The 60948-nt window shown below is 42.9% G+C and overlaps 1 protein-coding gene across 2 annotated transcripts; it reads left to right on the forward strand.

Moving 5' to 3' along the window:
- Positions 1 to 15593: 15593 nt before the first annotated feature.
- Positions 15594 to 59809, forward strand: Ncbp3 (nuclear cap binding subunit 3). 2 transcript variants are annotated; one of them, XM_048365870.1, is made up of 14 exons: positions 15594 to 15801; positions 18023 to 18088; positions 22976 to 23081; positions 37488 to 37613; positions 40587 to 40715; positions 40924 to 41000; positions 41898 to 42006; positions 48383 to 48482; positions 49161 to 49261; positions 51540 to 51837; positions 55928 to 56082; positions 57611 to 57772; positions 58774 to 58936; positions 59383 to 59809. In XM_048365870.1, exons 1-14 carry the CDS (start codon positions 15619 to 15621, stop codon positions 59489 to 59491), a joined length of 1884 nt encoding a protein of 627 aa, XP_048221827.1. In that variant the 5' UTR covers positions 15594 to 15618; the 3' UTR covers positions 59492 to 59809. The 2 variants fall into 2 exon arrangements, with proteins under 2 accessions (XP_048221827.1, XP_048221826.1); XM_048365869.1 differs by having other exon boundaries at positions 58774 to 59809.
- Positions 59810 to 60948: the final 1139 nt, after the last annotated feature.

The following is a 60948-nucleotide window of genomic DNA, read 5'->3' on the forward strand; positions in this document are numbered from 1 at the left end:
TGTCCAGTCTGGGAAAGAAGGCAAGGTAGGAGTGTTAGGGAATCAAAGCACTGTTCTAGATAAAGACATCTGGTTATCTAGACCTGACACCAGAGGCATGCACTTGTTTCTTTTTGAGGGGAAAATACTGAGGATTGAACTCAGGGCTTCATACATGCTAGGCAAGTATCCAACAAGTTGAGCTAGATAGCCACTCCTCCCTTTTTTTTTAACCAATCCTGCAGGGGCTTGAACTCAGGGCCTGGGCTCTGTCCCTGAGCTTCTTTTGCTCAAGGCTAGCACTCTAATACTTGAGTCACAGCACCACTTCTGGCTTTTCTGTTTATATGGTATTGAGGAATGAAACCCAGGGCTTCACGCATGCTAAGCAAGCATTCTATCATTATGCCACATTTCCACTTCCCCCCTGCATTTTATTTTTATAAGGATGTTCTCAGTTTTTAGCTTAAATGGAAAGATTCATAAAGTGAGAATAATTTGTCACCAATAATGAACTAATTTTTCTATCTTATATTTTTTTCCCTTTTCTTATGTTAGTCATGGGGCTTGGACTTAGGTCTGAGCACTGTTCCTAAGCCTCTTTGTGCTCAAGGCTAGTGCTCTACTACTTGAGCCACAGCTCCATTTCCAAGGCTCTCTTACTTTTACTCCTAGCTAATCAGAAGGTTAAGATCTGAACTACTGCAATTTGAGGCCAGCTAGCATCTCTAGCCCCCTATTGACTTTTTCTTTGTGCTAGTCCTAGGGCTTGAACTCAAGGCCTGGGTGCTGTCCCTGAGCTTTGTTTGCTCAAAACTAGCACTCTACCATTGGAGCCACAGCCCCATTTCCAGCTTTTCGGGGGTTGGTTTACTGGTAATGAGTCTCACAAACTTTTGTGTCCAGGCTGACTTTGAACTTTGATCCTCAGACCTTAGCCTCTGGAGTAGCTAGTATTACAGGGTTGAGCCACCACTGCCTTACCCCCCATTGACTTTTTGGTATTATTACTATCATCATCATCATCATCATCACTATTATTATTATTATTATTATTATTATTATTATTCAATAACAGGATTAAACTTAGGAGCCTGGTGCTATGCTTGCTTGCCTAAGGCTGGTACTGTATCATCAGTTGAACCAGGCTTCTAGTCCTGACTTTTGCTGGATAATTGGAAGCAGAGTCTAGTGGACTTTTATGTTTGCACTACTTCAAGCCATAGTCCTCGAAGTCTCAGCCTCCTGAGTAATTAGGATTCCACAAGTGAGCCACCTAAATAGAGGCTACTTTATAGACAGAACAAGTAAATAAATAGCACCAGACTTTTCAGCATCTTGGTTCATTGTTTCAATCCATAATGGTAGGGAAGGGGGAGGTATAACATAATCAGAGCATGTTTTCCCCTTAGTTAATCCTCTGTGGAGACCTCTCACAGACATGGCCAGAGGTGTGCTTTATTATTCTTCCTAGATGCTTCTCAGCTCAATCAAAATGGCAATAGATTATCACAAATCCACTTCTTCTCAAATTGATACCCAAATACTACTACTTCCTCCTCCTCCTCCCCCACCACCACCACAAAGCAAAGCCCATTTGCTTTCTTAGCTTTGATCTCACAGCAAATTTTCAGCTCTGCAGCAGGCAACACCTTCTAGTGTTACAGCTTCATTGTTGGCTGCTGCTGCTCCCCATCTACACCAGTGAAGTATGCACACAAGGAAGGGTGAGTGCAAAGAACTTTACCCAAGAGAAGTAACTGGGTAAAGGCTGCTGCTGCTTTCTGGTAGACGAAGTTTGTCTAGTTTTTAATTCCCTGGGCTATGCTCTGATTGGCTGCTTCTATGGTCAGTTCTGTGACCAATGAGAGAAGACTTGCTGAGTCCCTACAGACCTACAGACCTGACCTGAAAACGTTGTAGCTTATGGGGGTCACTCTTGCCATAAGATTGTGCAGAACCAGGAAGGATAGAAACTGGAGATTCTATTCTCTGTGGCTGAGATTTTTGAAACAATATTGCATTTTCCAGAGTCTGGGGTCCATTTAGCAAGCCAGCAATGCCTTTCACTGCAAGACGTTCTCCAGGGGCCCTTTTTTTCCTTCCCTGGGCCTTACCTAATGGATGGAATTTTTTTTTTTTTGGCCAGTCCTGGGGCTTGGACTCAGGGCCTGAGCACTGTCCCTGGCTTCTTTTTGCTCAAGGCTAGCACTCTGTCACTTGAGCCACAGCGCCACTTCTGGCCGTTTTCTGTATATGTGGTGCTGGGGAATTGAACCCAGGGCCTCATGAATACAAGGCAGGCACTCTAGCCACTAGGCCATATCCCCAGCCCCTGGATGGAATTTTTTTTTCTTTGTTGGTTGTGAGGCTTGAACTCAGGGCTTGGGCCCTATCCCTGAGCCTCTTTGTGCTCAGGAATAGTACTCCATCACTTGAGACATAGCACCACTTCTGGTTTTTGAGTGGTTAGTTGGAGATAAGAGCCTCAGGGGGACTTTTCTGTGCAGGATGGCTTGGAACTGTGATCCTCAGGTCTCAGCCCCCTGAGTAGGATTACAGGCATGAGCCACTGGCACCTGGCTAATGGATGGAATTTTTTAACCAAGTCTACCCTTTCACCAAAATAAAATGGCACAAAGTAAACATAGTCATTTTGAAAGGGAGAAATAGAACAGCAAGGAAAGATGGGACCAAAGCAAGATCAGACCCAACAGGGCATTCATTAAATTCTGGCATCTGAGTCACCTGGAATAGTAAGAAAAGCTCTAACATGTTTGGGCAGCTCTCCTTTGGCCTTGCTGGTTGTAACCACTCATTGACTATGGCTTTCTTTGGCAGGTGTCCCATGCTCTTGACAGGTCTAGCTTCCTGGGGTTCTCATTGAATCTTTATCACACATCACCCTCTTGGGGGCTATACACAGGGAATCTGAGACCCAGTTAGATCTGGGTCTTCATCTGGGAGACTTGGCCTGCTAGGACTTCTTTGAAATCTGAGTAGACACTTCCATGATTCATAACTCTTGCCTTCTCTATGCTTACAAAACCATGGACAATGCTGAGATCTGCCTCTAGTCTGAGTAGTAGCTGGGCCTTCTTGGATGATGGTTGCAGTGGCCTTTGAATGCCTGATGGCTGAGTAGATGTGGAGGAGTTCTTTCCTGGGTGGTCCTATGTGAGCAGGAAGCCTCAGAGCTCTCTTCACAATCTTTCCTTTCCCTCTTTCTCTCTTTACCTTTTGTTGGTTTATGGAGCCCAGGTCACTGGCCTGGAACTCATACTACTCCTGTTTTAGCCTCAGCCTTCCAAGTGCTTAGATTCCAGGAATGCATTACCACACTTCCCTTCCTGATTTCTTTTCAGAAGAAAATAACCGGACCCTAATGGCAATTCGGCTAGAGGCCACTTTTTTTTTTCTTTCTGTCTGCTTTCCTATCATATACATGCATTATGGCAGTACTAGGGCTTGAACTCGGGCTTGCACACTTGCTTGTCTTTTTTGCTTAAGGCTAGCACTCCATTGCTTGCCACTTATCACTTCTGGCCTTTTCAGGTTAATTGAAGGCAAGAGTCTAATTGTCTGCCAAGGCTTGACCCTTAGATCTCAGTGTCATGAGTGGCTGAATTATAGGCATGAGCTACAGCACCTCTCCCCTTCTTTTATCTGGACCCTCAGCATATTGAGGGGTGATGGTGCTTCATACATTTTAGGAATCTTTTCTGCAAACAGCCTCATAGACACACATACAGATGTGCTTTGCTGGTCTCTTAGGTGCTTCTCAATCTACTCAAATTACATGTCTTTTTGTGTGTGTGTGCCAGCCCTGGGGCTTAAACTCCTGGCCTGGTATTGTCTCTGAGATTTTGTGCTCAAGACTGGTACTCCACCACTTAAGTCACAGCTCCACTTCTGGCTTTTTATGTTAATATGGAATTGATTTATAAAATATCACGAATACAATATGCTAATAGAAAACTGAATCATCACTCTCCATCTTCATTTGTAAAGAATTTATTCTTTGTCATAACCATAACATTGGCACCTTTCCTGGCAACCAATGAACTATTAGATGTCCCTAGAATTTGGGCTACCTCCCAGCAGCCTCTGCCCTATCTAGCCTGTAGTTAACCCATTTCATGACCCATTATATCAAGGCCTGAGGAAAATGCCACCCAGATGCCTACTTTTCCAGGTCTTAAGATAGTCATTAGCTCAAGCTCATCATTTGCATCGGTCTGGAGAAGAAAGAGATGGAGCACTGGTTGCCCAAGCCTGAGAGCTCTTGGTGGTACTGGGTATCAGGTATCAGGAACACGACATGCTCTATGGTGGGGTCTTCTAGGGGCAAGGCACCCCAGCCTCTACTCAGGCAGGTTCCACATTGACTCAATTTGCACTTCTTCAAAACCTTTCTGCTCTTCCCTAAATTCCATCTTCATGGGGTCTGACAAGTCTGAAGGGGCGTCGGCAGCAGGGGTCTCAGTGTCTGCTGACATCTTGCCCTGGCACTCCAGGCTTTCACCTGCCAGGAGCAACAGCAACTCCTGCAGCTCCTTCTTCCTTCTCTTCTCCTGGGACAGCCTATTGACACACTCATTGTTCTCCTGCCTATAGCCCAGCCAGGACTTCCATCTGTTCACAGAAAGCTAGGGACTCTTCAATGCAGCTCATGTATTCTGACAGCTGGCTGCAGCCATGGTGGAGGTCCACTTGACTCTGGCGGTCCACCTTGTCAGGCAGGTTGTGGGTAAAGCAGATTTGCAGCTTCTCCTAGGGTACCTGCATGTCCAGCTTCCTGTTCTCCCACACACTGTGGTTTCAGCACCTGGGTAAGAGGGCCTGGTGCTCCAGCTTTGTCTGGCACTGGGCAGCCAGGTTGGCCAGGCACCAACAGCGGGCCTGCTGCCCCTGCAGCTGCTGGCTGAGGTTTTCCATTTTTGATTCAGCAGCTGATAGTGCCTTAAGGTAAAAAAAAAAAAAATCCTCATGGTTTGTGGGTTGTCTACATCCTCAGGGACCATCACATCAGGGGGAGTGGCCTTCTTAGCCTTTTCTTCTTTGCTCACTCCCTCACTTTCCCTAGGGAATGCTAGGAAGCTCAGCTGGGCCTGCAAGTTTCTCCTCCTATTGTCTAGTTGCTTGCAGGCACTTCAGAGTGTCATGTAACTTTTGAGGCACTATTTGGTCCCCCAACTTGGTCTGCACCTGCACTTGCTTCAGCTGTTCCAGCAGCTGGGTCTGCCTCAGCAGGTACTCTTGCAGGGCCTCCTCCTCTGAGGTCAGCTGCTGATTGGAGGCCCTGTGCTGATCACAGGCGGCTCTGAGTTCTTGCAGCTGGGCCAGGTACTGGTCACACAGCTCCTGCAGCTCTTCAGCTGCTTGGCTCTTTATCTCAGCCACCTCTTTCCATTCTTCTAATGTCTCCTCTGGTTGATCCATCCAGCTTCTCCTGCAGATGATTCTTTATCTAGTGCTCTGAGTTCAGGATGCTGGTGAGCTCCTCCTTCTCACCACTCAACCTGTGGCAGGCATCCTGCAGCTGGGCCAGCTGACCTTGCAGCTGTCTGTTGTGCACATGTATGCATTTCATCATCTCAAGGATCTCGTGCTGATCCTTGGCATGCTGATCCTTAGCATGCTGATCCCACTCTTTGACCTTCTTCTCCAGTCTCTGCAGCTGCCCCTGCTGCTCCAGGTTCTGGAGACAAAGGCTCTGGGTTTTCTGTACCTGGAGGTGAAGTTGTTGCTCCTAGTTCTTTAACTCCTTCTGCATCTAGTAGGTCCAGGCCTGCAGCTGCTGCTCAGCCTGAGATGGTCCTGCATGGAGCTGCAGCTCTGCCAGCTGCTTTCTCAGGTCCTCCAGCTTGGTCTCTAGGAGTAGCACCTGCCCCTTGCTCGCTCTCTCCTCTCTCTTGGTTCATCTGCTCTGAGAGATGCTTGGGCTTTCTCCTCCCACATGAACCTCTCCACTCTCAGGTCCTCCGCAAAGTTCTCTCTCCAACAATGTGTTCACCAGCCTTTTCTTGTCTTTTCAGTGCTGCCCACTCCTCTAGTGCTTGTTGAAGCTTGTGAATTCTGTTCTTCATGTTGATCTTCTGTGTCCAGAGCACTTCCAGCTTCTGCTGCAACTCAGTGTTCACTTCTTTCAGGTCATCATAGCTTCTGGTCTTTTTCTGGAACTGAAGCTTCACAGTATTCAGGTCTCCAATGAGCTGTAGGTTCTTCTTTTCAGTCTCATTCTGCATGGTGCTGTAATAACTGGCAGGGCAGGGAAATCCTGCCCTGTGCTGTGTCACACAACTGTGGCCATGAGAGTTTCCCCCGGGCTTTCAATTGTCCTCCAAGAAGTGGCACCGGCACAGCTATCTGCCCAAGTTCAATGCCTTTCTGTTGTCACTCCATGCAGAAGCAGTTCTAGTGTTCTAACCATATTTTCTAACACTTGTGTTCTGATCAGGGAGTCACTGAGGTTCCTAATGTTCTTGATATGCCCTGCTCTTCTGGTCCCAGAGGGACTGGAGGGCTTGGTGACATCACAGATCCAGGGCTCCTCTCCATAAGTGTTGGCTATGCTGCTCACCTAGGCCATGCCAAGCGCAGCACATGTTCCACACACTTTGACTGGTGATCTCAAAGGAATTAGAAAGACAATCATGGGAGAAATGAGAATGTCTGAGAAGTCCATGCTGCTGCTAATGTTGTGTGAAATCCACACCAGCACAAAAGAAGAATAACTTGCACATGACTGAAAACAAATCTGCTAGCCAAGTGGTCAACAATCCAGCCACATCCAAATGATGCTGTGTCCAGAATACTGGCTCTGGGGCAGCCCTCTAGCACTCCAGAGCCCTTTGACATCTATTTTGGCACCTAAGTGATTGGTTGCCCTCCAGAAATTGGCTGAAGTGATTGGTGAATTCATTGTGTGTGGTCAGTTTTGCCTTCAATGAAAATTTGTGCTGGTTGTGGTGGTACATACCTGAAGTTCTTTGCCTAAGTCATTTCTTTGGATTAAGGTAGTGTCTCCAGAATGTTGCAGGGACTTGAGGCACAGCAAGTCCTCAGCCCCTAGACTAAGATGGCAGCGGGTCCTGAGCCCCCTTTGAGCCACTTGACCAGGGCACTCTTCTGCCCACTCTTGGCAAGGCCTCGCTGCTCCAGAGTGGCCTTCAGGTCGGTCACCCGCAGTGCCTGAAGAGGCTTCCCATCCAGAGTCAGTCATCTGGCTCTGCCATCCTGCATGAGCTACTCAGGTCCTCTTCTGGATTGTTGGGTGGTTAATTGGAGATGAGAGTCTCATGTGAAGTGCCAGACTTTGAAGTCAGGCCCCAATTTACCACATGAACCCCATTTTACCACATGAGCCCCATTTTACCACGTGAACCCCATTTTAGAATCGAACCCTGAGCCAATCAGATTTGTACCTGTGTCCTAATCTTGCTTGCTTGAACACCTGATTGTTGTAACCTTGTTCTTTGCCTTTATAAGCCCTGTGTAATCACAGCTCGAGGCTCCCTCCTAACCTCCGCTGTGTCGGTGGGGAGGCCCGAGTTGCAGCTCACTTAAATAAAGCCTTGCCTTGCTTTTGCATTTCGGAATGTCTGGGTCTCGGTGGTCTTCTTGGTGGTGGTCTTGCGACTTGGCACAACATTTGGGGTTTCGTCCAGGATGGCCCCAGAGACCCCCGAGCCCCAGACTCCGAAGGTAAGAAAATAGCGCTGTTCATTCTGTGTGTCTGTGTCTGTGTGATTTGTAGTTTTGTTTTCTGTTTTGGCCAGCCGCCTGAATCTGAACCTGTAGGTAGTGAAGGACCAGCCGGAGTGGACACGCTCGTATGGGCAGTCCTGGAGGACTTGGAGAACACCTCAAGCCCTCCACAGGGGGCTCAGGCTTCCCACTACCACCCTGAACCTGAAGGACTGGACCGGGAGGCCCTTCTAACGGGCGCCCGTCCAGCCCACTCTATATTCGGGGTTGTCTGGTCCGCTCCTACACAGGAACGGGAGAGAGAGAGCCTCAAGACTGTGTGGTGTGCCCCCTCACAGGGGCAGGAGAGACACAGTGAGACTGTGTGGTCTGCCCCCTCACAGGGGCAGGAGAGACACAGTCGAACCTGTAAGCCGCGGCTCCCTAAGTCTGTCTGTAAGTGTTGTCTGGTCTTTGTGCCTGTGATTATTTTTGTGTGTTTCTTTCTTACGCTGTGCCTGACTGACAAACGGATGATGGGGAATGTTCCTTCCACTCCCCTGGACTTGACTTTAGCTCACTGGAAAGATGTACAGGTGACAGCCCACAATCAGTCAATCAGTGAGAGTGTCCGCCAAAAAGAACTCTAGGGGGACCCCCACCCAGCCTTCTTAAGCAGAAAATTGTTTGGTGCGCTAAAATGTTTTACTAAGACTAAAAATGTTTTACTAAAACTATCAAGCCCTGGAAAATGAGGCTGGAGAATGCTAAAATCATTTGTTAAAGGTTTTTGTCTTAAAATGTACGGCCGATGCTCATTCTGCATGCTTTAAGATCTTTTGAAAATGTATGTGTGTGTGCATGTGTGAGTATGAACATGTTCAAGACTGCAGTATGATGCAAAACTAAGTTTAAGTTTAAAGTCAAAGGGTCATCAAGTTTGGGCATTACCAAATGCTTTAAAGGACTTCTCAGGGTTCTTTAATTAAAATTTAAAAAAAAAATCAGAGCTAAGTGTCAGAAATTTGGATTTAAAAGGATATATATATACTAAACTAATGGGGATAGAAGTAAACTCTCATTAACTCTATGTATGTAGGAAGAAATGGCAAAATGGGCCAATGTTTCTCACTAATATATTGGAAAGCTGAACAGATAAGTATTTCTAATTGTAATTCTTGCATTAAGGAAAAATTCAAAGGTCTTCATGCCATGCAGTAACTGGGACTGAAGAAAAAAAAAAAAGAGGCTCTTTTGAAACAAGCAGCCGGTAGGCAAAGGGTGGCACCTGGTTTCAGAATGCCTGTGAGCTTCAGTTTTTCCGATGCAGATAAAAGCTAAAGTGTTGTGTTAGTGTTAAAAAGGCTTTGGAAATCAAGAATACATTTCTAGATAAGAAATTTGGAAGTAAAATTGTCCTAAATAATTATTGCAAAGTGAGAAAAGGAGAATTATGGCTACCAAAATGTTTAATTGCCATTCCAGCTTCTTTGTAGGTTTTTTGTAACCGTTTCCAGCAGGCCCACAGAGAAGCACAGGTGATTCCTACAAGTTTATCGAGATCTAATACTGACCCTTAATAAGTTCCAGGTAAGAGAGCATGCTTAAAAACTACTTCTGTGTGGACCACCTTGTTGCTTATAATTGGAGTAAAGTGGCCCCTTATAAGACTCACTGATCTGAATCTGCGGTTCGAAGCCAGCCCGGGCAAAGAAATGTCCCTGTGAGAGACTTGTCTCTAATCAGCCAGCAGAGTGCTGGGAATAGAGTGGTGTGGAGCTCAAAAGTGGTACGGTGCTAGTCTTGAGCTAGAGAGCTGAGGGACAGCACTCAGGCCCTGAGTCCAAGTCCAGTGGAAAGTCACTCCTCCTGGGACAAAAGTGATGGAGCATCCAGAGGCAGTAAGCCACTGCTTGGATGGCAGAGATGGTGTCAGATCCTAGAGTCACTCCTGTTTGGCCTTTCAAAAGTTAATCAAAGCCGGGAAGTCCTAGAAGAATAGTTCATAAGCATGCCTTTCCAATGCCCGTGTCTGTCTGCTGGGCAGGAATTTGCCAGTCATCTGTGATAGTGGTTAGTAAGGGTAAGTTTGTCAAATGAGAGGATAGATTAAAATCTCACCCCCTGCATTTACTCAGAGCTCTGACTGGCAGTGAGAATTTTAAACTGATACATCTGTTTAGTAAAGAAAGCTTGTAGACCTGAGATTGTGTCCTTATTGAGATCTGTTAAAGGCCTGCAAAGGTATATTGTTAAAAATTGCAAGACCTGTCAGCTTGCCAATGCCCCCAATCAACAGATTACTAAAGGAGCTCGCCTCTGTGGGAATTGGCCAGGCGTGTATTGGGAAGTAGATTTCACAGAAATTACAAATATTTGCTAGTTTTTGTAGACACCTTTGCAGGATGGGTTGAAGCCTATCCAACAAAGCATGAGACTGTGAATGTAGGGGCTAAGAAGATCCTGGAAGAAATCCTACCCAGGTATGGCTTCCCATCCACCATTGGGTCAGACAACGGACAGGCTTTCGTCTCAAAAGTAAGTTAGGGAATAGCTGCAGCACTGGGGACGGATTGGAAATTGCATTGTGCTTATAGGCCCCAGAGTTCAGGACAGGTAGAGAAAATGAATTGGACTCTAAAAGTAACCTTAAATAAACTGGCCTTAGAGACTGGTGCAGACTGGGTGTCACTCCTTCCTTTTGCTCTGCTTAGAGTAAGAAATTCTCCCTATCAGCTTGGCTTTACTTATTTTGAAATAATGTATGGGTACGCCCCGCCCATTATCCCTAGCCTTCAGACTGAATTGCGTGCTGATTTGGATGATGCTGAATTTTTGTGTAAACTCGATTATTTGCAGCTCGTGCACAAGAATGTGACCCCAACTTAAGGCATTATATGATTCTGCTTCTGTCCCTACTCCCCATTTATTCAGACCAGGGGACTGAAATCCTTAGAACCACGGTGGAAGGAACCCTAGACGGCATCACCACTTGGGTTCATTGCTTCCACGCCAGGCCAGCTGACCCCTTTGCCCTGGACGACGACTACCGTGGTGGAACATGGGAGGTCTCCAAGCACTCAACTCAGCTGCTTCGCCTTAGCCTCAAGAAAAGAAAGTTAGACTGAATATTGTTATAATTTTCTTTTTGCCTTCTTTCCTTACTACCCTGGCTAGTGTTGATGTTATTTTGGCAGCTCACTCCAAAGTGAGGTGACCCCCTTATTTTAGGTAGTTTTGGGCTTGCTCAGGAATACGGGTATAGCCACCCGACCCTTAGAGCACAGCTGAGAAGTTTATGTATTATTTTGTTGCTTACATTTGGATACTAAACACTATACAGCAAATGGTAAGTCTGTATAGCTGAAAGTTAATTTTCAGTTTGCAGTAATCCTGCAGTCCCTTGGTAAAGTAGACTAAAGTTATAGGTTCCTGGCTAGGTAAGGTCAACGCCCCTGAGTCAGCCTGAAGAAGTTACAGAAGATGGATGATCTTCACCCATCAGCCCCCCCCCCCCCTTAAAACCGAGGGACCAGAGTTGTTTTTGGGAAGGTGAGGCAGGATAATCTAGAGGCATGCAAAACAGAGGTACAGAGACTGTACTTGTAAGAAATTGTGACAAGCCCTTTGGTTACTACTTTGGGCCCTATTGGCCCATGCCTTATCTCTATATCATCCCCTAGACATGCAAGCCATTGAAATGGACAGAATGGAGCCATGATTGGCTCCCAAGGTACCAAAAAGAAAAAGGGGGAAATGAAGTGCCAGACTTTGAAGTCAGGCCTCATTTTACCACGTGAACCCCATTTTACCACATGAGCCCCATTTTACCACGTGAACCCCATTTTAGAATCGAACCCTGAGCCAATCAGATTTGTACCTGTGTCCTAATCTTGCTTGCTCGAACACCTGATTGTTGTAACCTTGTTCTTTGCCTTTATAAGCCCTGTGTAATCACAGCTCGAGGCTCCCTCCTAACCTCCACTGTGTCGGTGGGTAGGACGAGGCCCGAGTTGCAGCTCACTTAAATAAAGCCTTGCCTTGCTTTTGCATTTCGGAATGTCTGGGTCTCGGTGGTCTTCTTGGTGGTGGTCTTGCGACTTGGCACAACACATGGACTTTCCTATCCAGGCTGGCTTCAAATCTTTTTTTTTCTTTGCTATCATTTAATTTCCTTTTGTAGTTGTTTTGTTTTGAGACAAAAATCTCACTATGTAGCCCAGGGTAGCCTGGGACTCATAATCCTCTTGGTCTGCCTCCTGCATCCTGGGATTACAGATCTATGCTATCATGACTTGCAGGAAGAAAACATGACATGCATTGAACTGGGTAGGAAAGAAAACAAGGCTGGGTATAAGTTTGTTTCTTTACTTCTTTGTTTGTTTTGGCAGTACTGTTGGAAACACAATGTGGCTTCAAATCTTCATCATCAGATCTCAGCCTCCTGAGTAGTTAGGATTACAGGTGAGAGCCACTGTTATCAGGCCACATAAGCTTTATTTAATGGTAATGCAAAAATCTCTCAGAACAGGGAGCCCCAAAGACATCCATTCTTGACTTATAGGACATTAACATGTCCTATGAAATCATTTCAATGTTCCTTAGACCAACTAATTCTATATTTGTGTTTGTGTGTGCATGTGCACACGCGTGTACATGCATGCATGCTGGTACTAGGGCTTGAACTCAGGGCCTTGTACTTTTACTTGGTTTTTTCACTCGAGGCTGGTGCTCTGTGATTTGAGCCTCAGTTCCACTTCTGCTTTTTTAATTGGAGATGATTCTTTTGGATTTTTCTGCTTGGAGTGGCTTGGAATCTTGATCCTCAGATCTCAGCTTCCAGAGTAGATAGGATTATAGGCTTGAGCCACACAGGCTCTTGGTTTTTATATTCATTCTTAAATTCTTTGGGACTAGTCTTTGATATCTTGCTGCTTTTATCCATTCAGTAAGCTTTGAGCACTAGGGATGTAGCTCAGTGGCAGACAGCTGTGTGTAGTATGTCCTGCTAGAAAAAAGGAAAGGGTTTGACATGGGCTTTCTGATTGGGTTTTATTTTTCTTAATTTGTTTGAGAGTTACACTAACTAACCTTTTGGAAAAGTGTTCTTTTACCACCTCCCAAATTCTCGATGGCTTGACCTCAAGGCAAGTCAGGAAGGGGGTGGTAATGAGTTGGGTAATCAGGTTTCACTGATGCCCTAGCTTGCTCTAAATTCCCAAATCATCTGCCAGTTACAGCTGCCCTAGGGGCTAATTCTTCTCTGAACTGCTTTAGACTACAATGTTGAAGCCCCCTGAATTAAATCCTTAAGCAGTAAGGAAATGGAGAAGGGGAGGGAGAGAGCAAAAGAGAGGGAGAGAGGGGGAGGGAAGAGAAGAGGAGGAGGAGGAAAGGGAGAGGAGACATTCTAATTACTTTCCTCCCCATTCACCAAGCAATATCACCCTTCTAAATGTCACCAATTGGAGGTGAGGTTTAGTGAAGCTTCTCTTTAAATGTAGGAACTCTTCACTTAGGGTCCTTGACTTCAATTGCAGAATGAGAATTTTTGGACGTCATGATAGTAAAAAAAAAAACTTGGCAGAACTTTACTAAATAAACAAGCAGGCAAGTAGACAAAAAGCAGGCAAATACATGCAGAAGGGCAGGGGCACACTCTAACAGTGTGTGGGTGCTCTCACTGGAAGAAACATACCACTCCTTGGCCTGTTGGGTTATTTATATGGTAAAGGTACGGGGTTTGGCTTCAAAGTTCTGTAAAGATAGGTGCTTATCTTTGCTTTAACTACACTTCGCATTATTCTCCGAGTTTCTAGGTGTTATGCCAAGTCGCGAAACCACCACCAAGAAGACCACCGAGACTCAGACATTCTGAAATGCAATAGCAAGGCAAGACTTTATTCAAGCGGGCTGCAACTCGGGCCTCGTTCTACCCACTGACACAGCGGAGGTTAGGAGGGAGCCTGGAGCTGCGATTATACAGAGCTTATAAAGGCAAAAGACAAAGTTACAGCAATAAGGTGTTTAAGCAAGCAAGATTACGGGTACAAATCTGATTGGCTCAGGGCTCGAGGTATTCTAGGGGCGGTTAGAGTTAAGCATTCCCAGTCGTTAGAGTTCTCGACCGGCTGGGCCCTAATAAGCTTGTCCTGGGTTTGCCCACAGGGCCTGCTTATTTTCAGGTTCGCTTGGTAAAGTGGGGTTCGCGTGGTAAAGTGGGGCCTGACTTCAAAGTCTGGCACTTCAGTTTAAACAGACAACAAAACGGGGGCTGCCTGAAAATGGGGTTCACCCTAACTCTTCATTCCCCCCTTCACAGGTAAGAATGCATCCTGCCATAAAATAGATTCTCCTTGAGACAAGGAGGTGTCCTGCTATCTGCATTTTTGGGCTGGTGGCTTAAGTTTGGGGAAGCATTTTTCTCAGGAAGGCATACATAAATGCATCTCTCAGGAATGAATGCACCCTGTGTTGTCTCTCTTTGAAGCAAAGAGAGCATTTCTAAGTTTCTAAACACCAGTTTCTGAGTTGCCTTCACCAGGCCTCAGTGTCCTTATGTTATCCTGTTTCATTTCCCCTAGAATGACTTTGTTCCCTTAATCTTAAGGGAAGTACATGAGGGAATATCTCCTATATTTACTGTAAGCTGACAGTACCTCATTTTCCCTTCATCTCTCCTGCTTCATTCAGTTCCATCTGTTTTTGTCCTTCCCCAACTGAAGAAAAACCATGATGTATGACACCTCTTCTATTGGATCCTAAAACCACATGTAATGATCCTCTTGGGGGAGGTAACACTTCCATTTATTAATAAACTGATATTTGAAAGGTTATATGGCTTGCCCAAGGTCACATGTGGTATGTTTGATTTTTTGATCAGTTTTCCTTGGTTTATAATTGTTTCTCCATGAGCAGATTTTTAGGGCCCTGAACAACTTACGGGCCCACCTTCCTCTTCTTCAGATAGGAAGTCACACCCAGCCAGGAGTCAAGGTTACAAGTCCAAGGTTACACTGAGAGAAGATGTAACATCAGGACTCAAAAACCCACCCATCAGGAGTGCTCTCTGGAAACCTACCACACCCTTTTCCCAGTAGGCTCTTGGTAGCAGTACCTGTAGGAAACCATGTTCACAGGTATATAGTAAATGGAGTCTCTAGTCAAAGTGAGGAAATTGGGGCTGGAGCTCTGGCTTTGGGCACGTCACTATCCTCTAGGAACCTCAACTTTTGAGTATTCAAAATGGGTACATTACTTGATTTGAAAGAGAAAAGGACTTAGAGATTGCCAAGAGGTGATAGGTTTTTGTTTTGTTTTGTGGTGGGGCTTGAACTCAGGGCCTGGGTGCTGTCCTTGGGGCTTTTTTCCCCCTCAGTCCCAGCACTCTACCACTTGAGCCACAGAGCCACTTTTGGAGATAAGAGTCAGACTTTTCTGTCGATTTCTTATTCTGGGCTCTGAAGACAGACTGCCCTAGGCTTAGGTCCTATAGTAATCCCCAAGTAGCCTGAGCCTTGAGTAAAATTCCATGCGTCAATTTCCCCATATGCCTCAGTTCCTTCATGTATAAAACGAAGTCGTAGAGTTATAGTTTTGTAAGGATTCAGGTTCAGCGCTAGGAAGTGGCTGGTTCATATTCTGAGGGCTCAAGGGCCGGTTTCAGCTGAGGCTTTGTCCTCAGGGTGTAGCTATTTTGTCACCGGGGTGAGAGGTTCCCCTCCCCCGCCACCGCTTGTAGGCCCCGCCCCCACCGCCCTCCCCTCACATGCCCCGCCCCTCGCCAGCCGCTAGTCCCTTCCGCCACCAGGGGGCGGCAGCCCCAGGGCGGCTGTCAGACAGGAGTGTTGGGGACGCTCTGGGCGGCGGCGGCGTTCCTCCGTGGCCGGCGGCGACGCTCTAGCCAGCGGGTGTGCGGAGCCACTCTCAGTGGTGCGGCCGGCGGCAGCTATGGCGGCCGTCCGCGGCCTGCGAGTGTCGGTCAAGGCGGAGGCCCCGGCGGGGTCGGCTCTGAGCCTCCCGTCCCCCGAGGTGGAGTCTGGCTTGGAGCGTGGCGAGCCGGAACCCATGGAGGTGGAGGAGGGCGAGCTGGAGATGGTGCCGGTGCGGCGCTCGCTGAAGGAATTGATCCCGGTAGGACTGGGGGCGGGGGGCGCGGAGCCGGGGCCGGGAGCTCTGAGGAGGGCGCAGAGCCGGGGAGAGGAGGACGCGGAGTCCCGGGCCGGGAGCTCTGAGGAGGAGGCGGGCTCTGAGGAGGGCGCGGAGCCGGGGCCCTGGCTCGAGGCCGGAAGGGGTGGCGGCGGGGCCCTGGAGTCCGGGGAGCCCAGGGAGTCCGGGGCGGGGTAGAAGGGCGCGAGCGCGGGAGAGGACGCTCGAGCGCCCGGAAATGGTGTTGAGAGGCTGCGGGAGGCGGGGAGCGGGAGAGGACTGGGGAGCCGCTTCTCCGCCCCGCGGAGCCTGGCGATGTGAGAGGGAATGGGAGGTCCGGAGATACAGCGCAGCCCCGGGCGGGGGAGCAGCAGGGGAGCAGCCACAGGGAACGGCCGGGAGCAGCCGGGAGCGGCCTCGGGGAACGGCCGGCGGCGCCAGCATCCAGCGCTCTGGGCGGGCTCTGCCCTCAGCTTGGCACTCGCCCTTCCCCGGGGAGGCTGGGCGCGTCCGCAGGTAACGCTCGGGTTGCTGTGGTGACCGGAGGGGCGTCCTGCCACCGGGAACCTCCCCTTGCTTGGGCAGCACCCACTCCGTGGCCCCGCGTCTGACCCGCGGTGAAACTGTAGCAGCAGGGGACCAGCGGTGAAACTGTAGCAGCAGGGGACCAGCTGTGGTCCTCGGGCGTCTGTCTCATCACCGCCGGACGGCCAAGAGTGTTTTGCTTGTGGTTTGGAGAGTCCTGTGGCCAGTTCCTAGAGCTGCTTTTATAGGTCCTCGATGGCCCAATTTCATCCATAACATGAACTGTTAATCTCCCCCCCCCCCCAAAACCCGGCCCCGTTCGTTCGCTTGTTCGCTCCCTCGCTGGCTTTCTCGCTTTTCTACATGTCAGCAAATCTGCCCTTTAAACTGCAGTTATGGGCAAAGGTAGGATAACTAGTGATGGCAAACGATAAATGATTGGCAACAACACAATGCCATTTTGCTGTCATTTGAGTATCTCTCCGGTTGTGATGTAGGTAACCACTTCATTCCATTCAACCTGTATATCTTGTAATCCCTCTGGGAGTGCCAAGCCTAGTCCTAGGTAGTAGATCAGGTTTAAACACTCTTCTGGAGTTTATGTTCCAGTAGGGCATGCAAGTAGATAAATAGCTTCTATTTCTGCTAAGTGCTATGTAGAAAATAAAATGTCCTCTCTTCATCCCCTTAATTGAGTTTGAACTTAGTGCATCATACCTACTAGGCAAGTGTTTTACCACTTAAGCCATACCCTCACATAAGTGACAAAAAAAAAAAAAAAGAGAGAGAGAGAGAGAGCTCAACTGTGTGCAGATTGGCCTGGAGTGTTGCCTGCAGATCCAGTAGCAAACACCCAAGACTGAGACAGGGACAGGTTATTTTCTTGGAGAAATGTTAAGTTCTGTGAAGCACAAAGGAGAGAACAGACAAAGAGGCCAGGAAGGCAGCAGATAACATGGAAGAAACCAAGGCCCAGAGAGTTTCACACATTTGTACAGTGTGATATAATTGGTGAATATCAGAGCCGAGTCTTAGTCCTGACAGGGTTTCCAAGTCTCACCCTCAGTATTGCACTGTGTGTTTTGGAGCTCTGGCTGAGTCTGGACTTCTTCACATTGCAGAGGCTCTACTCCACCTTGTGGCCTACACCGGGAATTTGGCCAGTCTGGTTTGGGGAGATAAGTGACTGTGCTTCATCATTGACATTTTTCACAAAAGCCTTCAGATTTTCATTTATGTGGGTACCTTCAGTTAATGAAATTATTGAAGATTTTGGAAAGTTTGATTAGGAAAGATTTCTTGCTAGAGTGCTTTTATGGCTGGGGATGAGCTTTTTTTGTTTTTGTATTTGCCAGTCCTGGGGCTTCAACTCAGGGCCTGGCCACTATCACTGGGCTTCTTTTGTTCAAGGCTAGCACTCTACCACTTGAGCTACTGCATCACTCTTTTTCTGTTTATGTGGTACTTAGGAATCAAACCCAGGGCTTCATGTGTGATAGGTAAACAATCTACTACTAAGCCCCATTCCCATCCTGGTGATGGGCTTCTTAAGGGGTCATTTGTCATGTAGAAAAGGACTGCTAAAAAGAATGACTGCTAAAAAAGAAGCAGTTGTCAGATTGCCTTTTAGCATGGATTTTTTTTTTCTGTCAAAATTTCTTACCCTTCCTCTTTACATTAGGACACAAGCAGAAGATACGAAAACAAGGCTGGCAGCTTTATCACTGGAATCGATGTGACCTCTAAAGTAAGAATTTATTCTTTTTTCATAAGCTTGTGAACTTAATCAACTTGGGCCCTAGGAGTTGCAGAACTGTAAATACTTTTATTTTGTTATTTCGTTCATTGTTAGACTAAAAATTATTTTTCTTACCATTTCTTGTCACATTGGTACTTTCACGTATCCTGAGAACATCTAGATACTATATATATATATATATATTTTTTTTTTTTTTTTTTTGGCCAGTCCTGGGGCTTGGGCTCAGGGCCTGAGCACTGTCCCTGGCTTCTTTTTGCTCAAGGCTAGCACTCTGACACTTGAGCCACAGCGCCACTTCTGGCCGTTTTCTGTATATGTGGTGCTGGGGAATTGAACCCAGGGCCTCATGTATATGAGGCAAGCACTCTTGCCACTAGGCCATATCCCCAGCCCCATCTAGATACTATTTCTGTGTTCTTGTATTCATGAAAAGATCAAATCACTGTATCTATATACCTATGTTTAGCCTTTTGTGTGTGTGCCCATCCTGGGGCTTGGACTCAGGGCTGAGGTACTATCCCTGAGCTTTTTCCACTCAAGGCTAGCACTCTACTCCTTGAGCCACACAGCTCCATTCCAGCCTCTTGCTGGTTAGTTGGAGATAAGAGTGTCATGGACTTTCCTGCCTGGGCTTTGAACCTTGATCCTCAGATCTCAGCCCCCTGAGTAGCGAGGATGACAGCTTGCTTGCTTAGCCTTTTTTGAGAAAGATGTATACAGGATTATTTATTTATTTAGTTTATTTACTTATTTCCTTATTTATTTATAGACAGGGTTACTATGTAGTCTAGGCAAACTCTTGATTTTCCCCAAATATTGAGGTGATGAGTATGTACCGTATCTCACACCGGGTTCTGGCAATGCTTTAAACAACAAAAACAGAACCAAACTTCTACTGGGTGGGTGGCTTGAGCCTGTAATTCTCACTACTGAAGAGGTTGAGATCCGTGGATCACTGTTCAAAGCAAGCCTAGACAGTGACGTCTGGAGAGACTCTTATTTCCAGTTAACCACTAGAAAACTGGAAGTGGTGCTACGGCTCAAGTGGTAGAGTGCTGACCTTGAGCTGAAGAGCTCAAGTTCAGCGTCCAGACCCAGCGTTCAAGCTCCACAACTGACAAAAACAAAAAACCCTTCCTTTTTTTTTTTCTGTTCCTGGGGCTTGAACTCAGGGCCTGGCTGTTTCCCTGATCCTCTCTGTGCTCAAAGCTCTACCACTTGGCCCACAGCTTCTGGCTTTTTCTGTTTATGTGGTACTGAGGAATAGATCCCAGGGCTTGCTAGGCAAGCTTCCGCTAAGCCACATCCCCAGCCCCCCAAACCAATTTCTATTGTTTAAAAAATGTGTTTTGTTTCTACTTTAAAATTATTTTATAATGCCAGCTATGTTTATTCATTTTAAAAATCAGAGGACAAGTGACATTGTTTCAAAGAATATATCCAAGTGGTTCTATTAACTAGTTTTTTGACAGTATTAGAGCCTCACATTTTCTAGGCAAGCACTCTATCACTTTTGCCATGCTCCCAGTTCTTTTGCCTTTTAGTTTCTTTTTTAGATAAAGTCTGAAGCTTTTTCCACAGGCCATCCTCGGGCTGAGATCTGTCTACTGCCTCTCTTGTAGCTAGGATTACACCATTGCCAGGCTTGCTTTTGAGATATCTCACTATTACCAGGGTTGACCTTGAACTACAATCTTACTATTTCCCCTCCTGAGTAGTTGGAAGTTTCCACTTAATAAAGCTTGAAAATCTCTTAGTACATTGTTAGCAAATGTCTTTATTCGTTGAGACCTTAGAAAAATAGTTTTCTTTTTTGGAGAGTGGGGAAATAGATTCTCTCTGTAAACTGTGCTGGCTGATTACTGTGTAGCCCAGATTTGCCTCAAACTTATGATTATCCTCCCTCAGCCTTTTACTTGCTGAGATTACAGTCATATAATGCTATATCAGGCTGAAAACAGGGCTTTCTGATTGTATATCTGCCTGAGTTTGAAGGACAAGTCAAACTGAATTATTCTCAGCATCTGAGAATACTGCCTTTTGTCTAGTGCTTGCTGTTACCATAGTATCACAATTGTAATACAGAGTAATACCTATTATTTTCTTTATTATAATCAGTCAACACAAATTTATTGCTTTAATCCAGTTTTTACATATTTTAATTTTTTTTTCCTGGCTTAAATGTGTCAATTCTGTTTGGAACAGAATTTTGAATTACGTTTCTGAAATTGCTATATTGAATGCCTAAAGGAAAAAATAGAAATAAGTATGTCATACCTAACCTTATTATAGTTTATCTCAATATCTCAGTTTGTTTCAGTCTGTCTTGGATAATTTAAAGGTGAAAAGCCCACTTGCAGACCATCTGCCAGTATCAATAATTTGGAATCGCCCAAGAATGATGTTATCAATGTCCTTATGGCCCTTGGCAGAAAAAGGTTCTCTACCCTTAGATAAGAAAAGAGAGCAAAGTGAAAATATTTTCTTACTGTAATTGAGAAAGAGGTAAAGGGGTTTTATTTTGTTTTTAGTGGCATTGGTGTTTGAACTCAGGGCCTTGCACTCAACCACTTGAGCCACACCCCTCAGCCCTTTTTGTTTTATGGTATTTTCCAAAAAAAAAAACTTGAGATCTCTGTACCTCCTCTCCCTCCCTACTGTTTACTAGTGTTTCAACAGGGCTTTAAGCTTTTGCCTGGCTCTTTTATTTTCAAAGTTAGTGCTCTACCCCTTCAGCTACACCTCTAATACCTAAGCTGGCTTTCCAATAAGTGTGTGGGAAAAGGAATTGTAGTTCCAGAGTTGGTATTTAAGTTATTTCTAAAGGAAAGCAATTGTTATTTGTACTAGGAAGACTTCAGATAAGGAAATTAGCATAACTATTGGGAAATAACAGGTATTACTGCTTCAGTAATCCCCACAAGGTTTCTATAGTCAGACTTTCAGACTTGGGCAAAGTCAATATAAAAGTAGTGAAGTGTTTCTAAGAGCCTTCAGAAAGCCACATTTGGACCTGGATTTGTTTTAGCTTTTGGGAGAAATTTATCTATGATGTATCAGTACTGTTTATCACTTATACATAAAAACTAGCAGGCAGATTATGGTATTATAGGTCTTATTAGGCAGAGACAAGAGGATCATGAGTTTGAGGCCAACTTTGGCAAAGACAGTAGCAAGACCCATCTTTAAGACGAAGTGAAGAGCTCAAGTGCTCAGTAGTAGTAGCATACCAGTCTACATGTAGAAGACTCTGGATTCAATCTCTTAGCACTATAAAAATAAGAAAGAAAAGAAAAGAAATAAAGCTTAATTCCATGCACACAGGCTAGAATAGAGGAGAGAGTTTCTTTGCTTTATTTAGTGTTATTTTAAAGTAGAGAAATAGCTTCAAGGAGTAGACCATTCAAACAGACATAATGTAGAAGATCCTGATTTGTATGTGATTAGCATGCCCACAGACAATGTGTAAGTGTTGGTGGCAAGACTCCTAGAAATAGCAGTGGAATTAGGAGATCTTTCCCCTTAGCTAGCTGAAATACCTCCCTCAAATCTTGCTCTTTTGGTGAGGAAATAGTGCTGGTATGGAAGATTGAATTCAAAGCCTTGAGTTTGCTAGCTAGGTGCTCTACCACTTGAACAATACCTCTGTCCCTCTTTTGGAGCAGTCTCACTTTATGTCCTGGCTGGCCTGGACTATAACTTTCCTTACTTGTGCTTCCTCTCTTTGCTAGGGATGACAAACAAGTATGTGCCACTGCACCCAGTCATTGTGGTTCCCCTGTAGCTAGGACAGCAGACTCAGCCATTGGTTGAGAGAGTCTTGTGAACTTTCTTGTTGTGTGTGTGCCAGATATGAGGCTTGAATTCAGGGCCTGGGCACTGTCCTTCAGCTTTTGTGTTCAAGGCTAGCACTCTACTTCTGGCTTTTGGTTGGTCAACTGGAGATAAAGAGTCTCACAGACTTTACTGCCTGGGCTGGCTTTGAACCTTGGTCCTCAGCTCTCAGCTTCCTGAGTAGCTAGGATTACAGGCATGAGCTACAGTCACCCATCTCATGAACTTTTATGACTAGGCTGGCCTTGAACTGCCATCCCTTGATTTCTACCTCCCAAGTAGCTGAGATTATAGGCTTGAGCCAGTGCTGGGAAAATCTTAATTTTTATATTTATTTATTTTTATCAGTCCTGGGACTTGAACTCAGGGTCTGGGCTCTGTCCCTGAGCCTCTCTGTGCTCAAGGCTAGCACTCTACCACTTGAGCCACAGCACCATTGCCAGATTTTTCTGTGTACGTGGTACTGAGGAATTGAACCCTGGGCTTCATGAATGCTAGGCAAACACTCTACCACTAAGCCACAATCCCAACTCAAACCTTAATTTTTGTATACCTCAGTTTCTGCTCTTTGAAAATTCAGATGTTGAGACCCTTCTGTTGTAATTTGTTCTCGTGATTGCTAATAATAAATGAAATGTCAGAAAGCTTTATAAACAAACACTCATTGAATTTCTACTATATCCCGGGTATAGTGATAGGCTGTAATAGTATACCTAATTTCAAGAGTATTAGTGTAGGTCATGAACATCCAATTCTCTGCAAACCTTATGCAAAGTACAGTGTTGCTTATTTCTTTTTTTAAAATTTTTATTGTCAAACTGTTGTACAGAGAGGTTACAGTTTCATACGTTAAGCATTGGGTACATTTCTTATACTGTTTGTTACCTCCTCCCTCATTCTCCCTTCCCCCCTCCCCCTTTTGCTTATTTCTTCTGATTTATTTTAGGATTGTCACCAATGCATTGTGTTGTGTTGTGTTGTGTTGTGATTTAACTTTCTTTCTCTGTGTTTTATCTCCTTGACCTTTTTTGTATTTTCTAGGAAGCAATTGAAAAGAAAGAACAGCGAGCCAAGCGCTTCCATTTTCGATCAGAAGTGTATCTTGCTCAGAGAATTGTAGCCTTGGACCGAGACATGATGAAGAAAGGTACAGGGTGTTTTGTGGGAATTTTTTCCCACATTTCTCAAAGAGTGATTTTTCTCTGTCATTACCTCCTGCTTCTGGCTTTTTTTGTCCTGCCTGTCCTGTCTTTATCTAATTACTTTGAAAGGAACTTGTGAAGTTCTCATTCTGTGGTCACCTGATTAAAGTTGAGATACTCTTAGGTGTGTCTTAGATGTTAGAGCTGGAAACAAAGAAGAAATTGTCTTTGAGGAGGCTGGAGAAGTCACACTTAGTGTTAGAGATGAGAGTCTGTGCTTCTATGAGACCTTCACTCTTCTTTTATTTTGTATTTTTATTTATTTTTTTGCCAGTCCTGGGCCTTGGACTCAGGGCCTGAGCACTGTCCCTGGCTTCTTTTTGCTCAAGGCTAGCAGTCTGCCACTTGAGCCACAGTGCCACTTCTGGCTGTTTTCTATGTATGTGGTGCTGGGGAATCAAACCCAGGGCTTCATGTATACGAGGCAAATACTCTTGCCACTAGGCCATATTCCCAGCCCGAGACCTTCACTCTTTTTCTTCGCTCTTTTTCTTTTATCATAAGGGCTAATTTAGAGGTCAACTTTTCTTTGCCCCTAAATGTAGTGGAGGGGGGTTGGTAATGTGGCTTAGTGGTAGAGTGCTTGCCTAGTATGCATGAAGCCCTGGGTTTCATTCCTCAATACCATAAAGCCAGAAGTGGCACTGTGGTTCAAGTGGTAGAGTGCTAGTCTTGAGCAAAAGAAGCTCAGGGGCAATACCCAGGGCCTGAATTCAAGCCCCAGAACTGGCAAAAATAAGTAAGTAAATAAATAAAATGGAGGTATGTCACAGCTAGACCCTCTCTCCCCAAGCCCCCTCGTCCCCAGTCTTTTGGTCTCCCTTTTCTACTCTTCCCAGTTTATAAATATCCTTCCTCAGTTGAGGTGTAGATTTCAGATATGGTTAGATTTATTGATAAAATGGTTAGACTATGATCACTATCCTCTCTGTCCAGTCAGTTCATGGTATTGTACTCATTTTTCTAGTCAAAGCAGCCAGGTATTTTCTCTAAGACTTGGACCTGTCAAAACAATCTTTCCCATCTTGAACTTGAAGCACATTAAAAATTACTTTCTAGTTTATCCCTGTTGTTACATCTTGTTGAATTAAAGCCTCCATTTTTTGCCTGTCAATTGTTATCATAACTCTTCCTGTCACCTTGTTAGCTGTACTTCTCATTGTGTGCCCTCTCCACAGGCAGGGCTTGTGGCTGCATGGCTTCTGCTTCTGTATGCAGTTATTAAATGTTGAGAAGTACATTCCTGTATCATGCTATGAAGTAGTTGAATTATTTGTTTTACTCTGTTATCATCAAGGCTACATATTTTATGCCTTAATGAACTTACAATGGAATACTGTCTATAGTATTCTTTAAATTTCTTGACCTAGTAATCCTGTCTAAAAAAAGAAATGAAGTTAGCATGGCTTTCATCTTATTGAACTCATATCATTTCCTATGAGAAAGACTTGGTTTTTTTTAAAAAAAAAATTTTTGTGCCAGTTCTGGGGCTTGAACTCAGGGCCTGGGTGCTATCTCTTTTATTTTTTTCCTCTCCAGGCCAGCACTCTTCCACTTGACCCATGGCTCTTGGCTTTTTTTTTTTTTTAATTCTGGCTTTTTGGTGATAAGAGGCTCATGGAATTTTTTGCCTACCTGGGTTTGAATCATAATCGTCAGATCTCAGCCTCCTGAGTTCTAAGTGTTGGTTTCTTTTTTTTTTTTTTGCCAGTCCTGGGCCTTGGACTCAGGGCCTGAGCACTGTCCCTGGCTTCTTCCCACATAAGTGTTGGTTTCTTTTTTTTTTTTTTTGGCCAGTCCTGGGCTTGGACTCAGGGCCTGAGCACTGTCCTGGCTTCTTTTTGCTCAAGGCTAGCACCCTGCCACTTGAGCCACAGCGACACTTCTGGCCATTTTCTGTATATGTGGTGCTGGGGAATTGAACCCAGGGCCTCATGTATACGAGGCAAGCACTCTTGCCACTAGGCCATATCCCCAGCCCCAAGTGTTGGTTTCTTAAGACTTGGCTTCTTAAGGGATCTTAGACGCTTCATAAAGCTACTTTTTTGTTGTTGACATTTTTAGAGATTGATACTAAGCTTTTCAGACTATCGTTTAGGAATTTCCATTCTTCTTTAGTGAAAATCTGTACAGAACTGTCCTTTCTCAAGGCCTTAAGGTACTTTTCTCCCTGCTTGGTACTTTTTAGAGATTACTATGCATTTTGAAATTCATGTTTGAGTTGAGCATTGGGGGCTAATTCCTGTTATCCTAGCTACATTTGAAGTCATCTCAGACAGCAAAGGCCTGAGACTGTATCTCCAATAAAACTATTGGAAGTAAGCCTGCTGGCCTTGGCTCATACCTGTAATCCTAGCTACTCTAGAAGCTGAGATCTGAGGATCACCAGCCGGTGGGGAGTGGGGGTGGGGGTGGGGGCTCTTATCTCCAGTTAACCACCTGAAAACCTGAAGTAGTGCTGTGGCTCAAGTGGTAGAGCCTAAGTCTTGGACAACACCCAGGCCCAGAGTTCAAGCCCCACAACTAACCAAAAAAAAAAAAGGGCTGGCAGTAGCACTGTTACCCAAGTGGTAGAGTGCTAGCCTTGAACTAAAGAAGTTCAGGGAGAGTGTCCAGTCCCTTAGTTCAAGCCCCAGGACTGGAAAAAAAGAAAAAAGAAAAATTCATGTTTGAGTCATTATATTGCAATGGAATTCTGAACTACAAGATTTGAATATATTAAAACTATTTCTTATGCTCTTATCTCGTAGCCTGAATTTAGGTTTTCTTCTGTCACTTAGTAGAAAAATAGCAAAATAGATAAACAGTTCTGCTTTAATTCTTGAATCATTTCCTTTAAAGAAAAGAAAGGGCTGGGAATATGGCCTAATGGTAGAGTGCTTGCCTCACATACATGAAGCCCTGGGTTCCATTCTTGAGCATCACATATATAGAAAAGGCCAGAAGTGGCACTGTGGCTCAAGTGGTAGAGTGCTAGTCTTGAGCAAAAAGAAGCCAGTCACAGTGCACAGGCCTCGAGTTCAAGCCCCAGGACTGGCAAAAAAAAAAAAAAGCACTTGCCTAACAAATGCACCATCCTGGGTTCTTCTGTACTTAGTGACTTTCTCCCACCCCCCACCCCCCCTTTTTTTTTTTAATCTGACGGTCTAATTTGAGGTCTTAAGATTGGTTACTTTTTTCCTCTGGATTTTTCTGAAATATTTTTTCCTGAAGACTTGAGTTTTGTATCCTGGGTAAATGTGCAGTGTTCTTCCCTACAGCATCTGTTTACTACCCATTAGTACTTTCTCATTGTTTGGACATAAATTTTAGCAGCTTTTTTTCTTTTTTTCTTTCTTTCTTTCTTCTTTTTTTTTTTGCCAGTCCTGGGGCTTGAACTCAGCCTGGGTATTGTCTCTGACTCTCTTTATTGTCAAGGCTAGCGCTCTACCACTTGCTACAGCACCACTTTTTTTCTGAGTAGTTTATTGGCAATAAGAATCTCAGACTTTCCTGCCCGAGCTGGCTTTGAACTGAGATTCTCAGACCTCAGCCTTCTGAATAGCTAGGATTACAGGAGTGAACCCAGCTTTTTTTTTTTTTTTTGGCACTGAGAATTGAACCCAGGACATTGTACTTGCTCTGCAAAGGGCTTTGCCACTGACCTTCATCCCAACCCCAGCAGCCTTTTTTTGTTACTTTGTTTTATTTTGCATAGTGATATTTTCAGCAAGGTGTGAGGTTTCTCTGATAGTCTTTCATGGAATGATTTTTTTTTCTTAGTTTAAATACAATGGTTTATTTAAAGTATACAAATTTATTAATGAAATGTTAAGACAAAATCAGTGCTATGTAAATCTACAAATTGAATGATATTTTCATTCACAGTATTCTCTCAGTTCTGATAGCTTAACTGAATAGAAGCTTATATTTGTTTTTGCCAAATGATCTAGCAAGGTTGTTTAAAATAACGGTATCCCAAGCTGTTTGTACATTACAACAGAGAGACCAATAAGTGTTTCAGTTTTAAGTCAACCAAAATTTTGGACAGCAAACAGCATAAAACATAACATTCACTTGAACCCAAATCTCAAACTTTTGAGCAATGTATTTTTCCAAGTTGTAGCTTTTGTGTTGGTACTTGGGCTTGATTTCAGGGCTTTGGCACTGCCCTTAACTTTTCCACATAAGGCTGGCACTTGAGCCACAGTTCCTTCTAGCTTTTTTTTTTTGGCCAGTCCTGGGCCTTGGACTCAGGGCCTGAGCACCATCCCTGGCTTCTTCCCGCTCAAGGCTAGCACTCTGCCACCTGAGCCACAGCGCCCCTTCTGGTCGTTTTCCATATATGTTGTGCTGGGGAGTCGAACTGAGAGCTTCATGTGTAGGAGGCAAGCACTCTTGCCACTAGGCCATATTCCCAGCCCCTCCTTCTAGCTTTTTGATGGTTAATTGAATAAGAATCTCATGGACTTTCCTGCCTGAGGTAGCTTCAAATGTTTTGTTGTTTTGGGGTGTTTTGTTTTTTTTTTTGCCAGTCCTAGGGCTTGAACTCAGGGCCTACGCACTGTCTGAGCATCTTTTGCTCAAGACTAGCACTCTACCACATGAGCTACAGTGCTACTTCTGTTTTTTTCTGTCTATGTGGTATTGAGGAATGGAACCCAGGAATTCATACATACTAGCCAAGCACTCTACCACTAAGCCACATTCCCAGCCCTCAAATCTTGATCAGATCTCAGCCTTCTAAGTAGCTAGATTATAGGTGTGAACCTCTGGTGCCTTTTTTTTTTTTTTTTTTTTTTTTGGTGGTACTAGGGTTTGAACTTAGGACCTCAAACTATCTGCTTGTATTCTACAACTTGAGCCACACTCCAGCCTTGTTTATGTTGTTTTTGCTTCTTGGTGCTGGTACTGGAGCTTGAACTCTGATCCTGGTGCCATCCCTGAACTTTTTTGCTCAAGGCTAGTGCTCTACCACTTGAGCCACAGCTCTACTTCCAGCTTCTTTGGTAGTAACTGCAGATAAGAGTCTCAGATTTCTTTGCTGGGGCTGGCTTCATAGGAGATCCTCAGATCTCAGCCTCCTGAGTAGGATTTCAAATGTGGGTCACTGATGCTTAGCCTATATTTTGCCAGTCCTGTGCTAAAACTCAGGGCCTGAGCACTGTCCCTGGCTTCTTTTTCTCAGGGCTAGCACTCTGCCACTTGAGCGACAGCGCCACTTCTGGCTTTTTCTATATATGTGGTGCTGTGGAATTGAACCCAGGTCTTCATATATACAAGGCAAGCAAGTACTCTACCACTAGGCCATATTCCCAGTCCCCTAATATCTTTTTTTTTTTTTTTTTTGGTCAGTTTAGGGCTTGAACTCTCGGGCCTGCACATTGTCTCTGAGCTCTCTTTGCTCAAGGCTAGCACTTTGGCCACAGTTCCACTTCCCCCTAATATCTTTTTTTTTTTTTTTTTTTGCCAGTCGTGGGCCTTGGACTCAGGGCCTGAGCACTTCCCTGGCTTCTTTTTGCTCAAGGCTAGCACTCTGCAACTCGAGCCACAGCACCACTTCTGGCTGTTTTCTATATATGTGGTGCTGGGGAATTGAACTCAGGGCCTCATGTATACGAGGTAAGCACTCTTGCCATTAGGCCATATTCCCAGCCCCCATAATATCTTTTTTTTAAATTTATTTGTTTATTAATTGAACACAAATTTTTTGACAAGGTGTTGTGCAAAAAGGGTACAGTTACATAGTAGGGCAGTGTGTACATTTCTTGTGATATCTTACGTCCTGTTTTTCTATCCCTTGTCTAGGTCAGGTAGACATATATACAATATACAATGTATCAAGAACATATACAGTAGCCAGGTGGCCAAGCCCAAGAAAGTTCGCCTAGGGCTTTAAATGTTATGTCGATACATAATATCTTTTTAATAGGTAAAATTGGCTTTTTTCTTTTCCTTTTTTGCCAATCCTGAAGCTTGAACTCAGCCTGGGCACTATCCCTGAGATTCTTTTGCTCAAGGCTAGCACTGTACTATTTGAGCCACAGTGACACTTGTGGCTTTTTCTGTTTATGTGATGCTGAAGAATCAAACCCAGGGGTTCAAGCATGCTAGGCAAGCACTCTACTGATACAGGGTTTGAGGGAGGAGATTCCATGTCCCTCCAAGAGTCCACCACTCAGAAACAGTCTCAAGCATAAAGATGGGTTTATTGGGGAAGTAAAAAGTGAACTGACTGACCAGGTAGGTATGCAGCACAAACTGAAATTGGGACAGTGAAAAAGCAGACTGAGTGGCGAGGGACACAGTACAGACTCAGGAGCTAACACTGTGACAACTAACAGTCATGGAGCTGGGTTTATAAGGGTAAGAGCATAGCACAGATGTAGGGGGTTGACGCAGGGGGTAGAGCAAGCAACCAAGTTAAGCAGGCCATTTACAGAAGCAGAATTTTGGGGTCAGGTTGACCTAATAAGGTGGAATCAGCTGTACTCTCTACAACATCCCCCCTTTTCTTTCAGCCTAGTCAAACCCTTGACTCATTTAACATTGAGGAGTGTGTACTGGATGCTAGGATCATCAGTTTTATGGCCCCAATTCTTTGTAATGCGTTAACACATGGGCAGTTAATCCAGTTTCCTGTGCCTTTTAGTGCCTAAGGTTGGCCAGTGATATCTGTGAGGTCCACCCCCCAGGCGGGCTCCACGAATGTGCCCTTACCTGCTTAAATCTCCATCTAGTTACCTAGGTAACTGGCACACCTGAAGACAGTTACCTCCCTCCCTTCTGAAGTCACACCCTAATCCATCTGGACATACCTCCCACCCCAGGCATGCCTGGGAGTTGACTCTCTAGCCTGCCACAAGTGCTTTATCCAATTTTCTTAATAGAGCTAGTCAACTCTAGTCAGAGGAGTGGGAAGGTTACCACAGAATGTTCCCCCCAAATCTTAGTTTCAGCAGATCCAAAGCAGCCTTCCAGCAGGAATCAGCTGTGTGTGATGAAGACCCATCTGCTTTTACCATGGTAGAGGTGCTCAGGGTGAAGATGTAGTTTCCTCCAGATGTCTCTCAGGCCGTCCTTGATCTCAACCCAAATGGAATGGGCAGGGGACATGGTGGCAGTAGGCAGCAGTGCCTCCCAGTGGCTCCAATAGAATATCACACCTTCTGCTGGGTTGCCTGCAACTTTCTGCATAGACCGGTTAAAGAACCACCTCTCCAAGTGCAGTCTCCACTCTTGTACATTTGTTACCACTGTTTGCCATGCCTCTAAGTTATCCTGCCTCATCTTCCCAAAAATGACTATGGTACCTTGATCTTAAAGGAGAGCTGATGGGTGAAGACCCATCCATCTTCTGTAACTTCTTCAGGCTGACTCACCTACTTTACCAAGGGGTTGCTAATATCAGATGTATATAATTTCCAGTCTGGAACTCCTTATGGACAACACTTTTCACAACTGCACAGAACTCTTCTTGGGCTACAACATTGTAGTCATTTAGCACTCTGGTTTGCAGAAGCATTTTCCTGACTGTCTAGGGAAACTGATCTCTGATGACCTAACAATGCCTAAATTATCTTTGCAGGCCTTAGACAGATCTCAATAAAGACACAATCTCAGTTCCACAAGTTTCCTTTCCTGAACAGATAGGCCCAGCTCAAAATTCACTCAGATTTGAGTTCATCAGCTTTGAGCAGGTGCAGGGGGTTGGGATTTTAAACTCTACGCCCATTTGACAAACTTAGCTTTACTACCTACTATCACAGATGACCAGCAAGTTCCTGCCCAGTTACAAAGTAGACAGACATGGGCATTAGAGAGGCATGCTTACAAACTATTCTGCAAGTGACTCTAGGATCTGACACCATTGTTCCAGGAGTGACTTTTCCATGCTGGGGTAAATGCACCTTTGGCATTTCTCTTGATCTGTCGCTGGACTTGGACTCAGGGCCTGAGTGCTGTCCCTCAGCTCTCCAGCTCAAGGCTAGCTAGCACTGCCATTTTGAGCCTCAACACAACTCACAACTCTGTTCCCAGCACTCTACTGGCTGATTAGAGACAAAGACTCACAGGGACCTTTCTCTGCCCGTGCTGACTTTGAACTGCAGATTTCAGATCAATGAGTCTTACAAAAGGCCACTTTACTCCAATTAAAATAAGGTGGTCCACACAGTTTTTAAGCATGCTCTTACCTGGAACTTATTAAGGGTCAAAGTTACATCTGACAAACTTACAGGAATCGTCTGTCCTTCTCTGTGGGCCTGTCTGCTCTGCACATGACTTCTATGGAGAAGCAGGGCTTGTGTGTAATAAGTATGTCATGTACTCTACATGTGGACATGTAATCTAATAAATTCTATTTTTGTGATGGAAAAAAAGAAAAGAAAACCTGCAAGGCAAACTGGAGTAGCAATTAAACATCTTGGCAGCCCTAATTTTTCCTTTATCCAATTTGAAACAAACATTTAGGACAAGTTTTACTCCCAAATTTTATATCTAGAAATGCGTCTTTGATTTTTAAAGCCTTTTACTAATCTCTGCCTTAACACTTTACACTTTAGCTTTCATTTGCATTTGAAGGACTCTGAAGCCTAGAGGCACCAGGTACGCCTATTGACTTTTAAAGGAGCCATTTTTTTTTCTTCAGTCTGAGTTACTGCCTAGAACATCTGAAATTAATTGAGGTTTTCCTTAATGCAAAAATTACAAACACCAGAATTACAAGCACAAGAATCCAGACTTAGCATCTTCGCTTTTTCAATATGTCCAAGTTGCAAGATAGTACAGAACTCAAGTACATCATACAAATAAGCCTTTTTAACCCTCTAAGGTTTTCCTATTTTAATCCATCCTAAGGCAGTTTTAGAAGTACCAATCAAATCATTCATTTTTACTATCAGGTTTCCAGTGTTCATCTGAAAGCAAAAGAGACAGGATGGAAGAAAGGCCTCCATTGGCCTCTCCTACAGAATGGGCATATACTCCTTAGAGCTTGATGAACTGGCTTGGTGTCAGCTTAACCCTCTTCCACCATGCGTGGACTCCTATGGCCTGTCCCACCATGCATGGACTCCCCCCAGGGCCTGTACCACCATGGTGGACTGGCTAAGTTACACCTTTGCCAGATCACCCCTTACTCCTGATAGGTTCCCAGGCGTGCCCTAGGTTTTTCCTGTCTTTTCCTATTGATCTCTGACTGAGTCTGAGAAACCCAAGCAGTTCTTGAACAGTGATAAACCTTTACATCCAAGTTTGATATTTAGTCCCAAATTTTAACAGTGGAGGAAAGTAAATTTCAAGTTCCCAATGCCTTTTTGCTAAACCAGATAGCTTGATGACAGTGCAAACATCCTAATACATAAGATACCTAGTTTTTCAACCACAAATTAGAGAAATCTTTTTAACTGTTGTTTCTCTTTAAAACAATGCAATATCCTTTTGGACTTTTGGTAACACCCAAACTTGATGACCTTTCTGGAGCTTAAACTTAAAAACTCACCCGTTTTTACATCATGCTGACAGTTTTAATCTTGAACATATTCACACATACACATGCAATTAAGATCTTAAAGAGCACAAAAATGAACATTGGGCTTTATATTTCAGTGGCAAGAGATATTTGCCAATCTTATACTTCCAGGTGATTAATGTTAGGTTTTTAAAGTAGGTAGCTGGTAAAGGAGAATGCCACGTGGTATTCAGGCAGGAGAGAAAAGTTTATTACCGAACTTCTGGACTGTGGCCAAGATGATACATGGCCAAAGAGAAGGGGCGACCCCCACCCAGTCCTGCCTTATCTAGGGCAGGGGCAAGGGGTGGCCAGGTGGATTAGGATGTGACCTCAGGGAAAGGGGAAGTAACTGCCTCCAGGTCTGGTGGCGACTTAATGAGGTGGGGGCATCTACAAGGAGCCTTCAAGATAAAGCTTCTTAAAGCATTTTCCGGGCCCTATTTTTCCAGGTCTTGCTAGTGTTAACAAGGCATTTTAACATCAAATACTTTCCTGCTGAAGATAGCTGGAAGGGGGTTCCCTGGAGCAAGACTCAGCCCACAGACTGTACTTGACTCTAGTCTTTTTTTTTTTTTCTTTTTTTGGCCAGTCCTGGGGCTTGGACTCAGGGCCTGAGCACTGTCCCTGGCTTCTTTTTTGCTCAAGGCTAGCACTCTGCCACTTGAGCCACAGCGCCACTTTGGGCCGTTTTCTGTATATGTGGTGCTGGGGAATCGAACCCAGGGCCTCATGTACACTAGGCAAGCACTCCTGCCACTAGGCCATATCCCCAGCCCTTGACTCTAGAGTCTTTAGCCCAATTTACTAGCACATGTTACACATCAGTTGACCCTTTAAGTACCTTCAGTTGGAAGGGCGGTTACCTGAGACTGATCTCTTAGCCCACCAGGTGGCCTGACTATCTTAGGCCAATTTTAGCCAGGAGCACTTCACAATTTCAGTTTGTTAACTTTAGCTAGTTGTTAGTACAATGTCTTCAGCTGCCTGCACACTCCCAACTACCTCTTTGCAGTAGGGAACACAACACAAAGCAGGCTCTGATTTGCCCTATAGAGACACAAGACCAAACACAAGACTAAAGACTAGGGGAAACACAAAACTCAGGAAACCCTGTAACACAAAACAGGACAGAGACACAGAGACTTAATTCTGGAAGATTTCTAAGTAACTTTTTTTTTGGATGGCATGTCCGGCATTGACAAACTACCTGTCAGAGTGGTGGAAAGACCACAAGGCCCTGGAAATTCCCAGGGGGCGTGCTTTTTCTACCCCAGCCTTTTTGTCCAGGAACTAATGGAAAGGCTTGTGGATATCTCCTGGCCCTTTGGTAACTTCCACATTCCTTTTCTGCTACTTAGTCTTTCCTTCTCTGGCCTCCTCTCACCAGGCTCAAACTCCCTTCTCTGTTCTTAGACAAATTGATGGGGCCCTTTCCAGGGCCCAGAGACCCACCAGAAGAGCCTGGAGCTGCTCCCTACCCGCCAATTTGGGTCCCTTCCCCCAATTCGGTGAGGGGAGGGCTTCCTCCGGCTCAAGAGGGTCTTCTGATGACCTGCCATTCTGGCCTGGGACCAGCTTCTTGGCTTCCCGGAGAATCCGGCCTTTCTTTTCAGTGTTGAGGAGAATGTCTTAAGAGTTGCTGGAACTAGGCCCAGGTGGGCAGAAGAGTCAGAAAAAGTTAGAGGTTAGTGCCTGAGGTTTCTCGAGAAGGGAGGATTCTGTTGTTTCCAATTGAATAGATCACTAGAGGAAAAGGGGACATGAATCTCATAGAAGGGTATCCTCCCCCCTTCTCCCCCCCCCCCCCCCAATGGCCTTTGGCTGTTTAGGAAGCAGTGGTCAGGATTTCAAGGCCAAAACTGTGGTTGAAGTATTTTTGGGAGGGTGGACCATGGCAAGCCGGCAGAAAGTAGTCAGTTTTCCTGGGTAGACACAATCACCAGCTAACTTAGCTCTTTTTTACAAAATCCTTAAAATGTTGTAAGACCAGGTCACTTGTGGAGTCTAGAAAAGGTGAACTCATAGGAGTAAAGAGTCAAATGCTGATTACCAGAGGCTGTAGAGAGAGGGATGAGTGAAGGTTGATCAATGGGCACTAAGTTACATTGAAGAAGAAGAAACCCTTGTGGTATTGTGCAAATGTAGTGATTATAGATAGCAGTTTTGTACTGTATATTTGAGTGTTTTTGCCATGAAGAAATGGTAGGCTTTTGTTTTGTTTTGGTTGTGGCCAGTCCTGGGGGCTTGGAACTCAGGGCCTGAGCCCTGTCCCTGCCTTCTTTTTTCTCAAGGCTAGCACTCTACCTCTTGAGCTACAGCGCCACTTCTGGCTTTTTCAGCTTATGTGGTGCTGAGGAATCAAACCTAGGGCTTCATGCATGCCAGGCAAGCACTCTACCTCTAAGTCATATTCTCAGCCTGAAATGGTAGATTTTTGAGGAGATAAATGTTTATTCTGATTTAAACTTTTATTGAATGTATACATATATATTGAATCACCTTGTGATTCTACACTATATGGAATTTTTGTGTCAGTTATGTGTGAGAGTACTGGACATTGAACTCTTGACAGAATTACTTCAGAAAAGTAAGGAGAGAGAAGAATGTAGGCAAATTACAGAATGTTTCATTTATTTGATTTTTACAAAAAATCATCTGTGTGATTTCTCTGTCATTTCCATCCATACAGAGTGTTTTATATGAATCCATCTCCCAAATGCTCTCCCTTGCCTTCCCCTCTTTCTTACCCTATCCCACCCTCATCACTTCTCTTCCTTGTTAGTCCCTGCCTGAGGTATTTTAAGGAATTAAACATAAAACAAAGCAGTTGATAAGCAGATGTTTAAATAGTCTTACTGACATTTGTATGTTTTACAGTTAAAAAGGTTAAATGATATACATACAGTATTTCATGAATACTTTACACAAACCTGGTAAGGCTAAGATTCCTATTGACCAAAGCTGTCAAGCTTTGTCCTCCTCTGGTGGTAATAGCTATTATCAGTACAGTGTGAATTGGGCCAGGATTTTTTTCTACCTACTTATGTACATAAGTAAATACCCTTAGTTTGTGATATTGTTTTGTGTTTTTTTGTATTGTTTTGCTTGTGCCAGTCCTGGAGCTTGAGTAATCTGGGCTTTAGTGCTGTTCCTGAGCTTTTGTGCTCACTGTACCACTTAAGACCTCCTGAGCTTTTGTTTTTACTTTACCACTTAAGCCCCCTTACATTATATAACTAAACCATGATTCATTTAATATGGATACACCAAAAGTATTACTCTCATAGCCACTGGATTACTAGAAATAGTGCTAAACACCTTTGTATGAGCCACTTAGTGAACCTACATGTATATATTTAGGGTAGGTACTGAGGAATAGAATTCACAGGTATTTAGGGTGTGACTAAATTGTATTCTGATTTGCCCTGCAGAGCTGCTGTTTTTTAGTCCTTATTTCCACTTGCATGGGGAGAAACTTCTACACATACTACTACAGTGCTTCATGCTAAAAGACATAAAATCTTCTCACTGGAAACTGGTATCGTCTTTTGGTGGTACTGGGTTTGAACTTAGGGCTTGCTTGCTGATGCTTTGCCACTTGAGTCGTACCTCAGCCCTTTGTTTTAATATGAATTTTCCTGATTAATAGGGAACTTAACTCATTCATCTCTATATGTTATTGGCTATTTGTATTTTTTTTGGTATAAATTGCTTGCCTATGCCCTTTGGCTGTTTTGGGTTTTTTTTCTGCCAGTCCTGGGCCTTGACTCAGGGCCTGAGCACTGTCCCTGGCCTCTTCTTGCTCAAGGCCAGCACTCTGCCACTTGAGCCACAGCGCCACTTCTGGCCATTTTCTGTATATGTGGTGCTGGGGAATCGAACCCAGGGCCTCATGTATAGGAGGCAAGCACTCTTGCCACTAGGCCATATCCCCAGCCCCCCTTTGGCTGTTTTTATTTTGGAGCATCGTGATTCTTAGCATGTTTTGTTTTGTGCTGTATGATTTATTTCTTCAAGTTTTGTGCTTTGATATATCCAGGGATAACATTTCATCTTTCAGGGTTGTAGCCACTATTGCACATTCCCTTTTGACATGTATTTAAAAATTAGCAAGTTTAGTGAACAATCCTGTCGAGTTTAGTATTGCTTTGATTACCATCTGTTTTAGCAGTACCATTTGTTTCATCTTGCTGATCCTAATATGCCCGTTCTGTGGTTCATTGATAAAAATTTAAAGTTTGTCTTATCATTGTATTTCACATGTGTTTATTTTTTGTGCCTGTCCTGGCACTTGAACTTAGGACATGGTCACTGTCCCTGAGCTTTTCTGCTCAAGATTAGCACTCTAGGGCTGGGGATATAGCCTAGTGGCAAGAGTGCCTGCCTCGGATACACGAGGCCCTAGGTTCGATTCCCCAGCACTGCATATACAGAAAACGGCCAGAAGCGGCGCTGTGGCTCAAGTGGCGGAGTGCTAGCCTTGAGCGGGAAGAAGCCAGGGACAGTGCTCAGGCCCTGAGTCCAAGGCCCAGGACTGGCAAAAAAAAAAAAAAAAAAAAGATTAGCACTCTAGCACTTGAACCATAGCTCCACTTCTGCTTTTTTGGTGCTTAATGGGAGATTAGAGTCTCATGGCATTTCCTGTCTGGGCTGGCTTTGAACCATGATCCTCAGAACTCAGCCTCCTGAGTAGCTAGGATTGCAGGCATGAGCCACTGGCACTTGACTATTTCATCTTTTGAAATGAATAGTTCTTTTAGCATATTTCTGTTCTAGTTGCTTGTTATCTAAACTTATAAAAGAGAACTAGTGAGATGTATAGTAACAGGTGGGAAAATTTAGTGCCTTGTTTTTCTAGCAATCCCCAAAGTGCGACTGGAGACAATCTACATTTGCGGAGTTGATGAGATGAGCACCCAAGATATCTTTTCCTATTTTAAAGAGTATCCTCCTGCTCACATCGAATGGCTGGATGATACCTCATGTAAGTGCACCATATTTTCTTTTTAGTATGCTTTTGTGTGTGATTTTTAGAGTTTTTACAGTCTTTTGATAAAGAGTGATTGTGACCCAGGTTACATCTTTAACCTTTTCCCTTAACATAAGAAAAAGAAACTTCCTGTTGATGAGAATGATCATGCCTTAGCTAGTCTGCGAGCTCATATTCTGAGGGATTCCAAGTTAGGTCAGAGGTGCTAACCCAAGCTCTAGGAGATTGGTTGCTGTCATCTGAGTCTAGCATACATAATTGGAGCTTCTTTAACACAGTTTCCCAAAAAAGGGTATCCAGTGGCTGGGAATATGGCCTAGTGGCAAGAAAACTCACCTCGTATACATGAAGCCCTGGGTTCGATTCTCCAGCACCACATATCTAGAAAACGGCCAGAAGTGGTGCTGTGGCTCAAGTGGCAGAGTGCTAGCCTTGAGCAAAAAGGAAGCCAGGGACAGTGCTCAGGCCCTGAGTCCAAGCCCCAGGACTGGCCAAAAAACAACAACAACAACAACAACAAAGGGTATCCAGCTATGTAGACTTGGGCTGCCTTTTTAGGGCTTTAAGCTTTGTCATCAAGGTTTGCCATACAGTAGCTTAAAGGCTTTGCTTTCCATGTTCCTGACCTAAATTACTCTCACCTGCACCCCAAGTCTGGCTTCATATCAGATAACCACTTTTCTGGCCCTTTGTTATCTTAACTTATTTCTAGTTAAGCTTGGTGAGCTGACTGGCCAGTGACATAGTACCCAAGATAGTAGATGGCTTTCTTTGTTTTTGTTTTTAGCAGATGGTTTTCCAAGTGTTCACTGAAGGAAGAAACATAACTAAATGAAATGCTTTCCTCATTGCTTGTTTATCTGCTTAACTTATACTGTGCAAATCAGTGACCTGTAAATCTTTTTCAGTAGAGATACAGATATTAAATATTTTAAGCTACATATAGGCTATTGGTTCTTGTCACATTTATTCAGTTTTGCTGTGACAGCATCAAAGTAGCTGTTTTCTTTCTCAGCAGTCCTGGGGTTTGACTCAGAGCCTGCTTGGAAGACAAGCACTCTACCACTTGCCACGCTCTTAGCCCTTGAAAGCAATATAACAGTATATACCAAACATGTCTTATTATTTGCAGTAGAAATTCTTTATAAAATGAAGTGGTGAGTGTATAGGTTATTGTACATTAATTATACCCAAGTAAAGCTGGTACAAATATAAATAACAAACCAAGGCCAGCCTGTGAGTTACAGTTTTCTAGTCCTTAATGTTTAAGTCATTAGAACTTTAGCTAAGGGATGTTAAAAGTTGCAGTGACTTTTAGAATTATCCTGTTCAACTATCTCATAATTGTTCATCTGTAACTGAAAAACAGATAAAGGAAATTATTTACCATGGCAAATAGCTTATTAGTAACAGAAGTGAGAGTCATTAGGCCTTCATTTCCTATGCATATATATGTGTATATATATATATATACACATATATATGTGCTAGTATTGGGCTTGAACTAAGAAGTGTGGTACTGTCCCATAGCTTTTTGCTCAAGGCTGGCACTCTTCCACTTGAGCCACTGGTTCATTTCTGGATTTTGGGTGGTTAATTGGAGATAAGAGTCTGCCCATCCTGGCTTTGAACAGTGATCCTTAGATCTTAGTCTCCTGAGAGTCTAAGATTACAGGCATGGGCCACTGGTGGTCAGCTTGAGCTAATTTATACAAATACTGTTTGGAATAGAGGTAAAGAGGTTTCTCTTTTTTTTGCCAGTCCTAAGGCTTGAACTTAGGGTCTGGGCAGTGTCCCTGGGCTTCTTTTGCTACTACTTTTATACTTTTCATTAGCTGGTTTGTACATTTACTAATGGAAATCTGTAGATAGAAAATGTGTAGAATCTGTTGCCAAGAAACTGTTTAGCCAGCGCCTGTTGCTCACACCTGTAACCAGTCCTAGCTACTCAGGAGGCAGAGTTCTGAGGCATTCTGTTTGAAACTAGCCCAACAGGTCTGAGATTCATCTCCAGTTAACCAAGCCAAAGCTAGAGTGGACGTATGGCTCCAGTAGTAGGTAGAGTGCCAGCTTAGAGCAAAAGAGCTTACCAAGAGCACCAAACCCTGAGTTCAAGTTCATCACACACACACACACACACACACACACACACACACACACACACATTCATTCACACAACTTATTTAATTCAAGGTAATGTTTTATTTAAATGATTTTTTTATTATTTTTAAATAATTAATATCAAGGAGATGTACAGAGGGGTTACAGTTACATACGTGAAGTAGTTAGTACATTTCTTGTCAAACTTGTTACCTCCTCCCTCATTTTTTCCCCACCTTCCCTCTTCCCCAACAAAACATTTTTATTGCTATTATAATGGTGATACACAGAGGGGTTACAGTTACATAAGTCAGTTAATGAGTACATTTCTTTTAGGACAGTGTCACCCCTTTCCTTTGCACTCTTCCAGTTTTTCCTTCCCATCCCCACCTACAAGTTGCATAGTTCATTTCCTTCCTTCCTTCCTTCCTTCCTTCCTTCCTTCCTTCCTTCCTTCCTTCCTTTCGTTTTCTCTTTCTTTTCCCTCCCTCCCTCCCTTCTTCCTTCCCTCCCCCCCTCTCTTTCTTTCTTTCTTTTTACCAGTCTTGGGGCTTGAACTCAGGGCTTGGGCACTGTCCCTGAGTTTCTTTGTGCTCAAGGTTAGTGCTCTACCACTTGCACCCTAACACTTCTCCTGGCTTTTTTTGAGTAGTTTATTGGAGATAAGAGTCTCACGGACTTTCTTGCCCAGTCTGGCTTTGAGTCATGATGCTCAGATCTTAGCCTCCTGAGTAGCTAGGATTATAGGCATGAGCCACCAGCACCCAGCTGTATGGTTCATTTTTAACATAGTGCCAAGTGCTGCATTTGTTCACTATTTGTCCCTCCATTTCTGTGGGTAATGTTTTATTTTATGTTTTACTTTAGGTAATGTGGTTTGGCTGGATGAAATAACAGCCACACGAGCACTTATTAATATGAGCTCTCTGCCAGCCCAGGATAAGATAAGAAGCAGGGATGTCAACGAAGATAAATCATCTGAAAAAAGCAAAAAAGGTAGCTAAACACCAAGGAGGGAACTTTGGTCTAAACATGCTGTTTCTTACACAGACTTGTTTGAAACCTTTGTGTTTTTCAGAAACATATAAGGTAAAAACTATGATGCTTTGGCTCATCACAATATAGTAGTAGATGCTAATTTTTTTTAAGTTCTATGAGATGGATTTACATTATTGTTCATCTTATTCCTCACATTCCATTTTAGACAAGCAGGAAGACAGTTCAGATGATGATGAAGCTGAAGAAGGAGAAGTTGAAGATGAGAACCCAAGTGATGTAGAGGTTGGTAGTAGAGCCAAGATACTCATAAGATTTTGTTAAAAAAAAAAATGCTTACTGTGTTTTTAGACTTAAGGCTCAAAGACTATATTAGTAAGTTGTGTTTTTTCTTTCTCTGGCTTTTACCACAAGACCTTCTGAGGATACCCTGTCCTCTTGGGCTTCAAGCTCAAGTGGATGTAACAGTTTATGTTTAATATGTCACACATGTCATTCTCACATTTCTGCATAAAAGAAAATGGTCTGATTGAGAATTACTTTTGAAGTGTTAGCTAATAAGTAAAATTAAGAAAAATAAAAAAGGGCTAGAGGTGTAACTCAGTGGTAGAACATCTTTAGCATGCATGAAACCCTGGGTTTGATGTCTAACATCACAAAAAAGAAAATTAAAAAGAAAAAGCAACTGATGGCATATGGATTATGTACTGTTGTTACAAGTATTGGAGTGCATTTACTTTTTTTCCTCTCACTGCCTGGGTCAATCCCAGGGCTTTGTGTAAGCTAGCCAGTGCTCCAACACTAGGCTCCCAAGCTTAGTGTATTTATTTTAAATATTAAATGGCTTCTGTTAACAGATTTTAACTGCTGAGGACAGTCATCAAGCAAAATAAAGTCCTCATTTGTTGGAACTTATATTCTACTTGAGACAACACATGGATATACAGATATATAATGCTAGGAAATGATATGAAGGAAAGTGGAAAGAAAAGAGGCTAGAGAATATGGAGACTTTGTCGCTAAGGTAGTCAGAGAAGAACTGGGACACAGATTCTATGGAGGAGCTCTTGTAGTGGTGGTGTGTATTAAAGGTACAATGCTTTCTTAATGACAGCTTGTCTATAGAGTTAACATTTATAAAAAGACTAATTTTATATTGAAAATGCTCTTTTTCTCTTTAAGTTGGACACATTATCTCAGGTAGAAGAAGAGTCTCTCTTAAGAAATGATCTTCGTCCAGCTAACAAACTTGCTAAAGGAAATAGGCTATTCATGAGATTTGCTACAAAAGGTAAATTTGGTATTTATCATAATTTTCTTTTTCCATCAAAATGATAAATTATTGAGTGATATCTTTTTGTCTAGAAGTTAGATCAACTAATATCCACGTTCCCTTTGAACTGTAATTTTTTATGTTGATAAAACTTTCTAAGGGCTAGGAATATAGCCTAGTGTGAGTGCTTGCCTAGCATTCATGAAGCCTGTGGTTCAATTCCTCAGCACCACATAAACAGAAAGGGCCAGTAGTGGTGCTATGGCTCGAGTGGTAGAGTGCTAGCCTTGAGCAAAAGAAAAGAAGCTCGGGAACAGTGCCCAGGCCCTGAGTTCAAGCCTCAGGACTGGCAAAAATAAGATGATGATGATGGTGGTGGTGGTAGTGATGATGATGATGATGATGATGAAGAAAGTAGAAAATAGCTATTTGTATGCATTTTAAAAAATCTGTCTTGGGGCCTGAACTAACTCTGGGCCTGGGTGCTATCCTTGAGCTCTTCAGCTCAAGCCTAACACTCTACCACTTGAGGCACAGTGCAACTTCCAGTTTTCTGGTGGTTAATTGGAGATAAGAGTCTCATGGACTTTACTGCCCGGGCTGACTTTGAACCACCATCTTCAGATCTCAGCCTCCTGACAGCCTTTTAAATCTGTCAACTAGCTGGGTACTGCCTCATGCCTGTAATCCTAGCTACTCAGGATGCTGAGATCTGAGGATCGTAGTTGAAAGCCAGCCCAGACAGGCATATGCAAATGTTGGTTTACTCTGTGTGCTTTTTAGCCAGTTATCACCTGAACGATAAAACTATTAAAACTTTTTAATTGTTATAGCAATATTCTGAGTTGACATCACTGATAGCCTTTCAGCACTGATCTCCATTAAACTGTGCATGCTAATTTTTTTCTTTATTCCTATACATTAGTTTCCCAAGAGAGGTTTTTTGTTTTTTTAAATCCTGATCAACCTATGACATTGCATTTAGTAGACAGTGCTTTGCCATTGAGCTACATCTCAGCCCCAAGGGAGATTTTATTGTGATGTTTTGATACTTCTCTACAATGTACCCCAATCAGCCTCACTCCCTTTATCATTCTCCCTCCCTTTCTTCCTTCTTAAAATAATTTTAGAGGTTTTTTGTTTTTTGTTTTGTTTTTGCCTGTCCTGGGGCTTGCACTCAGGGCCTGAGCACTGTCCCTGGCTTCTTTTTGCTTAAGGCTAGCACTCTGCCACTTGAGCCACAGCGCCACTTCCGGCTTTTTCTGTTTTTGTTTCTTTTTTTTTGGTCTTTTCTTTTTTGGTACTGAGGATCGAAACCAGGACGTTGCACTTGCTAGGCAAGTGTTTTGCCACTGAGCTACATCCTAGCCCATCGGCTTTTTCTATATATGTGGTGCTGAGGAATCGAACCCAGGGCTTCATGTATACAAGGCAAGTACTTTTGCCACTAGGCCATATTCCCAGCCCAATTTTAGAGATTTTATTGTTTGTTCTACATACTGATTTCTGGTGGTAATTAAAAATACATAGGTATGGGGGCTGGGGATATGGCCTAGTGGCAAGAGTGCTTGCCTTGTATACATGAGGCCCTGGGCTCGATTCCCCAGTACCACATATACAGAAAATGGCCAGAAGTGGCGCTGTGGCTCAAGTGGCAGAGTGCTAGCCTTGAGCAAAAAGAAGCCAGGGACAGTGCTCAGGCCCTGAGTTCAAGGCCCAGGACTGGCCAAAAAAATAAAAAATACATAGGTATTATGATATATACACCTGAGGGAATCTGAGAGGAGGGCACAGAATGAGTAAAAAGTAGGTGAGAGGGGCAAAAAAGTAGGTGAGAAAAATACAGCATAGGGGCCCAATAGCTGCAATAGACATTGATGAAAGTGAACTAAACAACTCAAGGGTGGTGATGGGAGGGAGGAAATGAGAGAAAAAAAGAGGGAACAGATGATACAAAGCAAAAGGAAAGAAATGTACATTATTACCTGATCTGGGAGAAATTATTTTATTGTGAATGTTCATAGAGTTAATAAACTTTGTAGATTAGAATGATGATATCCATCATTGGGAAGTTTAAAATGAGTACTGTGAAATTTGTGTACTCAATCTCAGTAATTCAAAAAAACATATGAAGGTATCGTTATATATACACATAAGCACATTGTTTTAATCATTTAAGATTGAATTGGGGGCTGGGGATATGGCCTAGTGGCAAGAGAGCTTGCCTCGTATACATGAGGCCCTGGGTTCAATTCCCCAGCACCACATATACAGAAAATGGCCAGAAGTGGCACTATGGCTCAAGTGGCAGAGTGCTAGCCTTGAGCAAAAGGAAGCCAGGGACAGTGCTCAGGCCCTGAGTTCAAGGCCCAGGACTGGCCAAAAAAAAAAAAAAGATTGAATTGGAGTTAGCACCACTACTTGAATGTGTGTTTCTGAAACACATGGGAATTTTTATACATAAAGTATGTTCTTTGTAGATTCCTTTGCCTCATAGATCTAGAGGCCATTCCAGGACTGAGTACCTAAGTATACCATATCTTCTTAGTCTCCTTTAGTCTAGAACTACTACTTTGCTTTGTTTTCTTTTACTAACACTTTTTCAAAGAGTATAGAGGCTATTCCTGTGGCTCACACCTGTAATCCTAGCTACTCAAGAGGCTGAGATCTGAACATGGTTCAGAGCCAGCCCAGGCAGAAAAGTCCCCATAAGACTCTTATCTCCAATTAATCACTCAAAAACTACAAGTGGCACTGTGACTCAAGTGGTAGAGTGCTAGCCTTGAGCATGAAGGCTCAGGGACAGGACCCAGGCCCTGAATTCCAGCCCCTCCCCGCAATAAAAAAGGAGTATAGAGGCTCAGGATGTGGGGAGGGGATAGACTGTTGGTGTGTGAGAACTAGCAGGAGGTTGGAAGCAAGAAGGATAGGTTGAATGCTGTCAAAATAGATTAATTTGTTACTATGAGAATGAAGACAAGGAAACCAGCTGATGGTGCTATTTTGAGGGCATGTGTAATAAAGAGGGTGAGATTGATTAGAATAGAGTATAAATAGAATAGAGATGTAACAATGAAATCCCTCACTATGATTTAAGATCAGCTAAAAAAGTACAGAATCTCATTATTTTATAGACTATTTCTTAGTTTGAATTTGTTTGATGTTTGTTCCTGATTAAATTCAGTTTGTTCCTGATTAATTTGGACAAGAACACTGCAAATATGATGCTGTGTCTTTTTTTTAATGTTATTGTTGTTTTAGAGGTGATATACGGCAGGTTTCCTTTTGCGTAGCACCATCTGTTCCTTCATTCTCTCCCATTCCCTCCCTCCCCTCTCTACCCACAAGTTGCATAGTTCCCTTTCATCAATGACCAGTACAGCCAGTACACTCCACTGCTGCACTTTTCACCCTATTTCCTCAGATACTGTGCCCTCCCCGCACCCTCCCTCAGATGTGCATGTGTCTACATTGTATATAGGGTAGAGAATACAGAGTCATCAAAAAAAGAAAAAACAAATTAAGACAGAAGTCTTATATTTCCATATCTTTAGAGTTTGTTTCAGTTTGTATATTTATATACAAAAAAGAGGCACTTGGGTATTTCACCTTTGATTCTCCTAAGACTATCCTCTTTTGGTCACACTGTATGTGAGCATCTAGAACTCTTTGTAATTTGTTATATCCCAATGCATTTTAAAGTCTAACATCCCCGTATCAGGGAGAACATGCACCATTTGTCTCTCTGATCTTGGCGTATCTCACTTAGCATGATTTGTTCTAGTTCCATCCATTTCTTTGCAAATGACTGGGTTGTTGTTGTTGTTGTTGTTGTTGTGTTTTTGCCAGTACTGGGGCTTGAACTTGGCCAGGGCACTGTCCCTGAGCTTGTTTTGCTCAAGGCTAGCACTCTATCACTTGAGCCACAGTGCCACTTCTGGCCTTTTCTGTTTATGTGGCACTGAGGAATTGAGCGCTTCATACATGCTAGGCAAGCACTCTACCACTAAGCCATATTCCCAGCCAAATGACGTCATTTTGTTCTTTCTAATGGCTGTGTAAAATTTCATTGTGTATAGGTACCACATTTTATGGATCCCCTCATCTCTTGTGGGGCATCTGAGTTGTTTCTTTAGCTTGGGTATTGTGAGTTGTGCAGCAGTGAACGTGGATTTGCAGGTGTCCTTATCATATCATGGCTCATGGTGCTCAGGGTAGATGCCTAGAGTGGTATGGCTGAATCGTAGAGAAGGTCTGTGTTTAATTTTTTGAGGAAACTCCAGATTGCTTTCCAGAGTGGTTGTACTAGCAGTGCAGTAGGGTTCCTTTTTCTCCACATCCCCACCAGCATTTGTTGTTATTAGAATTCAAGATGTCGGGGCTGGGAATGTGGCTTAGTGGTAGAGTTAGCAAGCATGAAGCCCTGGGTTCAATTCCTCAGCACCACATATGCAGAAAAAGCCAGCAGTGGCGCTGTGGCTCAAGTGGTAGAGTGCTAACCTTGAGCAAAAAAAGCCAGGGACAGTGCTCAGGCCTTGAGTTCAAGCCACAGGACTGGGGGGAAAAATTCAAGATGTTGGCCAGTCTAATTGGGGTAAGATGTATCTCAGCGTTGTTCTGATTTGCATTTTCTTTATGGCCAGGGATTATGAGCATTTTCTCATGTGTTTCTTTGCCATTCTTACCTCTTCTGAGAAGTCTCTTCTTAGCTGCCTTGCCCACTTAGTAATTGGTATATTAAGTTTGGGAGGGGTTAGTTTCTTGAGCTTTTTGTATATATTGGATATTAGGCCTTTGTCTGATGTATTGCCCAATAGTTGTCTGTCTGTCTTTTTTTTTTTGCCAGTCCTGGTGACTGGACTCAGGGCCTGAGTACTCTCCCTGGCTTCTTTTTGCTCAAGGCTAGCACTCTACCACTTGAACCACAGTGCCACTTCTGGCCGTTTTCTATATATGTGGTGCTGAGGAATTGAACCCAGGGCTTCACGTATAGGAGGCAAGCACTCTTGCCACTAGGCCATATTCCCAGCCCCGTCTTTCTAGTTTAGTAACTGTGTCCTTAGTTGTGCAGAAACTTTTTATTTTAATGTAGTCCCACTTGCTGAGTCTCTCTCCTATCATTTGTGTCCCTTGCTGTGACATTTTTCAATGCATTAGATCAGTGGATATGTAAGAGTTTAACATACCATTCCTAAAGATGTTTACAGTAATCACTTAGTTAAGTTTGTGATCATCAGGTTTGTCCACTTCAAAGCTACTATTTATCCATTTGTAATTAAAAAACTGAAGGAGATCCAGGTGCCAGTAGCTCATGCTTATAACCCTAGCTACTCAGGAGGCTGAGATCTGCCCAGGCAGAAAAATCCCCATGAGACTTTTATTCCCAATAAACCACTCAAAAATCGGAGTGGTGCTGTGGCTCCAGTAGTAGAGTGCTAGCCTTGAGCACAAAGAGGCTCAGGGACAGTGCCCAGGCCCTGAGTTTAAGCCCCACAACTAACCCACCCTCCCCCCCAAAATTGGTAGAGGGATACTTGTGAATAGCCTGTTCTTCATCACTCTTCAATTCAATAGCATTAATATCCATTAATGGTTTCCTAGTTTTATCATTTCTTCATTAATTGGTATTTGGCTTTAGTGGGTTTTGTTGTTGTTGTTATTTGTTTGTTTTCAAATAAGGTCTTGGGTTTTTATCCTAGACTAACCTCAGACTATGAGCCTCCTGCATTGGCAGGATCACAGGTGTGTACTGCCATACCTGGCTTATTTGTTGAGATAGAGGCTTGCTAGCTTTTTATATCAGCTGCTCTACTGCTCTAGTAGTTAGTAGGTATGAGCTACAGCATGTTTATTTCTTTAAGTTATATTGAAGACTACCATAAGAACTTACAAAAAATGATTTGTCAAATATATGGACTTACATGTAGTTTGATTCTTTAACTTTTCTGTATTGTTGTAGTATTAATCTTTCAGAAATGAATATTATCATTCAATGACAGTAAAAATTCTCCAGGTTTTCTGAAAAAGTCTCAAATGCAACTTAGAAATGTCTTTCATGGTGATGGGTAGGAACCCAGGGCAGGGCCTCAGATATATTAGATCAGTATAATAAGACCGCTCAGCCACTCCCCATCCATAGAATATTTTATATCATTTATTTTTTATAATAAGCTCATTAGCTCTTCAACAGTTCAGCCTCAGTTGTCTGTGTGTTTTGCTCTGTCTTCCCCATACTGTGTTGCCTAAGTATACACTAAGAGAGGAAATGTTTATATTGGCTCTTGCCTTTTTGTTAGCCACTTTTGTCTCAGCTATGGAATATATTTCACACACACCTTTGATACTGTCTTCACACCCAAAAGAAATTTTAGATAACTGTTATATTGATTTTTAGATGACAAAAAGGAACTTGGGGCAGCCAGAAGAAGTCAGTACTACATGAAGTATGGGAATCCAAACTATGGAGGCATGAAAGGGATTCTTAGCAATTCCTGGTGAGTCTTAAAACCATAAAATACAAAGAATTTTTTTTAATGGTACTTTAGGGCTTTTTTCCTTCCTATTTTCGCTGTAGTAGGGATTGAACCCAGAGCCTCACATGTGCTAGGCTACTCCACTACCTGAGCTACATCTCCATTTTTGTTTTAATTTTAATTTTCTATTTTTGTGCCAGTACTAGGGCTTTGAATTCAGGACCTGTGCTCTCCCTTGGCTTTTTCACTTGGGACTGGCTCTCTACCACTTGAGTCAAAGTGAAGAGTCCTTGGATTTGTCTTCCCTGGGCTGACTTCAAACCATAATCCTCAGGTCTCAGCCTCCTAAGGAACTAGGATTATTGGCCTGAGCCACTAGTGCCCACCTTCCTTTTAGATTTTTATTTTGTTTTTGAAATAGTATTTTACTAACTTTCCCCAGATTGGCCTCCAACTTTTGATCCTTCAGCCTCTGCCTCTTGAGTAGTGGAATCCTTTAGAACCTCCTGTGGATTGAATGGAAGATAAAATGGAAGAATTCACAATTCTTAACTGTGGTCAATTATAAAAATGCTGCCTTGGTTTCATTTTTTAAAATGTTTCAGCACCTAACATTGAATCAGTGTGTTGTTGAAATGAATGGATTTTGGCATCCTTCCTATTGGTTTCTGATTACGTACTTATTTTGGAATGTTGCAGGAAGCGAAGATATCATTCCCGTCGCATTCAGAGGGATGTGATCAAGAAGAGAGCCATGATTGGGGATGACGTCGGCTTGACATATAAACACCGACATTCCGGTAGTTGCCTGCTCAGCTTTTGGGTAGACACATGTTTGGCTCTCGAAATCATATTTTTATTCTTAATACAGTCCTTTAAGGTTCCAAACTTTATCATCCTCTCTTCCTTGCCCTCACCCTCTGCCAACATATAGGAAAGTAAGTCAAGTCACTATTCATTTTAAATTGCCCATACAAAGAGCTCAAATGATTTTATAAAGCTGTTCTAACAAACAACAACAAAAGACCAAATATGACATAGAAAAAATTAACATGAAATTTTGTAAGGAAAACCTAAATTTCTATTTATGTGAACAACTGCATGAGAAACTTAATTATCCTACCAAATAGGCTGATTTTGTTGTTCCTTTTCTGATAATGTAAATAAGTTGCTGCATTGTCTGCTGTAGGTTTATTGGTTTGTGCACACAAAGCCACTCAAAAAGAGGGATATCATGAAGTAGACTTCCTTTTTTGTTGTTATTATGAAGAAATTACCTTAATTTTGTAAAGAATTTTTTTATGTTGAATTTAATGTGTGGAATCTTCTGCTTATTTTACAGAGCTAGCAAGTCAGTATATAAAAACATACATATAACACAGAATAACATGCACATATGTATTTCATTGTGATGGTATATGCAGGAAGAAATGAAGTTTTTGCATTTTTTAATATAATGCCTATGTACAGAACTTTATGTGAAATGTATATATTTATAATGCATGGATTTTTGTTATTCAGTCAACAGTTCTCCAATTTTAGTTAACTTTAAGATACTGCTGTTAACTACTCTTTTTTTTCGACTGGTATTGGGGCTTAGAATCAGGGCCTGGACGCTGTCTCTGAGCTTTTCTGCTCAAGGCTAGCACTCTACCATTTCAGCCACAGCTCCACTTCCAGCTTTCAGTGGTTAATTGAGATAAGACTCTTATGACCTTCCCTGCCCAGACTGGCTTTGAACCGTGATCCTTAAATCTCAGCCTCCTGAGTAGATAGAATTATCGGCATGAGCCACCAGCATCTGGCTTCATCTATACTTTATGTTCAAATTTAAAATATTAAAAAGCAAACTGCCCTTAATTCTAGCACCCTGATATAACAGCTGACTTCATTTTACATTTTTCCCATGTCTGATTTCACAATGAATATGTAGTTCTTATAAATATCTACTTTATATTTGTACTTTTTGCTTATAAGTATTTTTTCATAACTTTAAAGTTAACAGTATTTCAGTATTTTGAATGGTTATATGCAAACACTGAATTAGCAAAAAAATTTTCTATTTTTTCTAAGTGTGGCTTGCTTTATTGAGTATACATCTTCCAAGTCCATCCATATGTGGCAATGAGAAAATCTCATTGTATTTTAGGGATGAATAAGAATGTTCCATATATTCCTGTGTCACAGTTGCTTTAATAGTCTGTCATTGTACACTTAGGTTCTTTTCATATCTTGGCTGTTGTGTAGAATGCTGTATTAACAAAGAACTGCAGATACGTTTGAGTTGCCTAGAGGAAAAATGGGCACCTCATAGTCAGATGACAGTTCTGTAGAAAATTGCATAGTGTTTTTTACAATGAGGACACCAACTTACATTTTCTTCAACAGTATACAAGATGAGTCTACAAATAATGAGCCATCCAAAGCCTCTGGTCAAACTGTTTTCATCAGCGAATTAATATGTAACTTTGTACCTGTTTTTCTGCTTAAAGACACCTTATTTAATATATGCTTTTGGTTAATTAACATTGAATCCATAGACAACTAATGCTTGAGAGAAGCTTATCGAATATATGCATTTCCTCCATAAGGCACAAACACACCTCAGCATTCTTACACTTAACACACTACACAGCACTTCAGCACTATATTTGGGAGCCATTTTAAACAGTGAAATCATCAAAAAGCACAAAAATGTGCAAAACATGGCAGTCAATAGACCGAAAAGATATTTGCATACATGAGATGAGACAAGAAGGTAGAGTATTGCTTTGTTTGACCTCAGCTGGAAAGAAACAATTTTTGTTACTCTGCTCATATTCACAAATGACTTTCAGAGTACCTTGATTGTTGATTTTGTAAAAACCAGAATTGTGAACAATCACTTATATTTTAAGGACATCCTTTTACCTACCATTCTATTGTAGGTATTCAGTTTGGCACTATTATGGACAGGTAGTGTTCCAGTGAAACTAAAATGGGATTTTTTTTCACTGATGTAGAATAGAAGATCATACTTGTTGGTTTAGTCTAAGCTTTTCCTAATTTGTTGTTGATGTTGTTGTTAAATTTCTTCAGGATTAGTGAATGTTCCTGAGGAACCCATTGAAGAAGAGGAAGAAGAGGAGGCAGAGGAGGAAGAAGATCAGAACATGGATGCAGACGACAGGGTGGTGGTAGAGTACCATGAGGATATCCCAGCACTCAAACAGACCTGTGAGCGGAGCTCATCCAGGCGGTCCAGTGCTAGCAACTCAGACTCAGATGAAATGGACTATGATCTAGAACTGAAAATGATTTCTACTCCTTCACCAAAGAAGAGCATGAAAATGACTATGTATGCTGATGAAGTGGAATCTCAGTTGAAAAATATTAGGTGACTTTCTTTTTTTTTTTTTTTTTTCCAGTCCTGGGGCTTGAACTCAGGGCTTGAGCACTGTCCCTGGCTTCTTTTTGCTCAAGGCTAGCACTCTGCCACTTGAGCCACAGTGCCACTTCTGGCTGTTTTCTGTATATGTGGTGCTGGGAATTGAACCCAGGGCTTCATGTATATGAGGCGAGCACTTTGCCACTAGGCCATATTCCCAGCCCTAGGTGATTTTTTAAAAAATCAGTATTAGCTTTAAATTTTTATTTCTTTGTCAGTTGTGAGGCTTGAACTTACTGCCTGGGTACTAAGTCTCATGGACTTTGCTATGTTGGCTGGCTTTGAACTGCAATGCTTAAATCTCAGCCTTCTGAGTAGCTTACAGGCATAAGCAAGCGCCTGGCTTAGTTTTAAATTTTTCTTGTCAGAAATTTTTGTTGTGGGGCTAAAGATTGAATAGGGCCTTGTGTATGCTAGGTAAGCAGTATACCACTGAACCATATATTTATATTTTAAATACTAATTACATATTTAAAAAATATTTTTGGTGGGGGGCTGGGGATATGGCCTAGTGGCGAGAGAGCTTGCCTCGTATACATGAGGCCCTGGGTTCGATTCCCCAGCACCACATATACAGAAAACGGCCAGAAGTGGCGCTGTGGCTCAAGTGGCAGAGTGCTAGCCTTGAGCAAAAAGGAAGCCAGGGACAGTGCTCAGGCCCTGAGTCCAAGGCCCAGGACTGGCAAAAAAAAAAAAAAAAAAAAAAAAATTTTTGGTGGGCACCAATTACTCACATCTGTAATCCTGGCTACTCAGGAGGCTGAAATCAGAAGATCAAGGGTCACAATTAGCCCAAGCAGGAGAATGTATGAGACTCTTTATTTCCAATTAACCAGCAAAAATCTGGAAGTAGAGATATGGCTCAAAGTGGTAGAGCACTAGTCTTGAGCACAAAAAGCTCAGGAACAATACGCAGGCCCTGAATTCAAGCCCCAGGAAAACACACACACACACACACACACATTTATTTTTAATGTGTCTGGGATTTGAACTCATGGCCTGAAACTTGCTTGCTTACTCCACTGGTGCCCTGTCACGTGAGCCATTCATTCTGCCCTGTTTTTTGCTGGTTTTTTTTTTTTTTTTTTTTTTTTGCCAGTCCTGGGGCTTGGACTCAGGGCCTGAGCACTGTCCCTGGCTTCTTTTTGCTCAAGGCTAGCACTCTGCCACTTGAGCCACAGTGCCACTTCTGGCCTTTTTCTGTATATGTGGTGCTGGGGAATTGAACCCAGGGCCTCATGTATACAAGGCAAGCACTCTTGCCACTAGGCCATATCCCCAGCCTGCTGGTTATTTTTGGAGATGAAATTTCATTGGCTTTTCTTGCCTGAAATGGCAAATCCTGTGATCTCAGCTTCCTGAGCAGTTAGGATTATAGGAATGAGCCACTGGCACCTGACTTACTTTTGAATTAGTATACATTTGCAATGTGAGAATGTTTTCATTGTGCTTTTTTCATATATGAACATATTTTTTAAATTTTGTGAATACTTTTAATCATAATTTCAGTTCCTTGTAGAAGCATGTAATTTTTCCTCTATACAAGTGGTTCTTGTTGGGCTGGGAATATGGCCTAGTGGTAAAGTGCTCGCCTCATATACATGAAGCCCTGGGGTGCTGGGAATATGGCCTAGTGGCAAGAGTGCTTGCCTCATATACATGAAGTCCTAGGTTCGATTCCTCAGCACCACATCTATAGAAAAGGCCAGAAGTGGCGCTGTGGCTCAAGTTGGCAGAGTGCTAGCCTTGATCAAAAAGAAGCTAGAGATAGTGCTCAGGCCCTGAGTTCAGCCCCAAGACTGGCCAAAAAAAATAGATTAAAAAAAATAAAAATAGAGTACATGAAGCCCTGGGTTCGATTCCTCAGCACCACATATATAGAAAAAGCCAGACGTGGCGCTGTGCCTCAAGTGGTAGAGTGCTTGCCTTGAGCAAAAAGAAGCCAGGGACAGTGCTCAGGCCCTGAGTTCAAGCCCCAGGACTGACAAAACAAAAAAACAACCAGTTCTTGTTATATGTAGACAGTCCACAAAAATGTAAACCCCTAAACCCTCTGTATTCACACATTTTCAACCATATGTAGTCCACTGTTAGAAAGCATCAAGCTAGGTGCTGGTGGCTCATACCTATAATCCTAGACTCTCAAATCTTAGTGTCCCAGTATGAAGTCAGCCTGGACAGGAAAAGTCTGTAAGACTTTTATCTCCCATTAACCGCCAAAAAGTGAGGCTGTGGCTCAAGTGCTTAGAATGCCAACCTTGAGGGGAAAAGCTAAGGGCAGTGCCCACACCCTGAGTTCAAACCCAAGTACCAGCACCAAAAAAAGGCACCATTTTTAAAATTTACTGCCATGATTGTTTGTTAATAGATTGATTGATTGAGACAGGGTCTTAATATGTAGCTTGGGTAGCCCAACCTAGCCTCAAATGATATCTTCCCGCCTCAACCTCCAGGGTGCTGGAATCTGCATGCAATTCTGGGTCTGGCTTTATTTACTATGTTATTGATAGACATTTAGGTTTCTGCTTATTTAGTATTCAATTAACAAGATAGATTCTGCAAAGTCTACTGACTATATAAAGTAGCATACATATTTAAAAATATGCTAAGCATTGTTAGATTTCCTTCCTGCCTATATTACTACCCTTCGATATTATTGTTCTCAATTTTGATGATTTAGTGAACTAAAAAATATAGTTTTTTTAAAAAAATAGTTATTTTAATGTACATTTTTAGGTTACTTGAAGATTCCACATATATCTAAAATTTTAAGGATTAAATTCTAGGAATGGCCTCCTGAAGATGTTCTTGGTGATAGGTTTGGGAAAGACAAGGGCTTTTCATGCTGATTTTGTTTATATGGCCTTGTTCATTTGTCTTTAGTTTTCCCAGAAGTTTCTAGCCGAAAAGATTGGCAGAATTATGCTACTTCCTACCTGATCTCATTGGCTGAAAAGTCTCTTGTTTGCTTTTTTACTTATTTATGTATTGCCAGTACTGGGGCTTCAACTTGGCCCCATATTCTTGCTTTGTTTTTTCAGTGAAGGCTGGCACTCTGTCACTTGAGCCATACCTCCACTTCTGGCTTTTTGCTGGTTAGTTGGAGATAAGATCCTCATAGCCTTTTCTGACAAGGCTGACTTTGAACCACAATCTGGAGATCTCAGTCTCCTGAGCAGCTAGGATGGCCCTCCTTGAGCCACCAGCACCTAAGTCTCCTCTTTAAAGATGGGGATTGTAGCTAGGTGTAGTAGTTTATACCTGTAATCTCAGCTACTTTTTAAGCAGAGATAAGAGCCTTTGCTCTTTGAAGCCAGCCTAAGTAAAGTCAGTGTGAGAGCAGGTCTCTGTCTGAAAAAACTAAAAATGAAAAGACTAGGGCATAGCTCAAATGATAGAAAGATTGAAATCCTATGTTCAGTCCTTAATGTAAAAAAATAAAAAGAATTTGATTACAGACTTTATAGGGTTTAGATTTCAGCCAGATCTCAACCATGGTGAACAGAAAGCCCCAGGTCCTTTGCAGACATCTGCCTAGCATCTGTTTGTTTCAGTAGAATGGACCCTGTAGTTAATATGCTTTGTGATCATGTGTGGACATTGTATAGAACTCATGCAGGGAAACTCAACAGGCTGCCTGCCCACACCAGTGTCTTCACAGAATGTTGGTTACAGTTCCCTAAGAGGTTTACAGGTAGTATTTCTAAGGGAATTTTCTCTGTGTTAAATTAGATTTCTTAAATTGTTCAAAATCTCATCTAAAGTGCAGGATTATTGAATAGAACTTGTTTTGTTTTGTTTTTGGCCAGTCCTGAGGGCTTGGACTCGGTGCCTGGGCATGTTCCTGGCTTCTTTTTGCTCAAGGCTAGCACTCTTGAGGCACAGCACCACTTCTGGCTTTTTCTGTTTATATGGTGCTGAGGAATTGAGGCAGGCCTTCATGCATGTTAGGCAAGCACTCTACTGCTGAGCCACATTCTCAGCCCTAGAACTTGTTTTATATTTGAAAGTGGTTAATTGTTCTTCACTCTTCTTAAAGAAACTCCATGAAGGCAGATAGTATGTCCACGAGCAATATAAAAAACCGAATTGGGAACAAATTGCCACCAGAGAAATTTTCAGATGTTCGACACCTCTTAGATGAAAAACGTCAGCACTCACATCCACGGCCGCCAAGCAGCAGTGCTAAATCAGGTATTGTTCTTGTTTATTTAGCTTTTCTGAGCTTTAGTCTGAGCTCCAGAGAGCAAATTGGGACACAGATATGTTTTTGGATAAGATGCTATTTTGAACTGATATAACTACCTCTGTTCATCACATCTAAATTTTAGGCATTGGAATTTGGAGACATGAAAAATAAATTTTGGCAAAACTAGCTTTCAGTATTCAAGGCAGTTAGACTGAATTTCATTAGTATACATTATACACAACAATAAGAATTAACTTGTGTGGTTTGATAAATGGCCAAAAGTTTGGACTAGATTATTTTTGCATGCAAGCCCTTGTGTGCCAGTAATGTGGGTGTGTATGCTGTGTTCCAGACCCTGGCCTGGGAGCCACCATGTGAGAAGTCTGTGGAAGGGCTCCACATATCTACTGGAGAATGGTAGAAGAATTTTTATAGACTTTCTAGAGAAAATAGCTTTAGAGTTAGTCTTGGGGAAGGAATAAGATCTCAGTTGGCTTTACTTTTAAGGAGGGAAGTGGCCAGATCTTATCTGCTCAAGAAGGAGAACTTTGGGTTGGGGTAGATTGGGATGGAGTTCAATAATAAAGGCCTGAACTAGATCAATGACAGTGGTGACCGATGAGAGTGGAATGCAGGGCACCTTGGCAAGCAGGGCTTGGGAGCTAGAAAGTGGGAGGAAAGGCAGAGAAGCCACAGAGGAGGCTCAGCCTGGTGATCAGGGGATGTGGTGCCACTCTAGAGAAGGCATGTGAGATGGACAATCCCACATGAGGTTTCTGCTGATAAACATGGGTCTCCTGTTGCTATTGTTTGTTGTTGTTTTTCCTTCAGCTCTGAGGTTTGAGCCCAGGGGCTTGGGCTCGCTAGACAAACAGTCTACACATGGGCCAAACAGTCTACACATGGGCCAAGGCCCTAGCTCTTTTTACTTATTGATAAGTCTCACTTTTTGCTTGGGCTGGTATAAACTATAACCCTTCTGTTCATAGTATGTGCACAATTGGAGAGACAGGCACATGCCACTATATCCAGCTTTTTTGTTGTTGTTGAGATGTAGGTTTTGTTAACTTTTTTGCTCTAGCTGCTCTCAAAATGTGATTCTCATCGACTCAGCTCCCTGGTAGCAAGGATTACAGGCATGAGGTACTGCACCTGGCTGTTGCCACTATTTATAAAGGGAACTTTAGAACCAGCAGCTTTGTTGAAGAGATTGGAGGAAAAATACATTTGGGACATGCTGCCTTGAGCCTTTACTTTTTACCAATCTAATTGTATTTATGTATTAAATAAAACACAAGAAAAGGTGATTCTGCTTTGGAAGCCTCCAGATGAGGTTTTTCCTGATACTTCCTACCTCCTGAGTTTTCCTGGAGAAATCCAGAGATTTCCTCAGGAAACAAATGTGAAAAGCAATGGAGATAAAAAGGTTTTTAGAGGCCTGATTATTTCAGGACATCACTCAGTAAGATTTCAGGCTAACAAGACCGGTAGTGAAGTGCATTTGATGACAGTAGTACTTTTTTCTTTTTCCAGATATTCGCCAGCGGTTGGGAAAAAGACCATATTCTCCAGAAAAGGCTTTCAGTAGTAACGCAGTGGTTCGAAGAGAGCCCTCTTCAGATGTGCATAGTAGGCTAGGGGTTGCCAGGCAAGATGTTAAAGGCCTCTACTCTGATACTCGGGAAAAGAAATCAGGTGGGTACAAACTGATGGGATTGGGGATTGGGAACAAGCGGAGGGTAGGGAGGATAGTATAGAAGAGAGGCAGGAAGCAGTGCATGGTAAAACAAAGCGATTTTCCCTTTTATATGATCATTGTTGTCGTCATTATCATTATAGTGCTAATGGGAAAGATTAGAACGTAGAAAAGAATACAATCCTTCTTTGAGTTTACAACCAATCAATTTTAGTTTCATATAAGTGTTCCAGACTTTGTCCATGTGTACATCCTGCCCTTTTCATTTAGGGTTTTTATTGTAATCATTTTTCACATTTGTCATATTCCTCATAAATAAAACTTACAATTGCCTTAGAATGTATCTGTGCTACAAAACGCCAAACACATATTTCTTTTTTTTCTTTTTGGTGGGGGGTGGTACTAGGGTTTCAACTTGGCCTCCACTGGATAGGCAAGTGCTCTATGGCTAAGTCATGCCTCCAGTCATACCTGGCTTTGTGTTTTAGGCTTTTGAGACAGGGTCTTGCTATGTAGCTGAGGCTTTAAGCTGTGCTTGAACTTACAGTCCTCCTGCCTCATCCTCCTAAATCTTGGGATTTTAAGTATGTAGTGGTGTTTATTAGGTTTTTTAAAATATAAAATATGCTCCAAAATATTAATGGGTGGTTGGCTAGAAATCTGAAAGTAGTTTATAGTGTAAAGTACCTCTGTAGATCATTAGCGCTGACAGTTTCCTGCAGAACAAAATTGCATTAGGCACATGAGTCTCACCTAGGTTGAGTAGGAGGGTCAGAAAACAGCCTCTTGGGTGATTTACCTTGTGCCTGGTATGGGGGCACCTACTACTGGAAATGAGAGTCTCCCATTGGGTCCTACCCCCTCCATTTGCTGAAGTGGATGCCGATGTGCAGACCAGATATTCTCTGCGTGTCAGATGTTGGCTGTGCCCCTGCTTCCTTAGAACTACTGTACTGGTCAGTGTTGACTGCCAAACTGAAATGCCTTCTCACCCAAACAGGTAGCTTATGGACTCGCTTAGGATCTGCACCCAAGACCAAAGAGAAGAACACGAAGAAAGTGGTTCACAGGGCTCCTGGCACTGAGGAAGATGACTCTGAGCTTCAGAGAGCATGGGGGGCTCTCATTAAGGAGAAAGAACAATCTCGCCAAAAGAAGAGCCGGTTAGATAACTTACCATCTCTCCAGATTGAAGTTAGTCGGGAAAGCAGCTCTGGTTCAGAGGCAGAGTCCTGATGTCCCTGGCCTGTGGCAGCTGTCCTGAGCCAGACATTCTTACACAGAGGCTCACAGTAGGAGCCTCCCCTGCAGGAGTTGGGCCCCTCCCTCCTCTTAGAGCCACCCTCAGCTCTTGCTGCTTCAGCAGGACATCCTAAGAGTGTGACACATTTTGAAGGGCATCTCTACCTTTTGCTGCAGAGCTGTAGTTCTGGGCCTCAGTTCTCCCACCACCCCACCAAGCTTTACCCTTTGAGAAAAAAGGCAGCCCTCCAGATTTTGTAGGCATTTTTCTTAATATTTTTAACATTGTCTTTTAAAAGAAATGTTTTACACCGTTCATCCAAAGAGCAGAGAACTGAACTTCTCACTATTGCCTTGGCCCTGACAGCTGTTACCAGCACCCTTTTCCCAGGAAAAGTCAATTCCCAGGTGCTTACTGGACAGCCTTCGAGGGGAAAGATGAGGGAAGCTACCAGCTCACTCTTCCAGGACCCTAGTATGAGGGCCGAATCTCATGGACCTGACCTCAGAGGTGCACCTGACGCCCAGGTAGATAAGAGTTGCAGCAGCGATTGAACTTCTGATAGATTGCACTTCCGTTCTTCCCTTGGGGATTCTGTTAGGGCCTCTTATTGGCTCCAACTTGATGTAAAGATCAAGTTCAGTGCTGTGGGATTTTTAGGAACAAAAACTGTGACTTGTGGATATGGGATTGATTTATGTGCTAGGGGTTGGGTCATGGGTTACTGTTGAACAATTTTTAAGTCTGTATTATGTTTAAAAAATATTAATGACTTAAAAGTTTAAATTTTTAATTTTTATATGTGGAATTTCTTCCTATTGACTACAGGGGAAGCTCAAGTGGCGTCTTTTTTGTGCTGTTAAATATATATTATATACTTTGGAAGAAGGCAAAGAGAGGAGTCTCATTATTTTTAAGTGGTCCTAATTGTATGGTCTGTTTGTTGTACATAGAGTTCAACTTGTTTTTTGGCCACTGTTGTGGCCAAATGGGATCATATGTTGTTAATTATCACTTTAGAAGTGATCCATTATTTTTTTCCTGTTTCCAAGTTATGGTTGATGACTTTTTGATGACTTTTTAAAAACTGACAAATTATAACTGAGGAATGGCTCAAGTGGCAGAGTGCATACCCAGCAAAACTGGCTAATAGCCAGGCATTGGTGGCTCATGCCTGTAACCCTAGCTACTCAGGAAGCTCAGATGTAAGGATGGAGCTTTGAAGCCAGCCCAGGCAGACAACTGAGGGACTCTTATCTCCAATTAACCAGCAAAAAAGCCAGAAGTAGGAGCTGTGGCTCAATGATAAGAGTTTTAGGCCTTGAGTGAAAGAGCAAAGTGAGAATGTGAGGCCCTAAGTGCAAGTTGCATTACTGGTGTATGTGCAAATGCATGCACACAAATACACAAAGAAGAAAGAAAGGAGAAAAATGTTAGCAAATGGAAGGAAGGAAAGAGAGAAAGAAGAGAAGCCTAGCAAACAAGAAGTTTTACGTCATTTTACCACAAACAGGAGGAAGATTATTTTGTTTTTCTGTCTAATTTTAATTTTGAAGTATTTAATATTGTATTTCTCTACAGGCTTAAAAAAGCATTTCCCTCTCAGTTCATTAGAACTTGAGAGTTACAAATAGTAATTAGTCTTTGTCCATTTGTGATGTCACAGCTCTTTTCCTGCCTGAATTGTTCCATACCTAGTACAATCCTGGATCCCAGAGTTATTAACTTGTGGCTGAGCTGATGTCAAATTAGTGGCTGATTACATTGATGTGAATGAATACAGAACAGTGTTGCTAATAAAGTAAAAAGCCATGGGACTGGAGAGTTATAAACTATTATACCATATTTTTGGCTAAGTTGCTTTCTCTGTCCCTGGAAGAAGAGGTTGCATGTGTAACCAGAGCATGTTTCAACTTTTCAGGATGCTACGAA

Source organism: Perognathus longimembris, chromosome 17 (genome assembly GCF_023159225.1).
Source record: "Perognathus longimembris pacificus isolate PPM17 chromosome 17, ASM2315922v1, whole genome shotgun sequence".
Classification (NCBI taxonomy): domain Eukaryota; kingdom Metazoa; phylum Chordata; class Mammalia; order Rodentia; family Heteromyidae; genus Perognathus; species Perognathus longimembris.

Bases quoted from the DNA above. Each gene is read 5' to 3' on its own strand.
- Ncbp3 (XM_048365870.1), top strand. From the start codon at position 15,619: ATGGCGGCCGTCCGCGGCCTGCGAGTGTCGGTCAAGGCGGAGGCCCCG. The intron at 23,082-37,487 runs GTACAGGGTGTT...TTGTTTTTCTAG, and splicing joins CCGAGACATGATGAAGAAAG to CAATCCCCAAAGTGCGACTG. The intron at 51,838-55,927 runs GTGACTTTCTTT...CTCTTCTTAAAG, and splicing joins TCTCAGTTGAAAAATATTAG to AAACTCCATGAAGGCAGATA.